Source organism: Leucopleurus acutus (genome assembly GCF_964270905.1).
Source record: "Leucopleurus acutus genome assembly, chromosome: 8".
NCBI classification, from domain to species: domain Eukaryota; kingdom Metazoa; phylum Chordata; class Mammalia; order Artiodactyla; family Delphinidae; genus Leucopleurus; species Leucopleurus acutus.
The window spans coordinates 31,823,554-31,893,433 of record NC_139151.1 but is presented as its reverse complement, the minus strand read 5'-3'; the positions used below and the strand labels follow the sequence as shown (position 1 = coordinate 31,893,433).

The 69,880-nt window shown below is 39.3% G+C and overlaps 1 long non-coding RNA gene and 1 pseudogene across 2 annotated transcripts; one reads left to right on the top strand and one right to left on the bottom strand.

The window, feature by feature from the left end:
* Nucleotides 1–10,201: 10,201 nt before the first annotated feature.
* Nucleotides 10,202–11,663, top strand: LOC309964717 (synaptobrevin homolog YKT6-like; annotated as a pseudogene). The gene has a single exon. The product of its transcript is annotated as a synaptobrevin homolog YKT6-like (transcript).
* Nucleotides 11,664–14,384: 2,721 nt separating this feature from the next.
* On the bottom strand, nt 14,385–55,496 carry LOC309965168. The gene is made up of 3 exons (XR_014326372.1): nt 54,760–55,496; nt 50,506–50,566; nt 14,385–21,187 (listed from the first exon to the last, which is right to left on the bottom strand). It is a non-coding gene; the product is annotated as an uncharacterized lncRNA (long non-coding RNA).
* Nucleotides 55,497–69,880: the final 14,384 nt, after the last annotated feature.

Here is a 69,880-nt window from a genome sequence, read left to right as displayed (position 1 = left end):
AAAAATACACTAAAGGGGCTCAAGAGTAGACTAGATAAAGCAGGAGAAAGGATCAGTGAACTCAAGGACAGGACAGTGGAACTCCCCCAATCAAAGCAGCAAAAAGGAAACAGAGTGGAAAAAAAAGTGACGATACTTTGCGGGACTTACAAGACAATATCAAGCAGACCAACATTTGCATTATAGGGGTCCCAGGAAAATAAGAGAGAAAGGGGCAGAAAATTTATTGAAAGAAAATAATGGCTGAAAAGTTCCCCAACCTGGGGAGGGACTGATATCCAGATCCAGGAAATCCAGAGAGTTCCAAATAAGATGAACCCAGAGAGACCCACACAAAGACACATTATAATTAATGTGTCAAAAGATAAAGACAAGGAGAAAATCTTAAAAGCAGCAAGAAAACCCTCAACCTATTCCATATAAGGGAATCCTCATAAAAACAACAGATTTTTCAGCAGAAACTTTGCAGGCCAGAAGCGAGTGGCACAATATATTCAAAGTGCTTAGAGGAACAACTGTCAACCAAGAATACTCAATCTGGCAAAGTTATCATTCAGAATTGAAGGAGAGATAAAGAGTTTTTCCAGAAAAGCAAAAGCTAAAGGAGTTCACCACTAAACTGGCCTTATAAGAAATGTTAAAGGGACTTCTTTAAGCTGAAACAAGAAGGTGCTAATCAGTAACAGAGAACATATTAAAGAATAAGTATCACTGGTAAAGGTAAAATTCAGAATAATCTAATGTAAAGGTGGTAGATTAATCACTTATAGAGCTAGTATGGAGATTAAAACACAAAACTAATAAAAATAACTATAATTATAATAATTAGTTGAAGAATACACAGGATAAAAAGATGTAAATGTGACATCAAAAACAAAATGTGGGGGTGGGGAGAGCAAAACTGTAGAGCTTTAGAACCTATTTAAGTTGTTACCAGCTTAACACAGACTGTTATAAATAAGTTCTTATATGTAAGCTTCAAGGTAACCACAAAGAAAAACACCTCTAGTAGATACACAAAACATAAAGGAATCTAAGCATACCACTAAAGTATGTCATCAAACCACAAAAGACGACAACAAGAGGAGAAGAAAGGAATACAGGACCTGCAAAACAGCCAGAAAACAATTAACAAAATGGAAGTAAGTCCATACCTATCAACAATTACTTTAAATGTCAATGGGCTAAATTTTCCCATTGAAAGATACAGAGTGGATTAAAAAAACCCACCCATCTATATGTTGCCTACAGGAGACTCACTTCAGATACAAGGACACAGAGACTGAAAGAGAGGGGATAGAGAAATATATTCCCTGCAAACGGAAACAAAAAGAAAGCTGGGGTAGCTATACTTACATCAGACAAAATAAACTTTAAAACAAAGATATTAATAAGAAACAAAGAAGGGCATCACATAAAGGTGTTAAACAAATAAGAAAATATTTGTAAATATTTATGCACCCAACATAGGAGCACCTAAATATATAAAGCAAATATTAACAGACCTACAGGGAGAAAAAGACAGCAATACAATAACAATGAGGGACTTTAATACCCCACTTACATCAATGGATAGATCATCCAGACAGAAAATCAATAAGGAAACACTGGCCTTAAATGACATGTTAGAACATAGAGACTTAACAGATATATACAGAACATTTCATCCAAGAAGCAACAGAATACACAATCTTCTCAAGTGCACATGGAGTATTCTCCAGGATAGATAATATATGAGGCCAGAAGACAAGTCTTAACAAAGTTTAGAAGACTAAAATAATATCAAGCATCTTTTCCAACCACAATGGTAGGAAACTAGAATTCAATTACAAGAAGAAAACTGGAAAATGCACAAATATGTGGAAATTAAACAACATGCTACTGAACAAATGGGTCAAAGAAGAAATCAAAGAGGAAACAAAAAATACCTTAAGACTAATGAAAATGTAAATACAGCATACCAAAACTTATGGGATGCAGCAAAAGTAATTCTAACAGGGAAGTGCATAGCTATAAATGCTGACGTCAGGAAACAAGAAAAACCTCACATAAACAACGTAACTTTACACTAAAGAAACTAGAAAAAAAACCAAATTGAGACTCAAACTTAGTAGAAGAATTAAAATAACAAAGGTCAGAGTAGAAAAATGAAATAGAGACTAAAATGACAATAGAAAACATCAATGAAATCAAGAGCTGCCATTTTGAGAAGATAAACAACAAATGGACAAACTTTCAGCTAAAGTCAGAATTGAAAGAGGTGACATCAAAATAGATACCACAGAAATACAAAGAATTTTCAGACACTACTATGAACAATTATATGCCAAAAAATTGGACAACCTAGGAGAAATAGATAAATTCTTTGAAACATAAAACCTTCCAAGACTGAATCATGAAGAAATAGAAAATCTGAACAGACCAATAGGGAGGTTGAATCAGTAATCAAAACCTCCTAAAGATAGCCTCATCCACCAGAAGGCAGACAGCAGAAGCAAGAACTACATTCCTGCAGCCTGTGGGGAAAAAAAAACACATTCACAGAAAGACAGACAAGATGAAAAGGCAGAGGGTTATGTACCAGATGAAGAAACAAGATAAAACCCCAGAAAAACAACTAAATGGAAGTGGAGATAGGCAACCTTCCAGAAAAAGAATTGAAAATAATGATAGTGAAACAGATAAAACCTCAGAAAAACAACGAAATGAAGTGGAGAGAGGCAACCTTCCAGAAAAAGAATTCAGAATAATGATAGTGAAGATGATCCAGGACCTCGGAAAAAGAATGGAGGCAAAGACAGAGAAGATGCAAGAAATGTTTAACAAAGACCTAGAAGAATAAAGAACAAACAAACTGAGATGAACAATAAAATAACTGAAATGAAAACTATACTAGAAGGAATCAAGAGCAGAATAACAGAGGCAGAAGAATGGATAAGTTACCTGGAAGAAAGAATGGTGGAATTCACTGCTGTGGAACAGAATAAAGAAAAAAGAATGAAAAGAAATGAAGACAGACTAAGAGACCTCTGGGACAACAGTAAATGCAAGAACATTCGCATTATAGGGGTCCCAGAAGGAGAAGAGAGAAAGGACCCGAGAAAATATTTGAAGAGATTATAGTTGAAAACGTTCCTAACATGGGAAAGGAAATAGGCACCCAAGTCCAGGAAGCGCAGAGAGTCCCATACAGGATAAACCCAAGGAGAAACATGCCGAGACACACAGTAATCAAATTGGCAAAAATTAAAGACAAATAAAAATTATTGAAAGCAGCAAGGGAAAAATGACAAATAACATACAAGGGAACCTCCCTTAAGGTTAACAGCTGATTTCTCAGCAGAAACTCTACAAGCCAGAAAGGAGTGGCATGATATACTTAAAGTGATGAAAGTAAAGAAGAACCTACAACCAAGATTACTCTACCCAGCAAGGATCTCATTCAGATTTGAAGGAGAAATCAAAAGCTTTACAGACAAGCAAAAGATAAGGGAATTCAGCACCACCAAACCAGCTCTACAACAAATGCTAAAGGAACTTCTCTAAGTGGGAAACACAAGAGAAGAAAAGGACCTACAAAAACAAACCCAAAACAATTAAGAAAATGGTCATAGGAAAATACATATCAATAATTACCTTAAATGTGACTGGATTAAATGCTGCAGCCAATATATATACTGTCTACAAGAGACCCACTTCAGACCTAGGGACACATACAGACTGAAAGTGAGGGGATGGAAAGAGATATTCCATGTAAATGGAAACCAAAAGAAAGCTGGAGTAGCAATACTCATATCAGATATATAGAATTTAAAATAAAGAATGTTACAAGAGATAAGGAAGGACACTACATAATGATCAAGGGATCAATCCAAGAAGAAGATATAACAATTATAAATATATATGCACCCAACATGGACCACCTCAATACATAGGCAATTGCTAACAGCTATAAAACAGGAAATAGACAGTAACAAAATAATAGTGGGGGACTTCAACCAATGGACAGATCATCCAATGGACAGATCATCCAAAATAAAAATAAATAAGGAAACACAAGCTTTAAATGACACAACAGACCAGATAGATTTAATTGATATTTATAGGACATTCCATCCAAAAACAGCAGGTTACACTTTCTTCTCAAGTGCACAAGGGACATTCTCCAGAATAGCTCACATCTTGGGTCACAAATCAAGCCTCAGTAAATTTAAGAAAACTGAAATCATATCAAGCATCTTTTCTGACCACAACGCTGTGAGATTAGAAATGAATTACAGGGAAAAAAATGTAAAAAACACGAACATGTGGAGGCTAAACAATACGTTACTAAATAACCAAGAGATCACTGAAGAAATCAAAGAGGAAATCAAAAAATACATAGAGACAAATGACAATGAAAACACGACGATCCAAAATCTATGGGATGCAGGAAAAGCAGTTCTAAGAGAAAAGTTTATAGCTATACAAGCCTACCTCAAGAAACAAGAAAAATCTCAAATCAACAATCTAACCTTACACCTAAAGGAACTAGAGAAAGAAGAACAAACAAAACCCAAAGTTAGCAGAAGGAAAGAAATAATGAAGATCAGAGGAGTAATAAATGAAATAGAAACAAAGAAAACAATAGCAAAGATCAATAAAACTAAAAGCTGGTTCTTTGAGAAGATAAACAAATTGATAAACCATTAGTTAGACTCATGAAGAAAAAGAGGGAGAGGACTGAAATCAATAAAATTAGAAATGAAAAAGGAGAAGTTACAACAGACACCGCAGAAATACAAAGCATCCTAAGAGACTACTACAAGCAACTCCAGGCCAATAAAATGGACAACCTGGAAGAAATTGACAAATTCTTAGAAAGGTATAACCTTCCAAGACTGAACCACGAAGAAATAGAAAATATACACAGACTAATCACAAGTAATGAAAATGAAACTGTGATTAAAAATCTTCCAACAAACAAAAGTCCAGGACCAGATGGCTTCACAGGTGAATGCTATCAAATATTTAGAGAAGAGCTAATACCCATCCTTCTCAAACTGTTCCAAAAAATTGCAGAGGAAGGAACACTCCCAAACTCATTGTATGAGGCCACCATCATCCTGATACCAAAACCATACAAAGGTACTACAAAAAAAGAAAATTACAGAACAATATCACTGATGAATATAGATGCAAAAATCCTCTACAAAATACTAGCAAACAGAATCCAACAACACATTAAAAGGATCATACACCACGGTCAAGAGGGATTTATCCCAGGGATGCAAGGATTCCTCAATATAGGCAAATCAATCAATGTGATACACCACATTAACAAATTGAAGAATGAAAATCATATGATCATCTCAGTAGATGCAGAAAAAGCTTTTGACAAAATTCAACACCCATTTATGATAAAAACTCTCCAGAAAGTGGGCATACAGGGAACCTACCTCAACATAATAAAGGCCATATACAACAAAGCCACAGCAAACATCATTCTCAAACATGAAAAACTGAAAGCATTTCCTCTAAGGTCAGGAACAAGACAAGGATATCCACTCTCACCACTATTATTCAACATAGTTTTGGAAGTCCTAGCCATGGCAATCAGGGAAGAAAAAGAAATAAAAGGAATACAAATTGGTCACTGTTTGCAGATGGCACGATACTATACATAGAGAATCCTGAAAATGCCACCAGTAAACTACTAGAGCTAATCAATTGGTAAAGTTGCAGGATACAAAATTAATGCCAAGAAATCTCTTGCATTCCTACACACTAATGATGAAAAATCTGAAAGAGAAATTAAGGAAACACTCCCATTTACCACTGCAACAAAAAGAATAAAATACCTAGGAATAAACCTACCTAGGGAGACAAAAGACCTGTATGCAGAACACTATAAGACACTGATGAAAGAAATTAAAGATGATACCAACAGATGGAGAGATATACCATGTTCTTGGATTGGAAGAATCAATATTTTGAAAATGACTATACTACCCAAAGCAATCTACAGATTCAATGCAATCCCTATCAAATTACCAATGGCATTTTTTACATAACTAGAACAAAAAATCTTAAAATTTGTATGGAGACACAAAAGACCCCAAATAGCCAAAGCAGTCTTGAGGGAAAAAAACGGAGCTGGAGGAATCAGACTCCCTGACTTCACACTGTACCACAAAGCTACAGTAATCAAGACAATAAGGTACTGGCACAAAAACAGAAAAATAGATCAGTGGAACAAGATAGAAAGCCCAGAGATAAATCCACACACCTATGGTCAACTAATCTATGACAAAGGAGGCAAGGATATACAATGGAGAAAAGACAGTCTCTTCAATAAGTGGTGCTGGGAAAACTGGGCAACTACCTGTAAAAGAATGAAATTAGAACACTACCTAACACCATACACAAAAATAAACTCAAAATGGATTCGAGACCTAAATGTACGACCGGACACTATAAAACTCTTAGAGGAAAACATAGGAAGAACACTCTTTGACATAAGTGACAGCAAGATCTTTTTTGATCCACCTCCTAGAGTAATGGAAATAAAAACAAAAATAAACAAAGGGGACCTAATGAAACTTAAAAGCTTTTGCACAGCAAAGGAAACCATAAACAAGACGTAAAGACAACCCTCAGAATGCGAGAAAATATTTGCAAATGAATCAACGGACAAAGGATTAATCTCCAAAATATATAAACAGCTCATGCAGCTCAATATTAAAGAAACAACCCAATCCAAAAATGGGCAGAAGATCTAAATAGACATTTCTCCAAAGAAGACATATAGATGGCCAAGAAGCACATGAAAAGCTGGTCAATATCACTAATTATTAGAGAAATGCAAATCAAAACTACAGTGAGGTTTCACCTCACACCAGTTAGAATGGGCATCATCAGAAAATGTACAAACAACAAATGCTGGAGAGGGTGTGGAGAAAAGGGAACCCTCTTGCACTGTTGGTGGGAATATAAATTGATACACCCACTATGGAGAACAGTATGGAGATTCCTTAAAAAACTAAAAATAGAATTACCATATGATCCAGCAATCGCACTACTGGGCATATACCAAGAGAAAAGCATAATTCAAAAAGACACATGCAACCCCAATGTTCATTGCAGCACTATTTACAACAGCCAGGTCATGGAAGCAATCTAAATCCCCAACAACAGATGAATGGATAAAGAAGATGTGGCACATATATACAATGCAATATTACTCAGCCATAAAAAGGAACGAAATTGAGTCCTTTGTTGAGACATGGATGGATCTAGAGACTGTCACACAGAGTGAAGTAAGTCAGAAAGAGAAAAACAAATATCGTATATTAAGGCATGTATATGGAACCTAGAAAAATGGTACAGATGAACTGGTTTGCAGGGCAGAAGTTGAGACACAGATGTAGAGAACAAATGTATGGACACCAAGGGGGGAAAGCCGTGGGGGGCTGGGGATGGTGGTGTGCTGAATTGGGCAATTGGGATTGACATGTATACACTGATGTGTATAAAACTGATGACTAATAAGAACCTGCTGTATAAAAAAATAAATAAAACAAAATAGAAAAAAGAAAAACAAACCTAAAAACAAAACAAAAGAAAAACCTCCTAGCAAACAAAAGTCCAGGATAAGACAGCTTCACTGGTGAATTCTGCCAAATATTCAAGAATTAATACCAATCCTTCTCAAAACTCTTCCAAAAAAACAGAAGAGATAAGACTTCAAAAGCAATTTTAAGAGGTCAGCATTACCTTGATACCAAAATCAGACAAGGATGCCACAACGAAAGAAAATTACAGGCCAATACCCCTGATGAATATGGATGCAAAAATCCTCAACAAAATATTAGCAAACTGGATTCATCAATACATGAAAAGAATCATACACCATAATCCAGTGGGATTTATTCCAGTGATGCAAGGATGGTTCAACATCTGCAAATCAATGTTATATACCACATTAACAAAATGAAGGATAAAAACCATATGATTATCTCATTAGATGCAGGAAAAGCATTTAGGAAAATTCAACATTTATGATAAAAATTCTCTGCAAAGTGGGTACAGAAGGAATGTACCTCAACATAATAGAGGCCATATATGATAAGCCCACAGCTAACATCATACTCAACAGTGAAAAGCTGAAAGCTTTTCCTGTAAAATCAGGAACAAGACAAGTATGCCCATTCTCACCACTTTTATTCAACACAGTATTGGAAGTCCTAGCCCGAACAATTAGGCAAGAAAAAGAAATAGGGGCTTCCACTGGTGGCGCAGTGGTTGAGAATCTGCCTGCTAATGCAGGGGACACGGGTTCGAGCCCTGGTCTGGGAGGATCCCACATTCCGCGGGGCAACTAGGCCCGTGAGCCACAACTACTGAGCCTGCGTGTCTGGAGCCTGTGCTCTGCAACGAGAGGCCACGACAGTGAGAAGCTCACGCACCACGATGAAGAGTGGCCCCCACTTGCCACAACTAGAGAAAGCTCTCGCACAGAAACGAAGACCCAACAGAGCAAAAATAAATAAATTAATAAACTCCTACCCCCAACATCTTCTAAAAAAAAAAAAGAAATAAAAGGCATCCAAATTCGAGAGAAAGAAGTAAAATTGTCAGTATTTGCAAATAACATGGTATTATAAATAGAAAACCCTAAAGACTCCACAAAGAAAGTGTTAGAACTAATAAGCAAATACAATAAAGTTTCAGGATACAAAATCAATATACAAAAATCTACTGCGTTTCTATACACTAATAACAAACTATCACAAAGAGAAATTAAGAAACCAATCCCATTTACAACTGCATGAAAGAGAATAAAATACCTAGGAAAAAATTTAACCGAGTAGGTAATGGACCTGTATACTGAAAACTATAAGACATTGATGTAAGGAATTAAAGAAGACACAAATAAATGGAAAAATATTCTGTGATCATGAATTAGAAGAACATTGTTAAAATATCCACACCATCCAAAGCAATCTACAGAGTCCATGCAATCTCTATAAAAATTCCAATGGTATTTTTCATAGAAATTGAACAAATGATCCTAAAATTTGTATGGAATCACAAAAGTCCCTGAGTAGCCAAAGCAATCTTGAGAAATAAAAACGAAGCTGGAGGCATCACACTTTCTAAATTTAAGCTATAATAACAGAGCTATAGTAATCAAAACAGTATGGTATTGGCATAAAAACAGACATATATATCAACAGAACAGAACAAAGAGCCCAGAAACCACACATGTATGGTCAATTAATTTATGACAAAGAAGCCAAGAATATACAATGGGGGAAAGAACAATCTCTTCAATAAATGGAGATGGGAAAACCGGACAGCCATATGCAACAGGATGAAACTGAACCGCTATCTTACACCACACACAAAGCATTAATTCCAAATGGGGTAAAGACTTAATAGTACCTAATGTAAGACCTGAAACCATAAAACATCTAAAAAAAAATAGGCGGTAAAGTCCTTAAGTCTTGGCTATGACTTTTGGGATTGACACCAAAAGCAGAGACAACAAAAGCAAAAATAAACAAGTGGGACTACATCAAACTAAGATGCTTCTGCACAGCAAACGAAACCATCAACAAAATGAAAAGGCAACCTATTGAATGGGAGAAAATATCTGTAAATCATGTATCTGTTAAGGGGTTAGTATCCAAATTATATAAAGAAGTCATATAACTCAATAGCAAGAAAACCAGTAATTTCATTTAAAAAATAGGCACAGAATCTGAATAGACATTTTCCCAAAGAAGACATACAACAGACATATGAAAAGTGTTCAACATCACTAATCATCAGAGACACAATGAGATATCACCTCCTAACTGTTAGAATGGCTATTATCAAAAAGACAAAAAATAACAAGTCTTAGGAAAGATATGAAAAAAAGGGAATCCTTGTGCTCTCTGGGTGAGAATGTAAATTGGTGCAGCCACTATGGAAAACAGTTTGGAGGTTCCTCAAGATAGACCTACTGTATGATACAGCAATCCACCCCTGGGTATTTATTCCAGCCCCCCCCCCCATGAAAACACTAAGTTGAAAAGATAGATATATATATATATACACACACACACACACACACACACTGCCATGTTCCGTCCAGCATTATGTACAACAGCCAAGATATGTAACCTAAGTGGCCTTTGATGAGTGAATGGATAAAGATGTGACACAGACACACACGCACACACACACACACAGTGGAATATTGCTCAGCCATTAAAAAAAAGAAATCTTGCCATTTGTGACAACAGGAATGGACCTTGAGTGCATTATGCTAAGTGAAATAAGTCAGAGGAAGAAAAATACTGTACGATGTCACTTTTATGTGGAATCAAAAGAAAAAACTGAGCTTACAGATAGGCGGCTGCCAAATGTGGAGAAGCTAGGGCGGGGAGGGGCAGGGGTGGTGGGTGAAAAGGATGAAGAGGACAAAAGGTACAAACTTTCAGTTATACAATAAATAAGTCAGGGGATGTAATGTACAGACTGGCGACTATAATTAATACTGTACTGCATATTTAAGTTACTAAGAGAGTGGCCGACCCGTCAGCAGCTGATGGCGGTCTCGAGGGGCAGCGCCATGCTGCTCCCTGCAAACTGGTCCCGCGGCCAGGCGGGTAGCTAGCCCGAGGGCGCGGCGCCATGAATCTGTACAGCCTCAGCGTCCCGTACAGAGGCGATGCCAAGGCGGTGCCGCTCAAAGCTGCGTACGACGTGTCCTCCTTCAGCTTCTTCCAGAGGTCCAGCGTTCAGGAATTCATGACCTTCACAAGTCAACTGACTGTAGAGCGCTCTTCAAAAGGCAGCAGAGCTTCTGTCAAAGAACATCTGTGCCATGTCTAAGTGAGAAGCGACAGTCTGGTGGGAGTGGTCATTGCTGACAGTGAATACCCATCCCGGGTGGCATTTACCTTGCTGGAGAAGGTACTAGACGAGTTCTCCAAGCAGGTCGAAAGGCCAGACTGGCCAGTTGGATCCCCCAATACCATCCAGTATGCAGGCCTGGACGGTCACCTCAGTAGATACCAGAACCTCCGAGAAGTTGACCCAATGACTAAAGTGCAGGCTGAACTAGATGAGACCAAAATCATCCTGCACAACACCGTGGAGTCTTTGTTAGAGCAAGGCGAGAAGCTAGATGACCTGGTGTCCAAATCCAAAGTGCTGGGAATACAGTCTAAAGCCTTCTATAAAATGGCCTGGAAACAAAACTCGTGCCGTGCAATCATGTGACAGCAGCTGGCAGAGGCCCCTGAGCTGGAACGTCACCGTCATTCACATCGCAACTGCAGCCCCCAGGAAGCAGAGCCGCTGTGGAACGACCCGAGTGGGACAGACTCAACTTTGGCTTTGGAGCTCCTGGGAGGAACCGAAGGGTGGAAGGGACCTGGTGGTGGGGAACATTCAAATTCACATGTCTAGTAATTTGAAGCCCCCTAAAAGTGTATTTTTGGGGCCAAATGAAACCATAAAGTTCAGTGACTCCTGTTTAAAAAAAAAAAGTTACTAACAGAATAAATCTTAAAAGTTCTCATCACAAGAAAGAAAAAAAATTTGTAACTGTGTAGTGTTGGATGTTAACTAGGCTTATCATTTTGCCAGTATACACGATTATCAAATCATTATGCTGTATGCCTGAAACTAATATAAAGTTTCACATCAATTATACCTCAATAAATAAAAGGAATGACCTTTGCCTCTTTTAAAATTAAGTTTTATACACTATGCTTATGTAATAAAACAGATTCCATAGTCCTTCTCCTACCAATTTTGTCACTTAAAAACATGCTCAAGGGCTTCCCTGTGGCGCAGTGGTTGAGAGTCCACCTACTGATGCAGGGGACACGGGTTCGTGCCCCGGTCCGGGAAGATCCCACATGCCGCAGAGCGGCTGGGCCCGTGAGCCATGGCCGCTGAGCCTGCGTGTCCGGAGCCTGTGCTCCGCAGCGGGAGAGGCCACAGCAGTGGGAGGCCCGCGTACCGCAAAACAAAAAACATGCTCAAGATTATAAGATAATTCAGTAAAGAGACTTTTTTTGGTGGGGGAGGTTTCTTGTAAATTCAAGTCAGGAAAAGCTACGAATGAGGGCAGAAATCAGTTGTGATAAATTAAAGGAATAACTAGTACCTACCAGCCATGAGTAAAAAGAAAAAAAACCCAGAGATAAGACACTGATAACACAAGCCAAATTATGACCATAAATAAAGTTTTCCTGGCACACAGCTACACTCATTCACTCAAATATTGTCTGTGTCTGCTGTGATGCCAGGACAGAATTGATTATAGTTGCTATGGAGACCATATGGGCCCCAAAGCCACAAGTATTTACCATGTGGCCCTTCACAGAAAAAGTTCACTGATTTCTGTCACAGGTTGTGGGTTTGTTTAATAAATGTTAATGGTTTGTAAAAGCTCCTTCCTGTAAGAATCAAACACATAAAAATTACATACCAGCAGCAGACTGTTCCCTAACAGAAGAATGTGTGGTTTCTCACACCATTACTGAAGTAACTGTATCCTAAGCAAACACTCACCCTGGCCATCAACTTTTTTCTCGGGAAAGTACCCATAGCACTTATAGCTTAGAGCAGTATAACTCCCCGGTATTCCTTTCAAGATAAACTAGTCGCAAAATATACTTCTAGGCCACACATGTAGTCACTTAAAACACCATTTATAAGCTTCCAGTTGTGGAGGTCATAAGTACGAATGGACGGCTCAGCTGGGTCTCTGCTCAGGGTCTCATGAAGGCTGAAATCAAGGTGTGGCTACGCTTGGCTCTTATCTGGAGGCTCTGGGAAAAAACCTGCTTCCAAGATCATTTAGGCTGCTAATAGTATCCAGGTCCTTGCATGAGGGTCCCATTTTCTTACTGTCTGTCAGCTGGGGCCACTCCATGCTCTTAAAGGCCACCTGTATTCATGTGGCCCCTCTGTCTTCAAAGCCAACAGCAGCATGTCCTTCTCACGCTTCAAATCTCTCCGCTTCCACTTCTGCCACCAGCCAGAGAAAACTCTTTGCTTTTAAAGGGCTCATATGATTATGCTAGGCCCACTCAATAGTTTATCTTAAGATCAACTGATTACTAACCTTAAGTACATCTGCAAAAACCCCTCTGCCAGGTAAGATAACATAATCACAGGAATGATGTCTCATATTCATGGGTGAGGGAATAAGACAAAGGGTGAGGGTCACTGGGGGGGTCATCTTAGAATTCCACCTCCCACACAGTGTTTTGGGTAAAGGTGATCCTGATTTGCAAATCTGGGAAAACTAAATTCCTAGCTGTTGAATGGGAGAAAGTGTCAGCAACCCCTCATTAAATTCAAAGGTTCAAAAGTCGGGCAAACAAAATTGGCTCCCAACCATAGGCAGGCTAAAGTTCCCCTATGTGAATTTATTGAATATATTGTTTTTGGAGGGGGAGGGAAGGTTACAAAAATGTAACCTCATGTCCTCATGTCCTGAATAATTAGTTATTAGCTACCAACAACTAATTGTCAAACCAGGGTTAATCAGGTCCCTTGTGTACCTGAACACAGAATTAACCCAATGCTGTGAGGCAAGTGAGCTACCTTCTCAAGGCTCCAGGGAAGAAATTTAAAATGGTCCTCTAGCAACAAATCACCAAGAGAATTAAAGCCTGTTCATTCATCATCTCTCAGCTACCTCAACTCCCCAGGACAATGTGTGTCCAGTCTGTTAGACAATGGTTTCTTTTGAAGTGTTCTTTTAACCACTTTTCTTATTCAGAAAATTCCATATCAGCTTTACCTCCCATTGAAGACGTGAACATCAGAGTGAGCTCAATGGTACTCTAGTAGAAGAAAAATGAAAAACCTGATTTAGGCATAGATTTATTACTCTAAAAAGAGAATTCCATATATCTATTTATGAACAGGAATTATTGGTGCAGATTAGAAGCATATGGCATAAAGACTGGCGGATAGTTTTGCCAGCATTTCTACCTCGGAGGTAGTAGTATCAATTCTATCTATCAGCTCTTTAACATTTCCTACCATGCTTGGAATGGCTTTTCTGAATTAAGTGGAAAATGAACTGTGTTCCTCCTTTGTTTAAGCCAGGAAGTAGTAATGCTGGAAATACACTTTAAGTGACTGTGAGACTTTTTCATTCCAGTTACATGCCGAGATCACACTTCTTTCTGTAGAAACTTAGAAAATATATTGGAAGATAATGGAAAATTTATATAGAAATATGCACATATCTACATATCATATATGCACTATATATAAATATGCACTTTGTCTTAGAAACTGTGATGGATATTTTCTGTTTGTCCCTCTAGATCCCTCCCTACCCTTGTCCCACCAGCCCTCTGCCCTAAAAAATGACATAGGTTCCCTTAACCCCTAGGCTTCTGGTTTGGTTAAGCCAAAGGGAAGGCATCATCTGCTGATACTTTATATTCCTCCTTATCCTTATTAGCTTGTATAACTAATTTGACTGAAAGGACAGTGTCTTTTACTGTTTGGGGACAGATTCAATCTGGGATGAGCCCACAGAGCCAAGCCCAGTCCTGTGTGCTCTATGCTCTACAGCTGTCTGTCTGCTATATTTATTTGATGTGTTTATTTAATGAATCTTTAAACAGTCCTCATTCTGAGCCAGACACTGCTCTAATATATTGTAAATATTAGCAATCTTCATAATTACCCCGAGAGGCAGATGTTATGGTCATCCCCATTTTACAGATGAAACTGAGGTACAGAGAGGTTCAGTGACTTGAGAACAAACTAGTAAGGGGAGGAGCCAGGACGTGAACTGAGCCTCTGCTTTCAAGCACTGTGTTCCGTTGCCAGTCACAAAAAGTAGTGCCACCAAAACAAAAAGCTTTGGTTGGGATGGGTGAGTGTGTCATTGCCCCAGTGTTGACCTTCAACATGTTGTTAGATAAGAATAAGCTAGAAAATAGATCTTAGGGAGAAAAAATGATAACATACTCAGAGTTACTCTAAGTATTTAACAAACCTCAGCTGGGTATATACCGAATACTCTTGCTGTTCCATGTTCTACAATCCTACATATAGCAAATACTACCAGTCTGTCTCCATTGTAAAATACACAAAAAACAATAACAATAACTTCTCATATCCTGAAATATCATTTCATTGTCCCAGTAGCGCTAAAATGTATGAGAAAACAGGTCTGAAATAACATTATTAGTGCTATATCTGCAACATCAAAAGACTCTGCAGGTGGTGTTGTCACTCAGTCACAGAAGATTTATGGTCTGAACATGGAGAATAAGCATGTGTAATGTGCAGCTGCCACATAAGAATTTGGTCGTTAACGAGCTCAAAGCAACACAACAAAGAGATATTCAGTCAGCAAAAAAACTGTCTGCTCAAATGTCAGCAAAAAGAAATCCCTAGAGATGACAACTGTACAGTTTATAATCCACTATTAAATAATTTTAACTCATTGTATAAAGGCATTTGAATATTTAATACTGAACATTTTTTCTTACCTGACAAAAGAAAAACGCAAACTTTACATAATTACCAAAAATACATACTTGCTTAAATGCTAGACATGGTACCAGAATCATGATGGCAGTAATCTGTGGGAGTAGGAAGAAAATAATGAACATCTGCTGCGCCAGTAACTGGACTAGGTGCTTTTCATATTTTTAATTTTTAAAAAATTTCATGTGATCTGTATAATAGCACCGAGAGGTGGGTTTGCTCCCTGCAATTTACAGATGAGAAAACTGTGACTCAAGTTAACTAAATGCTCCAAATCGCTGTCAGACATGGTGGTGAACAGACCATAACACAGGTCGTTGGACTCCTCCGAGCCTGGTAATCTTTTCATTGATTTGCTCCTTGTCTCCTGATGAAAATCCACCTGAATCCCAGAGCCTACTGTATTTACTTTAGATATTAACTTTACCTAAAAATTAATTAATTTTTGACTATCTTCACTGCACTAAAATCACCATCAATAAACAAATGTATATACTGAATACCAAAAGTTGAAGCTAAAATAAGAGCTCAGAATTTAAAAATCAAGAGTCTCTCATAATTTTCATTGTGATAACTGTAGATGTACCAAAAAAGTACAAAGAATAATACCAACATCTGTGTCCTCATTATTCTGATAAAGAAATAAAACTGCCAATTAAGAAACCCCCTAAAAGTGTGTACCTCCTCAACTGCAGTCCATTCCAAGTAACCACTACCCTGAATTTATCATAGATTTCTTTATATTTTTACTGTACACTATTTCTAAGCAACAAACTACTGTTTTTCACATTTAAATTTTATATAACTAGCATCATGCTATATATTTTTCTGTTCTTGTTTTTTTTACTCAATATTACATTAATAAATTTCACTCATGTTGACATCTATACCCCTAATTCACACATTTCTCATAGTATTAAACTTGTTTTTAATACCAAGAATATTTTGAGATGTTTTCTGTTTGTATGAGTCTGATTACATGAAATGACTAACTCCAATATCTTTCTGAACCATCTAGCCAGAACACAGCTGAAAGGCAAAACATGCCTTCATGCATTCCAGCTCTTTAGTTTTAAGGGATCCATCCCCTTTGGCCCACCTTCAGAACCCAACAACTACTTTTACGTATCTGGCTAAATTCTAGCTCAAGTTGGTAAAGGTGTATGTGCGTATTCGCTGAAGCACTGTTTAGATGAGTAACGGTATCTACTAATGGGGGCATGGTTAAGGAAATTATGGTACCTCCATACTATGGAACGTAACACAAACATGAAAATGAATGAGAGAGCTATACACACTCTGGTGGTTTAAAACATATCCACAAATTCTTTGATATGCCTCCCTTCAAAAGGTGAAGTCTAATTTCACTTCCCTTGTATGTGGACCTAACTTAGAAACTTGCTTCCAGCAAAGAATATGGCAAAATGATGTAACTTCAGAGGCTAGGTCAGAAAAAGGATTGCTTCTACTTGGCTCTCTCTAGGATCTAGTGAATCTCTAAGATGGCTCATTCTTGGGGAAGCCTGCTACCATGTTGTGAAGATCCTCAAGCAACCCTATAGAGAGAGGAACTGAGGCCTCCTGCCAACAGCCTGTCTGTGAGTTTTTTCACCTTAGAAGTAAAGCCTTCAGCCCCACTCAAGCCTCCAGTACTGCAACCTCAAATCTACCTCCAGCTAAGTGCCCAGTTAAGCCGCTACTGAACTCCTGACTCACAGGAACTCAGGTAATAAATATAGTCAAACCACTAAGTTCTGGGGTTCTATTATGTAGCAATAACCAATAATGTACTGACACTAAAAGCTCAACAGTTTGGTCAAAAAAGCAAGTTGCAGACCATTATGTGCCTATCTCATATATTCATACCAGTAAATAGTGATTATTTCTAGGGAGTTGTTGGGAAGGAAAGGGAGGATGGGATCAGATCTTTTTTATTTTATATTCTTTTGCATTGTTTGAAAGATTAAGTGCATGCATTATTAATTTCTAAAAATGCTTAAAAACTTATAAGATTTAAAAAATTAATATGAAATTTTAAGCCAATTGAGATTTTAAAAAAATTTCCTCTCACCCCTTGTTAAAGAGAAGAACAAAATTTCTTTAATTTTAGACATAGTGCCGGCAAGTTCTATTATGTGGTTTCCTAGTTGACTGCTGATTAAAAGCAAATTGAGAGAGGAGTGGGCTGTTGGAGGGAAGCATAATGACAATACAAAGACATGACAGTTGAGTCTGTTAGAAAAAAGGAGAAGCTAAAATAAGCCATCTGAAGCCACTCAAGTGTAGGAACAAAGACCCCTATGTATCCTCTGAGGATGTAACTGTTTCACAAGACTATGATTATAGAAACAACATTTATAAGGCAGTGAATAGTTTATGAAGTATTCCATGTACTAAATTTTATCTTATCCCACAATAAACCTTGAGGCATATAAAAGTATTTTTACTGCTATTTTATAGATCTGGAAACAAAGCCAGGAAGTGAATGGAGCCAAGGCACAGAGTCCCTGAATTCCATTCTGAGTTTGAACTTGATTACACAGATAACGCTATTTATCTGATACTGAAAAGGGAGAGGGTCCAGCCTGTAGATGTGGGACCCCAAGTCACTACAGCCAGAACGACCATCCAACTCTGCACGCACTGCATGCTCACCAGCAACCTTTTCAGAAACAGTCTTGGGGAAAGACAAACCTTCTTACCAGGGGTTTCTGGGAAACGCTGGAGGCAGAAAATCTGTTTGCTGAAACTGTAGAAGTGGTAATGAAGAAAATTCTAATTGGTATCAATTAGTATTCTCAAGATGGTAGAATGTGTTTAATTATCTGTCAACCAATCGCTTGCGATTTTGAAGAGGCAGCCAGGTATGTTAGAAAGAAACCCAGGCTTTTGCCATCAACCACTCCTGTGCTTAAATGGTTGTGCAGTTACTTTCTAAGTATACAACTTTTCCTCACCTCTAAAATAGGGAAAATAATACTTATCTCATCTGGTTATTGTGTGGAATTCAGTAACAAGCGTGAAATACCTGCAAAATGCTTGGCAGCAGTATTATGTTCAACCAGTATCTACCATTTTTAGCACCTCCACCCTCATTTTACAACAGGGAAGGTACAACTAAAGACAGCCTGGACCACCTTTCCAGCACAGACCCACTCCTTTCCCCACTCCTTTCCTCACATCGTGTCCTCCAATGACAAATCTGTTTCTTCCTCACTCCATCTCTGAACGTCACATCCACTCAGACCTAGTTCAAGTGCTATTTCCTTCAAGATTTTCCTAACTGAAAGTAAATCTCTCCCTCTTCTGAGTGCAAGTTTCTACTATACTTAGCATATTTTTTTATTATAGCTATTTTTGTTCTTATTTAAGTATCATGAGGGCAGTGTCTATATCCATTTGGCCTCCATAGCTCTCACAAAACCTGGCACACTGCCCGACACATTAGGTTCAGAATGAACATTTGCTGAGTGGATATAACAAAAGAATACCAGAGGCTTATGTAGCAGAATTATCACTGAACTTTGATAGGAAGGTCAGCTAAATTTTTATAGCTTTGAGTCTAAGTTACTATAGCAACCTATTAGAATTCTAACTTCTCCACTCTTGAGCACTGTATTTGGATCGTTCTTAACAATAATAATAGTTAACATATAAATAGTGTTTATTATGTGCCAGGCACTGTTCTAAGTGCCTTACATGTATTAACTCATTTAATCCTCACAACAACCCTATAAAGAAGTACTAGAAGAAAACTGAGGCACAGAGATTTTTAAGGTCATATCATAATTCCTTTCCCTCTAACTGTGTAAGAAAAACAAAGGCCAATGAAAACTCAGATTGGTAAAAATAAGAGCCAACAATTTAAAAAAGCTATAATGGCCAAAGAGAATTTATTATGTATTGTAACACTCCTCAGTTTACCTCAGCCAATCTTCATAAAACCCCTGTGGGTTGGAATTAGTTCTATGCCTTATTTTCCATTCTTCCCCTATGCATACTTTAATGGACATTATTGATAATATTTATGTTCTCCTCAAGGTAAAAGAAGTTTCTACTATCTAACATCCAAAATCAATTTCCACCGATCTACCGAAACACTTATAGTTACTTCTAACTAAATAGTGTCAATGTCAAGCAAAATTGTCTCCCTATCTCTAGGTACTGGACTTCCCAAGGGACTTAACTTTGCCTGAGGTCAGCTGCTTTGCAGCTAACTAGTAGATGGACAAAGCACGTATAAGAGATTTTAAAACAGAACAAAAATGTATTTAACCAAAACCCTGTCCTGAGTAGAAAATAATGCAGGATCAATTTCTTTATAATAATTTATCCCTACTTAAAGAGGTTGCTATGTAAGTTTTAGCTATCTCAAGGAAGTTATAAATTTGTCTTTGACTTCATAATAATGTAAAACCCCAGAAAAGTTTACACCCAAAGGTATACAAGGATTTTGGTATGCCTTTTGTTGCTGTTGTTTAACACGGAAAGCAAATTTACTTACTAGGATATGAAGATAAAGATTGAATGAGCATGTGGCTTAATGTTTACAAAGGCTGCTTCATTTCCCACTTATTGATCAAAATCCATGGCTGGCTAATACATTCACAATTAGAAAACTTCTATTTGGTTTAGTGATATCCCAACTACCATAGAATAGCAAATAACTGATGTATATGCCCATTCACAAAACTTTTTATTAACTGAACAGCAAGCTGTGGATAAAAAGTTTTGTGTCTGGGCACATGCAGCAGTTATTTGCTATTCTATGGTAGTTGGGATATCACTAAACCAAATAGAAGTTTTCTAATTGTGAATGTATTACTGTCTACTGTGGGACAATTTAAGTTGCAGAATCAAGTTGCAGGGTTTTGGCTTCTTGCAAGTTCTCTTTGCACAACCTTTAGTCTGTGGTTGGAACACACTACATGTATCTTATCCACCCTCTATATCTAGCTAGTGGGCTGAAAAACACTAGTATTCACAGTTGGCTTAATGTCCCAAACAGTATATGCTTTTTCCCTGTAAAGGTTGGATTATGTACCTCAGGGAAGGAGGCTCAGTCCTTCTTGGCAGCTGTTTTCCTTAAAGCTGCTCAACCCCTCCCTCTTCCTCTAGGCACGGATGTGTGTCCCCACCCTTTTCCTCATGAACTTGAGGGCCCACTTGTCCTTGGAAACCTTGAGAGTTCCACGTGTACACCACTCACACAGAGCGAAACCATATACCTCTGGGATTGGTCCAGCACAAACTGAGTGTGCTTGGCCACCTTGTGGTCCTTGCTGAGGTCCGTGGCCACGGCACAGAGTAATGACCACTGCTTTTCAATGGCTGCTGCAGCAGAAGGTTGAATTAAATTAACACATTTAAATTAATTCTTGTTCCCTGGGCTTTTTGATTGTGTTTAGTTTCACGAAAGCCACCCCAGGTCCCTGCTGAAGTAGTACACGCCCAAGAACTATGAGGAACAAGGGGAAGGGTAGAAGTGGTAGAGAAGGAATAGGGTGGGTATAAGTTCTAAGGAAACAGACTTTAAATGTAAACAGTCTGTCAGTCCATTCAGGGAGACAAAGAATATTTTCTCTATGTTGAGATGTAGAAAAGAAGAATATACATACACCTTTTGAGAATTATCATGATAACTTTCTGGCAAGACATACTTCTAGTGTAAGAGCTTCCTGGAAAAAAAACGAAAAGCAAACAAGAAAAGTGATTCTAGAATATTTTTACTCCATATCATAAATTCCTGACCATCTGGACAATTTACAAAGATAAATGAAAATGATACTCTGAAATTCATGAGAAATGGTCCCTCTCCATCAAAGTGGCATAATATTTTCCCCACAGCTCACATATGAATACAAAGCTGACAAGAGATGTTTCTGAAGAGAAATACCAATAACTATTGGCCATGTACTCTGGTCGGGCAAAATCATTACTACTGATTGTGGCTATGTGGTGTAGTGAACATCCACTGTTTTTTCCCTGTCCAGCTCCTGATGCTCATTTTTTTTTTTTTTTTTGCGGTACGCGGGCCTCTCACTGTTGTGGCCTCTCCCGTTGCGGAGCACAAGCTCCGGACACGCAGGCTCAGTGGCCATGGCTCACGGGCCCAGCCGCTCCGTGGCATGTGGGATCTTCCCGGACTGAGGCACAAACCCGTGTCCCCTGCATCTGCAGGCGGACTCCCAAACACTGCGCCACCAGGGAAGCCCGTGATCCTCAGTTTCTGTCACAGTTTCCACTCTTCCTTAGAGATGCATCCCTCACATTCCATGTAGTTTGGAGGGACTGTCAATGGGTGGGCAAGTGATTCAAACTAGGCCAATCAGACTCTCCCAGGAATCTGAAACTCGAGCAGTGTACACTAGGATGGAAAACAGTTGACAGTCATTTTAACGGCAACTCCCTAAAGATATCTTCTGTTCACTCCTGCCCTTGAAATCCCTGGGACTAGGTCTAGTTGTTCAATTCTTTCTCTTTGATTTTGTGAGTGACCCCATTGGTGTCCAACAATTTCTTATTTGCCTAAGTTAGCTAGAGTTGGTTTCTGTTGCTTGCAACCAAATATGAAAACTAAATCTGTGATAATGTCTACTTTATTCTTCCTGTTCTTCATAAACAAGTTTATCATTTCTCTTCAGTTTTTTCTTTTTCCTTTCCAACAATGTACTTTTCAACTTGTGCCAGCAGGAAGATTACACAAGCTATTTATTGAAAGGCAAGCTCTGGTGTGTAAACTGCAAGCTTCTAAAATTAGACTTTTCTCTTTGAAATGGACTTTGATACCCCTCTATGAACCTTTGACTCTAAGCTAACAAACACGAAAACATGAATGCCTGTGTCTGTGTGCTGTAATGCTACTATATTTATGCCAAGCCAACTGGATTACGTCTTGATTGTAAACTGTTATAATCATAGCACTCAACTAAGAAGATGTTTTACATCTTATACATAGCACCTTTAATTGGTAAGCTAGTATGTATTTCAGATGCAGCTAGACTCACCGAATTTACAGGGACTTAGCATCATATAAAGCACTTAGTCTAAAGATTTAATTCTGGGTCAGTATGATCTAGAGCTTAGTTATAAACAGAATCATTCTCAATCAAACCTAACATGAAGAGAGATTAACCTCTTTACAGAGATGGCAACACATACGTTGTACATGTGATGCCAAGTCTCATCAATACAACTATGCAATGCAACTAAGAATGTATTATCCTTGGTGTGTCAGAATTACTACGGATTGCTTAATCTCAAGGCTACTTTGTGAAACAGAAGCTTTTTGAATAAAAAGAAAGAAGTCATGGCAAAACTTGGATTACATAACAACTCTTACAAGAAAATTTAATACCTAGGCCAATTAAACTCAATTGAAAAAATTAGGAACTGAATACTTTCTCCTCTCTGGTAAGTTTAGGCATTCACTGAGGAACTATATAGTACTTTTTGGTTTATAATTTTCACATATAATTAAGCATTAGCATAGCTACCAGCATAAATAGGTTAAATAAGCAAAAGAAAAAAAATCATACAACTAAGGGAAAGACAAGTGATGTTTCCTGCTGACATCTTCTAAAACCTATGGTTTCTCCATGATAAACCCCTGAGAAGTTGGACAGTTGACTTTCCTTCGGAGGGAGATTCCACAGAGACTTTCATTTTTCACCTCTGCCCTTGGACTTTCTGTTGCCTCAATCTGGAGTGTCCTGTTCTTCTCCTGGTGAGCTCCTATGGGTCTGGCAAAGCTGGTGACTTCTTGTTTCCTCACTGGGTCTTGAGAACACACATCACATGGTGCTGGTCACTCTCGTTCATGACCATAGAGCATGATCTTGACAAGAGCAAGGATTCCCTTCTTTCACTGTTGTATACTGAGTCTAGCAGTGTTCCTGGGACTTGGGAGCCACACATTAATTGTTTACTAGATGTAAAAAGACAGCTTCTTGGGCTTCCCTGGTGGTGCAGTGGTTGAGAGTCCGCTTGCCGATGCGGGGGACACGGGTTCGTGCCCCGGTCCGGGAAGATCCCACATGCCGCGGAGCAGCTGGGCCCGTGAGCCATGGCCGCTGAGCCTGCGCGTCCGGAGCCTGTGCTCTGCAACGGGAGAGGCCACAACAGTGAGAGGCCCGTGTACCGCAAAAAAAAAAAAAAAAAGACAGCTTCTCATCTATGAAAGGAAGCAGATCATAAGATCCACATTTTGAAAATTTTAAAATTCACCCCTCCCTTTACTTAGAAGTATTTGTATTCTTCCTCTTCCTGAAATGCTGAAAGTAGTACATGTTGATGAAAAACAATTCAAACAGCAGTGACTGCATATTTGCATATACTAAGAAACTCTTCAGAGTGACATCACCAAGATGGCAACATAGAACATTCCTGACTTCACTCCCCTTCACGAGAAGAACTAACGATGACTGTTCACTGACAAGACACCACTGAGAATCCAAGAATACGAGGGTGAGGCTAAAGCACCCCCGCCTCCGCCGCACCACAGAGACCAAGACAGCCTGCATTAGAAGGGTACTGCCCCTCCCCTGGACAGCACAGCACCATGCCAGGAGGTCCCCCTGCGCCTACAGTTCCTTTAGGGGTAAAGAGAGCCCAGTGTGGACATCCAGCTCCCACATTTTGTGGGTAGCTTCTCGGGAGCCCCCACTCCAGTCTTGTCCCCTGGGGCCTGCAGGAGAATCTGTGGGGCTTGACCACTGAGCACCTGACTGTGATGAAGAAGGGGGCTAGGGGCTTGCAATAAGCGGCACTAGGATCTTGGCAGACCAAGTCCCTGTCTGCGCACCCAACTAGTAATCCCAACCAGCAGCTTTGCTCATCTGCAGAACCAAGTCGGGGCAGTCTGACCAGCGAACTCAGTGGCATGAGGTCTGCATGCCTCAAATGAAGAGATTTGCTGGCCCTGGAGCCTGGTCTCCGTCCACTCCCAGGCAGGGGAGCTGAATCATACCAGGTCTACAGCTGAGTGCAGCTCCTGGCCCCTCCAGACCAGAAAGCCTGACAGGGAAAACCTGCAGGTGTTTGCCCTCCTACCATACCCAGGCAAGAGAGCTGAGTCATAGTCCTGGCCACTGAAGAGTGAAGCTCCCAGCCCTACCCAGGAGCTTCTGACAAGAATGCCTGGAAATAGCTGAGCAGTCAGAGCTGGCAGTCAGAGCTGGTAGTCTGCAGAGCAAAGCAAGTGGCGCCGTTTGGCCAGGAAGCTTGGGGAACAGGTGGCTTGAGTCAAGACCACAAACAGCATTACCAGCCTTGGAGCTGGTTCTCCCCCTGTGCCTGGGTAGGAAAACTAATTTGTAGCCCTGACTGTTGCTGAATACAGCCTTCAGCCCATCTCAGCAGAGCACATGGGTGGCTGCGTGGCCCAACCAACAGCCTTGCTTACTGTTACTTGTCACGTGCTTACAGTGACACCTGAATAAAGAGCCAGTGGCTCTATCTGGCCAGAGAATTCAGTGTACAGTCTTGCCTGATTCAGGTTCCTAAACAACAAGCTGTGTAGGCCCTGGGACCCATTTTGCTACCACACCAGGGGAGAGAAGCTAACTCACAGCCCCATCTACTTCTGAATGTAGTACCCAGTCTGGACTGCCTACTAGGATTGACCAGAGAATCCAGGCAGTCGTGGAGCAGGGGACAAAGTCAGCAATCCTATCTACCTGCTCTTGGTTAGTGGTACCACCCCCTTACCCCTGACCTTAAAGCCCAGGCAGTGGCCTCACTCAAAATATACCCTGATAGCAAGCCCCACTTGCCCAAGGATGTTACCAGCAGACATATGCACAGACCCAAACTGAGCTGACTGGTAAAGAGCTGTCTCTGCCAAACCAGACCTGTAAAGACTGGAAGCAGAGGCCACTTACTCAAATGTGCAGATACCAATATAAGGAATGAAGGATCACGAAAAATTTGTTGAGCATGACACAACCAAAGGAAACTAATAAAGCTCCAAAAACTGAACCTAAAGAAATGGAGATCTATGAATTGTCAAAGAATTCAGAATAATTAAAGAATTTTAGTGAACTGTAGAAACACACAGGCAACTAAATGAAATTAGGAAAACAATGTATGATCAAAACAGAAAGTTCAACAAAGAAATATAAACAATTAAAAAAACCCCCACAAATCCTAGAGCTAAAAAATACAATGACTGCACTGAAGAATTCAACAGACAACTCAAAAGCAGACTTGACCATGCAGAAGAATCAGTGACCTATAAGACAGAACATTTGAAATTATCCAGTCTGAAGAGCAAACAGAAGAAAGAAAAAAGAGTGAAGAAAGACTATGGGACTTATAGGACATAATCAAAACAAACAATATCTGCATTATGGGAATTCCAGAAGAAAACAGAAAGTATATTTAAAGCAATAATGCAATGTTCACAGCACAACTATTTACAAGACATGGAAACAACCTAAAAGTCTGTCGATAGATGAACAGATAAAGATGTATGCATGTATACACAATGGAATATTACTCGGCCATAAAAAAGAATGAAATTATGCCATTTGCAGCAACATGGATGGACCCAGAGGTTATCATACTAAGTGAAGTAAGTCACACAGAGAAAGACAAATATATGATATCACTTATATGTGGAGGCTAAAAAAATGATACAAATGAACTTATTTACAAAACAGAAATAGATTCACAGACGTAGAAAAAAAATCTTATGGTTACCAAAGGGGAGAGCAGAGTGAGGGGGGAGAGGTAAGTTAGGAGTTTGGGATTAGCACATACATACTGCTATATATTAAACACATAAACAACAAGGACCTACTGTATAGCACAGGGAACTATACTCAGTATCTTTTAATAACCTATAAGGGAAAAGAACCTGAAAAAGGAAAAAAAATATGTATAACTGAATCACTTTGCTGTACACCTGAAACTAACACAACATTGTAAATTAACTATACTTTAATAAAAGAAAAAAAATAAAGCAATAATGGCTGAAAACATCTGAAACTTGAGGAGAGAAATGGATTTCCAGATCCACAACGACTAAAGGACCCCAAATAGGTAGAATCCAAATAGAACTACACTGAGATACACTATAATTAAATTGTCTAAAGTCAAAGACAAAGACTTTTTTTGAAAATAACAAGAGAAAAGAGTACTTACACACAGTGAAACCCCATAAGACTAGTGGTGGATTTCTAAATAGAAACATTTCATGCCAGGAGAGAATGGAATTATATATTCAAAATATTGAAAGAAAAAAGCTGTCAATCAAGAATTCTATACCTGGCAAAGGTGTCCTTCAGAAATAAAGAAGAGATAAAGATTTCCTGAAAAAACAAAAGCTGTGGGAGTTCATCACCACTGGATCTGCCTTATAAGAAATGTTAAAGAAATAAAATGGGACAATATAACTACTAAATGACAGTTTCTAAGATTTATCCTGCAAGAAACCCCTAATAACTGGCTCATACAGGAAGTTAAAACTGCCTAATTTTCACATTGTAACCCCTACCTCCCATCTTTCTCAAAGGCAAGGAAGTGTAATAAAGTGGGATTCTCTTCACCCTTCACTTTATGTAACCCCCAACTTTGTCCTTACTCTTTTCCTCTGTCTTTCATCATGAGGCTTTCCCTCTTTGGATACTGCCCACTCTTCCCCTCCAGCCTGCCATGATCTCTCAGCTGTTCTCATTCTTAACTTCTCCCCTGTAATAACCGCCCAGATACGTGGTGGCCAGGTGTCTGGGTTTGACTGGGCCAATAAAACATTTGACCTCAAACTCAAATACCCAGCCACCAGCCATCCCTTCCTCTTACCTGCCATACCCAATCCATCAGCAGAATCTATCTTCATCTCCACCACTAGCCACCTGGCCCATCATCCATTTAAACTAATTTGTTTAAAATCCTGCAATGGCTTCCCACTGCATTATTATCAAATCCATACTCCCTAAGGAACTTCAGCAACCCCTTCCCCTCCCTCAACATCAGTAAAGCCTCCCAACACCTCTTCCCTGCATCACCTTTATGACCCTCTTATGTCGTGCAGAGCACAGATGTCTTGCCAGAAGGTCACCAGGGCTGAACAACCTGGGTATCTCCTACTCAGCAGGAAGACTGACCACAGCACAGCCCTGGTGAGCCTGGCAAGGTCCTCTCTGTCCTCTTGGATCTGAATGGCCCTGTCCCGCCCTTTCCCCACACCCCTCATTGCATCAGGGCCTTGTTGGAGGGGCTTTATGTGAACAAAAAGAAAGAAAAGAGTTGTCCAGAGACGCAGTAATAGAATTTGTAAAGTGAAAAGCCTGGGTCTGGTTAAACGTCAGGCAGAGAGCAGGTGGTGATTTATTTTGACCAAGGAGCTCCCAAATAACCTCGCAGGTAAGCCTGGGGCAGCAAGCGCAAAAACTGGTTTCCTCCTCCCAAAGCATTCATTTATCCTATGTTTCCAAAAAATGGGTCAGGTGTGAGCTGAGCACCAGCGATGTGGTGCTGAGTGAAATCAGCATTGCCCCTGAAGATGACTTTCTGGTCGGGAAGGCAGTCTTAGCTAAAGCATCACACAAACATATATGGTCCTCTGAAGGCCTGTAACCACAGGTCTATTCCCTGAGGAATTGAAGCTGGCGCAGAGATCTGAAGGCTGAATGGGTGTTAACCAGGCAAAGGCAAAGATGGGAGGGAAGAGTTCTTCAGGGAAACAGAACAGCATATGCAAAGGCTCTGTGGCAAAGAGAGCACAGATGGGAGGAATTAAAAAAAAGGCTCATTCTCACAGGTACAGAGAATAAACGGGTGGTTGCCAAAGGGAAGGGGGTGGAGGAACAAGCAAAATAGGGTGATTAACAGGTACAGACTTCTAGTTATTTATAAGTCTAAGTCATGAAAAGATAATGTACAGTATAGGGAATATGATCAATAATATTGTAGACACTTTGTATAGTGACAGATGGTAACTAGACTTATTGTGGCGAACATTTCTTAATGTTTAAGAATACCACATTACTGTGCTATAAACCTGAAACTAATACACTATTTTAAGTTAACTATATTTCAATGAAAAAAAAAGGACCATTGTGGCTGGAGAGCAAAGAGGAACACATTTATTTACTTTTTAGTCTGTGTCAGGTGCTATTTTAAAGCTAGGCGCTTTACTTGTTATTTATCCCATGAGACAGCTATATTATTTTATCAGTTCTAGTTTTTACAAATGGAAATGAGGCACAGAGGGGTTACGCAACTTGCCCAAGTTCACTTAACAGCAAAGCAATTATTTTTCTCTTTGTATCTTCCTCAAAATACAACAGGGCACACACACACTGGGTGAAAAACACTAAAACTAGTGAATCAAATTCATTGCAGAGTGAAAAAAGTTGTCAAACCAGTTCTTACTGAACAGTCAGGTAATAGACTAAAATTGTCACTTTTCAACTAGTTGTTTTCATGTCATAAGTTATAACCATAATAAAATGTTTTGTAGAAGAGGATTAGTTTCCATTTTAAGAAACTGTGCCTATATATTAAGTTTGAGTTTAAAAAAACCTAAAACCACTTAGTGGGAATAATTTGAATAATTAAAAAATACTTGCTCTAGTTTCCAAAATTTCGACAGGAACTATATACTATTTTATAATCAGAAAAAAATTAATAAAAAGACACAAACCACTCCCTCTTGTCAGAGCACCAGAATCACAACTAACTACTGAACATTCATCAACAGGAAGACAATGGAACTCACCAAAAAAGATACCCCACATCCAAAGACAAAGGAGAAGCCACAGTGAGATGGTAGGAGGGGCACACTTGCAATAAAATCGAATCCCATAACTGTTGGGTGGGTGACTCACAAACGGGAGAACACTTATAAAACAGAAGTCCACCCACTGGAGTGAAGGTCCCAAGCCACACGTCAGGCTTCCCAACCTGGGGGTCCAGCAATGGGAGGAGGAATTCCTAGAGAATCAGACGTAGAAGGCTGGTGAGATGTGATTGCAGGACTTTGACAGGATAGGGGAAATAGAGACTCCACTCTTGGAGGGCACACACAAAGTAGTGTGTGCATTGGAACCCAGGGGAAGGAGCAGTGACCCCACAGGAGACTGAACCAGACCTACCTGCTAGTGTTGGAGGGTGTCCTGCAGAGGCCGGGGGTGGCTGTGGCTCACCATGAGGACAAGGACACTGGCAGCAGAAGTTCTGGGAAGTACTCCTTGGTGTGAGCCCTCCTAGAGCCCACCATTAGCCGCACATAAAGCCTGGGTAGGCGCCAGTGTTGGGTCACTTCAGGCCAAACAACCAACAGGGATGGAACCCAGTCCCACGCATCACCAGGCAAGCTGATTAAAGTTTTACTGAGCTCTGCCCACCAGAGCAACAGCAGGCTCTACCCACCACCAGTCCTTTCCAACAGGAAACTGGCAGAAGGCTCTTAGCCTCATCCACCAGATGGCAGACAGCAGAAGCAAGAACAACTACAGTCCTGCAACCTGTGAAACAAAAACCACATTCACAGAAAGAGAGACAAGATGAAAAGGCAGAGGGCTATGTACCAGATGAAGGAACAAGATAAAACACCAGAAAAACAACGAAATTAAGTGGAGATGGGCAACCTTCCAGAAAAAGAATTCAGAATATGATAGTGAAGATGATCCAGGACCTCAGCAAAGAATGGAGGAAAAGATTGAACAGATGCAAAAAATGTTTGACAAACACCTAGAAGAATTAAAGAACAAACAAACATGAAAAATACAATAACTGAAATGAAAAATACACTAGAAGGAATCAGTAGCAGAATAACTGAGGCAGAAGAATGGATAAGTGACCTGGAAAACAGAATGGTGGAATTCACTGCTGCAGAACAGAATAAACAAAAAAGAATGAAAAAAATTAAGACAGCCTAAGAGACCTCTGGGACAACATTAAACATACCACCATTCACGTTATTGGGGTCTGAGAAGGAGAAGAGAGAGAGAAAGGACTCGGGAAAATATTTGAAGAGATTATAGTCGAAAACTTCCCTAACATGGGAAAGGAAATGGCCACCCAAGTCCAGGAAGCACAGAGAGTCCCATACAGGATAAACCCAAGGAGAAACACGCCGAGACACATAGTAATCAAATTGACAAAAATTAAAGACACAGAAAAATAACTGAAAGCAACAAGGGAAAAATGACAATATACAAGGGAATACCCGTAAGGTTAACGGCCGATTTGTCAGCAGAAACTCTACAAGCCAGAAAGGAGTGGCATGATATACTTAAAGTGATGAAAGGGAAGAACGTACAACCAAGATTACTCTACCCAGTAAGGATCTCATTCAGATTTGATGGAGAAATCAAAAGCTTTACAGACAAGCAAAAGCTAAGAGAATTCAGCACCACCAAACCAGCTCTACAACAAATACTAAAGGAACTTCTCTAAGTGGGAAACACAAGAGAAGAAAAGGACCTACAAAAACAAACACAAAATAATTAAGAAAATGGTCATAGGAACATACATATAATAACCTTAAACGTGAAAGGATTAAATGCTCCAACCAAAAGACATAGGCTCACTGAATGGATACAAAAACAGGACCTGTATATATGCTGTCTAAAAGAGACCCACTTCAGACCTAGGGACACATACAGACTAAAAGTGAGGGGATGGAAAAAGGTATTCCATGCAAATGGAAATTAAAAGAAAGCTGGAGTAGCAATACTTATATCGGATAAAATAGACTTTAAAATAAAGAAGGTTACAAGAGACAAGAACACTACATAATGATCAAGGGATCAATCCAAGAAGAAGATATAACAATTATAAATATATATGCACCCAACACAGGAGCACCTCAATATACAGGGAAACTGCTAACAGCTACAAAAGAGGAAAACGACAGTAACACAATAATAGTGGGGGCCTTTAAGAACTCACTTACACCAATGGACAGATCATCCAAACAGAAAGCTAATAAGGAAACAGAAGCTTTAAATGACACAATAGACCAGACAGATTTAATTGATATTTATAGGACATCCCATCCGAAAAAGAAGATTACACTTTCTTCCCAAGTGCACATGGAACATTCTTCAGGATAGATCACATCTTGGGTCACAAATCAAGCCTCAGTAAATTTAAGAAAATTGAAATCATATCAAGCATCTTTTCCAACCACAACACTATGAGACTAGATATCAATTACAGGAAAAAATCTGTAACGAATACAAACACATGGAGGCTACACGATACGTTACTAACTAACCAAGAGATCACTGAAGAAATCAAAGAGGAAATCAAAAAATACCTAGAGGCAAATGACAATGAAAACACGATGATCCAAAACCTATGGGATGCAGCAAAAGCAGTTCTAAGAGGGAAGTTTACAGCAATACAAGCCTATCTCAAGAAACAAGAAAAATTTCAAATAAACAATCTAACCTCACACCTAAAGGAACTAGAGAAATAAGAACAAACAAAACCCAAAGTTAGTAGAAGGAAAGAAATCTAAAGATCAGAGCAGAAATAAATGAAATAGAAACAAAGAAAACAATAGCAAAGATCAATAAAACTAAAAGCTGGTTCTTTGAGAAGATAAACAAAATTGATAAACCATTAGCCAGACTCATCAAGAAGAAGAGGGAGAGTACTCAAAGCAATAAAATTAGAAATGAAAAAGGAGAAGTTACAGGAGACATTGCAGAAATACAAAGCATCCTAAGAGACTACTACAAGCAACTCTATGCCAATATAATGGACAACCTGGAAGAAACAGAAAATTCTTAGAAAGGTTATATATAACCTTCCAAGATTGAACCAGGAAGAAACACAAAATATGAACAGACCAATCACAAGTAATCAAATTGAAACTGTGATTAAAAATCTTCCAACAAACAAAAGTCCAGGACCAGATGACTTCACAGATGAATTCTATCAAACATTTAGAGAAGACCTAACACCCATTCTTCTCAAAGTCTTCCAAAAAATTGCAGAGGAAGGAAAACTCCCAAACTCATTCTATGAGGACACTATTACCCTGATACCAAAACCAGACAAAGATCCTACAAAGAAAAGAAAATTACAGACCAATATCACTGATGAATATAGATGCAAAAATCCTCAACAAAATACTAGCAATTAGAAACCAACAACACATTAAAAGGATCATACACCACGATCAAGTGGGATTTATCCCAGGGATGCAAGAATTCTTCAATATATGCAAATCAATCATTGTGATACATCATATTAACAAACTGAAAAATAAAAACCATATAGTCACCTCAATAGATACAGAAAAAGCTTTCGACAAAATTCAACACCAACTTATGATAAAACCTCTCCAGAAAGTTGGCATAGAGGGATCCTACCTCAACATAACAAAGGCCATATACGACTAACCTACAGCAAACATCATTCTCAATGGTGAAAAACTGAAAGCATTTCCTCTAAGATCAGGAACAAGACAAGGATGTCCACTCTCACCACTATTATTCAACATAGTTTTGGAAGTCCTAGCCATGGCAATCAGGGAAGAAAAAGAAATAAAAGGAATACAAATTGTTAAAGAAGAAGTGAAACTGTCACTGTTTGCAGATGACATGATACTATACATAGAGGATCCTAAAGATGCCACCAGAAAATTACTAGAGCTAATCAATGAATATGGTAAAGTTGCAGGATACAAAATTAATGCCAAAAAATCTCTTGCATTCCTATACACTAATGATGAAAAATCTGAAAGAGCAATTAAGGAAACACTCCCATTTACCACTGCAATGAAAAGCATAAAATACCTAGGAATAAACCTACCTAGGGAGACAAAAGACCTGTATGCAGAACACTATAAGACACTGATGAAAGAAATTAAAGATGGGGCTTCCCTGGTGGTGCAGTGGTTGGGTGTCCGCCTGATGAGGCAGGGGACGTGGGTTTGTGCCCCGGTCTGGGAAGATCCCACATGCCGCAAAGCGGCTGGGCCTGTGAGCCATGGCCGCTGAACCTGCACGTCCGGAGCCTGTGCTCCACAACGGGAGAGGCCACAACAGTGAGAGCCCCGCATACCGCAAAATAAAGAGAAATTAAAGATGATACCAACAGATGGAGAGATATACCATGTTCTTGGATTGGAAGAATCAATATTTTGAAAATGACTATACTACCCAAAGCAATCTACAGATTCAATGCAATCCCTATCAAATTACCAATGGCATTTTTTACAGAACTAGAACAAAAAAATCTTAAAACTTGTTTGGAGACACAAAAGACCCTAAATAGCCCAAGCAGTCTTGAGGGATAAAAACGGAGCTGGAGGAATGAGGCTCCCGGACTTCACACTATACTACAAAGCTACAGTAATCAAGACAATATGGTCCTGGCACAAAAACAGAAATACAGCTCAATGGAACAGGACAGAAAGCCCAGAGATAAACTCACGCACCTACGGTCAACTAATCTATGACAAAGGAGGCAAGGATATACAATGGAGAAAAGACAGTCTCTTCAATAAGTGCTGCTGGAAAACTGGACAGCTACATGTAAAAGAATGAAATTAGAACACTCCCTAACACCATATACAAAAATAAACTCAAAATGGATTAGAGACCTAAATGTAAGGCCAGACACTATAAAACTCTTAGAGGAAAACATAGGAAGAACACTCTTTGACATAAATCACAGCAAGATCTTTTTTGATCCATCTTCTAGAGAAAATAAAAACAAAAATAAACAAATGGGACGTAATGAAACTTAAAATCTTTTGCACAGCAAAGGAAACCATAAACAGGACAAAAAGACAACCCTCAGAATGGGAGAAAATATTTGCAAATGAATCAACGGACAAAGGATTAATCTCCCAAATATATAAACAGCTCATGTAGCTCAATATTAAAAAAACAATCAATGAAAAAATGGGCAGAAGACCTAAATAGACATGTCTCCAAAGAAGACATACAGATGGCCAAGAAGCACCTGAAAAGCTGCTGAACATCACTAATTATTAGAGAAATGCAAATCACAACTACAATGAGATATCACCTCACACCAGTTAGAATGGGTATCATCAGAAAATCTACAAACAACAAACGCTGGAGAGGGTGTGGAGAAAAGGGAACCCTCTTGCACCGTTGATGGGAATGTAAATTGATACAGCCACTATGGAGAACAGTATGGAGGTTCCTTAAAAAACTAAAAATAGAATTACCATATGACCCAGCGATCCCTCTACTGGGAATATATCTAGAGAAAACCATAATTCAAAAAGACACATGCACCACTATGTTCATTGCAGCACTATTTACAATAGCCAGGAGATGGAAGCAACCTAAATGTCCATCAACAGATGAAAGGATAAAGAAGATGTGGTACATATACACAATGGAGTATTACTCAGCCATAAAAAGGAACAAAATTGGGTCATTTGTGGAGATGTGGATGCATCTAGTGATACTGAGTGAGCTAAGTCAGAAAGAGAAAAACAAATATCGTATATTAATGCATATATGTGGAACCTAGAAAAATGCTATAGATGAACTGGTGTGCAGGGCAGAAATAGAGACACAGATGTAGAGAACAAACGTATGGACACCAAGGGGGGAAAGTCCCTGGCGGGGGGTGGTGGTGTGATGAATTGGGAGATTGGGACTGACATATATACACTAATACGTATAAAATGGATAACTGATAAGGAAAAAAAAAAGACAAAAAACAAATAACCTAATTTAAACATGGGCAAAATACTTAAATATTTTGGAGTGGGAGGTTGGGGTTAGCAGATGTAAGCTTTTTATATACAGAACAGATAAACAACAAGGTCCTACTCTATAGCACAGAGAACTGTATGCATTATTCTACGATAAACCATAATGGAAAAGAATATTAAAAAATAATATATATATGTATAACTAAATCACTTTGCTGTACAGTAAACTAATAAAGAGTAGTTAACACATTGTAAATCAACTATACTTCAATTAAAAAATATGTAAATAGCTATTTCTCAAAGCAAGATATGCAAATAACCAATAAATACATGAAAGATGCTCAACATCATTAGTCAACAAAGAAGTGCAAATCAATGAGAGACTATTTCATACCCACTAGGATGGCTAGAATCAAAAGTTTAAAAGTGCTGGAAAGGGTGTGGAGAAATCAGAATCAGGATACACTGCTAGTGGGAATGTAAAATGGTACAGCCATTTTGGAAAACAACCTGGCAGTTCATTGCGCATGGTGTTACCACATGACCCAGCAATTCTGCTCCTAAGAACATATATCCACACAAAAATGTGTACACAACTGTTTACAGCAGCATTATTCATAGTAGTTCAAAGGTGGAAACAACCTAAATGTCCATCAATGGATGAATGTATAAACATCATATGGTATATCCATACAGTGGAATATTATTCAGCCATAAAAGGGCTACAACTTGGATGTATCTCGAACACATTATGTTAAGTGAAAGAAGCCAATCACAAAAGACCACATACTACAATGATTCCATTCATATGAAAGTCCAGAATAAGGAAATCTATAGAGGAAGTAGATTAGTGATTGTTTGGGGCTGGGGGTTGGGGTGAGAGGGGGGATAAGGGGATGATGGCTAGAGGGCACAGAATTTCTTTTCTGAGATAATGAAAATATTCTCAAATTAACTGTGGTGATGGCTGCACTTATCTGAATATACTAAAAACCACTGAATTATACACCTGCAATGGCTGAATTATATCTCAGTAAAGCTGGTTTTAAAAAAAGAACCAAAAAACCCCCCAAAACCAATGTGAAAATATTCTAAACTTAAAGGACTCTAACTCCAAACGATAAGATTTTTTATTAATCACGTATCAGACTGGCAAATATTAAAATGTTTGCTATTACCCAGTGCTGTCGAGGCGTGGAAAGCAGGCACCTTTTACTGCCAGTGGGAGTAAACTAGTGTAATTTTCTTGGAAGAAAATTTAGCAATATATCACCAATTAAAATACATGCATGATTTGACTCAGCAATCCCACCACTAGAAAAGAACACCACAGGTGCCCTAGCAGAGGTATACCAGCATGGAATAGGAAGGATGCTCACTGCAGCACTGCTTAAGGTTAGAAGAGACTGCAAACAACCTAAATATCCATCAGTGGGGGCCTGGGTGAACGACTTATGCTGCATCTGTACCGTGGAGTCCACATAGCCATTAGGAAGGATGAGGATAAGTGAGACCAGCTGAGTAGAGAACAGTGTGCTGCTTAGCAGTATCCATTTATGTTCATAAAAAACACATATGCTAGATTTGCATTATGCTTAAATTGTTTTTTGGAATGATGTAAAACTGGTAACCATTTCTCACTTTAGATAATGAATGGTTGGTCCCTCAAGTGAGCTACGAAATACAAAAGCAGATCTTTGGGTGGATGATGAATCTGGCTTTTGACTGTTGAAGTACATTTGGGAAAAGGACTGAGTGGGACTCCGTAGAGAAAAGAAGATTGGTATTATGTATTTCATATTTTCAAGTACTGTTTGAACTTTTAAATTATGCACACGCATTACTCCTATTGTATAATAAGTTGTAAACAAAATTAAAATATGAAGGAAAAAAAGAAGATACTACAAGCAAAAAGGTGAATGCCTGATACCAAGTACTGCTTAACTCTATAATCAGTACATTGAAGTCTCTTCCTTGGAACATTATGCATCTGGGGAAGTTATTCTTGAGAAATCTCTATGTATTACTGCACATAATTGGGTAGGTAAGTCACTAATCTCAGTCTGAAAGAAGTCACGAGAGTCCAGAGCAAGCCTACCAGATTTCCATGAAAAAGAAAGATAAAAAAGAAGTGTTGTGTATTCAATCCCAGTTGAGTCCATTTTCCTATTCAAACTAGAATTCACATTCAACAAGGACCCATGGGGCACTCCATGTGTGGCAGCCCCTCCATGGGCATACTGAAAGACACCAGGAACCGAGGGTCTGATGGTTGGCTTTTCTGCCCTAGGCCTACTTTTGCGGGGAGAGAGGACCTATATTTATCTTCTATACCATCTTTTGTTTTTCTGGCTTTTCAAAAGGAACAAAAGCATAAAAAATTGCTCAAACTTTTCTCAGTGCATGTGCATCAGCACTGTTTATCTCTCCTAACCTCCATTCATCATGACCTTCCCCCCTCCCGCTGCCCCCACGAACTGAAGCTAACATTCACAATTTCCTGGGTTTTCCCAGAACTCATACAGCAGGCTGGTTACTCAGCCCCATTATCTCTAACCCTTAAAATGATTTAAACGTTAGATATTCCCTTAGATGTTCACATCACAATAAAGTGCAAGCAGCAGTTCTTGATCTGAATTGGAAGCATTTCATTTGGCTCCTAAATTGTAACTTCAGGATAGAGGCACGCTTCAGGAAAGAAAACACCAGGACAATTCCAATTTATTATTACACCTGCTGTCTTGAGTGCAGAGTATGAAGGTGCATAGTGGTTTAGAATCACTGTAGCATTTTAACGCTTGAAGAAATAACACCCACCTCCCACCAAAAAAAAAAAAAAGACCCAGAAAAATTAATGAAGTTGGCAGAATCCACATCCCTCGGCCTCCTCTTCTGGAGCCTGCTTTGCTTTTGACGTTTCAAAATACAACTCTTACATCTTAAATACTGTATTTCCACTTCAGAATTTCCTATATGTGATAACTTAACTGCAGTGTACACCCACGGCTGCATGTCACATGACCTGCAGGCGGCCACATGACCTGCAGGCAGCCACACGACCTGCAGGCAGCCACATGACCTGCCTGTGCTCCTTGGACACAAGAGGCTCACTCCTGTTTCACACCTGCACCATTTATTCCTTCTGCCTGCAGTGCTCTCTCCCTGGTATATGCAGGGCTGGCTCCTCCCTGTTAGTCAGGGCTCAGCTCAGATGACCCCATCTCAGAGAGGTCCTCCCTGACCACCCAGTCTGAAGCAGCCCTTCCTCAGTCATTCTCTACCGCATTACCCTGTTTATGTATTTACATACTTATACCACCTTGTTTATTTCTAAAAATCACGATCTGAAATCCTCTTCTTTAGTTGTTTATCTCCTTATAGTCTGTATCTCCCCACCTGATTATAAACTTTTTGAGAGCAGGGACTAATCTGCCTTATTTATCACTGTATGCCTTGTGCCTAAAACAGTGAATAGTAAAGTGGGCAGTCAAAACAAACATCTGTTCACTATATAACTGAACATAATACTGCATGATTTCCCACTCTACATTCCTTGAGACAAAACCTGATGCTGTTAAAAATTACCAGCAATTTTCAAATGCAATCTCAAAAACATGAGTTGAACACAATAAACAGTCTTTGAGGAGTAGAAGCAGTTCCTTAAGTACAAATTAATCCTTCAGAGTGGTCAGGAAATTCTTTCCTACATCAACTCTCTAGTTAGAAACAAGTATCAATATCTATACCTACACATCTGTCTGTCTGTCTGTCTATCTAACACCATTTGCATCTGAAGCAACCTGTCGGGCCAACTGGCTCCTGTCTTAGAGCAGCTTACAACCTAACAGGAAGTTTCCATCTAATGTTTCTTTCACACATAAAACATTTTACCCAAAGTGGGTAAAAGAAGGTAGTAAGGAATATGGGATTATATATCTGAAGTAAACTTCTTTCCACTTCAGTAAGACTTTTAGTGTCTCCATTGGGGGTAAAAATTGGAATAATTACTTGAGTAAGCTGTTCCCAAATTTCCACTGCCCTCTTCTGCAGAAATCTAACCTCCAAATCAGGTCCATCTGTTCAAAATTGCTATGGTCCTGCCAGGTCTGTGGATAAAGCCAACCCTACTAGAGTAGCCCAAGTGACTGTACCAAGGATGGGTTACCAAGCCAAAGGCAATTGTGTATGGATAGAACGTTAAGGAAGATCAACTGCTTTGAATCTGGTTTTGTAAAATTATGCCCAAGAAAAGCGCTTCAGACTGGACAGTGATACCCTTAACCTCTGAGATTCCCCTTTCGGGGAAAGCATTGATGCTAACTGATTGAGGAGAAGGCTGTATCCTGAATGATACTGAGCTGTTGTTCTGAGATCTACTGTCCATTCTAGACCATGTTACATCTCCTTGTATCCTTGCCCAAACCCCTTTTATGAAAAATAATCTGGACATGTGCCTTCCTTGCACCATGAAGAATAAACCCATCCATCCACAGATCCTAAATTATAAGCCCCTGACTGTACATGAAATGGGGGAAATTATTTTCTCTATAAGCTTATAAATCATCAAACAAGTCCCTGCACAAAAGAATGTCAAAAGTATGTCTGTCTTCAAATAATGATTAGAGCATATTAAAAAAACAGAACTGCTACATATAATTCGGTGGTACAGTTAGAAAGTAACCTTAATTCCTGTTTCTTTGACCTCCAGTATTTGCCTTACTCTATAAACAAAAAAAAAAAAATCCAGCTACGATAATGGATAAGATTGGGGCATGGACCAGTCTTTTCTGAAAAACATATATAATGGTTCTTTGATAAGGTAAATCAGCAACTACAAAATATGTACTTGGTTCCACAGTTCAGTTCAACCAACATGTGTGCATACCTACTATATGTACCAGGCATAGTGTTACGTGCCAGGATGAATAAATCATAGATACCACTCATAGAACTTAGACAGAGACCAAAAAAACAAACAAAATAGAGAAAAATTGGATTTGTTGAATCCAATGTGGTAAGTCCTACAAAAGTGATAGGCACCAATGCTGTAGTATTGCTGTCTGTCTCCACTTTTCCCAACAGCACATTCCTGGAATACACATCATACAGGATTTCCCAAACATGTTGTTCTCCTTTTGGGATTGGTGCCAAATAAACTGTGCTAAATTGCATCCAATAAATTGGCAAACAGTACGTCCAAAAGACAACCTTTCAACGATTAGAAGTGTGTTACTACAAAAGAGAAAATAGAGGATATAAAAGGAATAAAACAGTTATGGAAAATGTTACACAATGAACAAAACATTTTTATAATATTTGTATTATCTGGTCTCTTCAGAAAAATATTTTGAGGCAATGCTTTTTTTCCCCTCAGAATAAATTTCCCTGTGCTAGAAGGGGTATTTGAAATCATCTCACTGACTCTGAAGCTGTTCTCAAAGTACTGAATTGATCTTTAATGATCATTCAGCAAGAAAAATAACTTAGTATGATCAGATTGTCATAATTAATCTCAATATAATTGTTAAAAGCAAGTAAATAGATGTACACAGAATACAGAGTTTTTGGGTAAACTTTTAAAATAGTTTCCCCAAATCTTTTGGTAATCTGGAACCTTAAAGTTTTGCTAAGTTCAGTTAAATAATGAGTTAAGTTAAATTCATTGAATATCTGAATCATTTCCAAATAAGATACAACACTGAAACACTAAATACTGAACCCAGGTTTATCCACTTTGGGCTTTCTTTTATAGAGTCACTAAAGATATTAAGTTCTCTTACTAAACACGTTTTGTGCCATGCTAAAAAACTGTACTGTGAGAAAGCATATGTTTCTAGAAATTATGAAATTTATTCATAAACTGACCAATCTAAAGAATGCTGGTCTAACAGTTCACAGTTCTTTTTCTTACTTTCACTAGAAATTAAGGTTACTTAGTGTTAAGAATTTTAATGCTTCAACATAATTAAAGCTACTAGAAATAATAAGGGAAACATCTCCATATGCAAGAAAACTAGGATGTGCGTTTTTGGTAAAAGAAGGTATGAGAGATGTGTTTTTGTTGAGAGAAAAGAAAGTAATTTGTCCTCAAGTGAGGCTTGTTATTTCAGAAAGGGAAAGAGGAAAAAACACAGAACACAATCTGAAGGGATATTAAGAAAGCTGTAGGAGGTCTGTGGAAAGAGAATCTTGGGAAAGAAGTATTATGTGTGATCAAGCTGGATAAGATTAAACAAGTTTGTTCTAAGGGTTTAAAAAAATAACCTTTAATATCAATGGTGTACTTATGTAAAACTGGAACTTAATTTTCTTTCATCTACTAAAAGAACAAAGTTTGCTTGGACTATTGATCTGCTCCTGATAAGATTCTGTGAAAGGTTTATTCTTATCTTTTAAGTAACCTGCCTAGAAAGCAAAGATTTTGTGTTTTATCAAAATTATTTCCTGTGCTTCATGTTATCTTAATCAGGTCTTTGATTACTTGGGAAAACAGAGTCTTCTCAATTTTAAAAGAACTAAGTTTTGCTCAGAACTATGTAAACTTTTTAGATAATAAAGTATTGCTTTATAATAATCTGTGATTTCATTTAGTCAAGTGTCCAAAACCTTTTGATAATTTTGACAAACTTCCCAAAAATCAAATTCTAAATAATGTCTTTTTGATCTGAAAGTAACCCTGGGCATTTCCAGAGCTCCTACAACATCTCAAAAGATTTGTTCTCTCTCTTTACAAAGAGATATTAAACTAATTAGGCTTATTTGGTATGTTAAATTACATGGGAAGCATTGTCAAATAAACGATAATAAAACTTTTTAAGTTATATTGCATGGGTGAATGTTATTAACATAAATGTTCTAGAAATTGTATAAAATTCTGATACGTCCTGGTATGATGTTATCAGTCATAATTCTAGTTAGCATCCTAAAATGTGTGTCACAAAAATAACCATACTTTAGTAGAGCTATCTTTTCATAGTGCACTCCTGGGAGATGAAGGCCTCAAACAACACACACTGCAGCCTGGAGATTTCATCTATTGGAAAAGACATCTCTAGAAAGACTCCTTTCAACCCCACTAGAAAGGCCTCTATCAGGTACTGTTAACCAACCCTTGTGTTGCCAAACTTCAAAAATATAGACTCTTGGATTAACACATCACATCTCAAGAAAGCATCAAACACTAACTGGACCGGTACAGCAACTGGTGACCTGAAAATAAAGATTTACAGGAATTGAAGCAGATGACACCTGAAGGAGACAGCTCTTCCAAGATGACTGAACCAGGCCTGTACAGGTATACACCTTTTTCTCCCCTTCTTTCTTGAAAAGACAATTCTCTTATCTGCATTTCCCAATGTATTGCAAAAGGGGAAACCTCTCTGACTGCTGGATCTGTCCCTAGATACTCCAACCTGTTCATGATGTTGGAGATCCATCGTTTTTACCTGTAACTAATTTCTCATTAGTCCCAAATGCCACTGTCAATTATACCTACACGCCTACAGGTATTACCTATTTGGTTAGGCTGTTACATGCAAGTGTTCCCATGCCTTGTTTCAATCTTTCTCCAACCATAACAATACTAGTTCAATAAAAAACCTCCACCAACTGTATGACCTTAACTCTCCCACACCCTTTTCCTTATTAAAATACCATCTGTTTTCCTACACCCAAGGGAAATACAAGCAGGCAAACTTCTCTTTGCAAGGCTTTTAGAATAGACCCCTTTAGGCTAGGATAGTACCTTACAGAATGTCATCCCAATTCCTCTGACCCTTGGCTTGAAAAGGTCAATCAGGAAATTTTAGCTAATGAAGAACCAGACCTTAGATGGAGTTCTCTGCTCCACCTGGTTTTATCTTTTTCTGCAGTGGATGACATTTCTCATGGGTGTATGAATGTTTAGATAGATGGTGAACTGGAGGCCAATGCTTATTAGGACATTTAACTGTCAACATTTGTAACAGATCAGAAGCCTCCCATTTGTTCTCCCCATTAAACCTCCATGGCTGCCTTAAACAGGAACTTCCAGGAAGCACACATGACTCTGGGTTTGCCTCCACAGGGAGAGCCCTTCTCCCATGGGTTGGGGTAAGAACCAGGGAATGCATACTCAAAAATCTTTCCCTAACATTAGAAGAGCTAGCCAACTCCACAGCCAAGGCAGTAGCTGCCTAACAATAATTACATGACTCGTTGGCTAAGGTAGTTTTGGACAATCATATAGCCTTTGTTTATCTACTTGCTGAGCAAGGAGGCACTTGTGTAATAGCAAATACCCCCTGTCACATATAGATTAATGTCTCTGGGAAGACAGAAATTCAACTGTACAAGATCAGGGAGCAAGTGTACTGGTTACAAGGAATTTCACCTGACTCTCTCCATGGTCCTTTGATTTGTTCAGCTGGCTACCTTTGGGTCTAGGGTTATGGTTTAGAATCATCAAATAACTTGGATTTGTCCTGTTACTTTTGTTTTGCATAATTATTTTTCTACTTTGTACTGGTTGCCTGTCAAATCTCTGCAGAGGTTTTGCATCAAATAGAGGAAATGCTAACTCAATACTCTGAGATGATCTCCAAATGCTATGACCTTGATAAGATATAAACTTTAGATGAGAAGTGTCTGAGAGTTCTCCCTCCTACCTTTCCCTGTTACTCAAATGTAGCTTCAACAGTTTCCAATTTGTGCATTTTCCCTCCAACGTGGGATATGACAACCAGGAAAGGACCTTCCTCAAACCAAGGAACAGAATCACCAAAACCTGACTCTTGATCAGTGATGCTTCTGAGGAAAGATACTAATCAACAGGGGGAAATGTGAAAATAAATAAAGGAACTCTTACTTAAAAATGGAGTTGAGAATCCCTGAAGGGAGAGCTCTCATACACTACCTCTCACTGCCAGTTGCAGACCAGCAGGAAGAAGCTTACTTTACATGCCGTAGAAGAAGGAAGAAAGATTTTCTCCTTGCCCAGCAACAGCCCAGCCCATGAGAAACTACCACATTCAGCCAATGAGAAGCTGCTATTACCCTGCACTCCTGCTCTGCTCCAGCGAACTTCTGTCTGAAGCAGGACCCCCAACTTCCTCCCTTCCTCTATAAAAGCATGCTTCTCTCCTTTGTTCTCCAGACTTGCCTATGATTCACCATATTTTGCTTGTCCTGAATTACAATTAGTCTGCTGTTCCCAAATGAACTCATTTTGCTGGTAAAATAACTGGCTATTTAGTTTTTAAGGTTGACACACCATACACAAAAATAAATTCAAAATGGTAAAGACTTGAACAAAAGACCTGAAACCATAAAACTACTAGAACAAAACATAGGTGGTAAGCTCCTTGACAGTGATGTTGGCATGGTAATGACTTTTTTTTTTTTTTTTGCGGTACGCGGGCCTCTTACTGTTGTGGCCTCTCCCATTGTGGAGCACAGGCTCCAGACGTGCAGGCTCAGCAGCCATGGCTCATGGGCCTAGCTGCTCCGCGGCATGTGGGATCCTCCCAGACCGGGGCACGAACCCGTGTCCCCTGCATCGGCAGGCGGACTCTCAACCACTGCGCCACCAGGGAAGCCCAGTAATGACTTTTTTTGAATCTGACACAAAAAGCAACAAAAGCAAAAATAAAGAAATGGGACTGCATCAAACTAAAAAGCTTCTGCATAGCAAAGGAAACCATCAGCAAAATGAAAAGGCAACCTATTGAACGGGAGGAAATATTTGCAAATGATATATCCAATAAGGGGTTAATGTCCAAAATATATAAAGAGCTCATACAACTCAACATCAAAAAACAATCAAATTAAAAATTGGCAGAAGATCTAAATAAACATTTTCTCAAGGAAGACATAAAGATGGCCTACAGGTACATGGAAAGATACTCTACTTCATTAATCATCAGGGAAATGCAAGTCAAAACCATAATGAGATATTGCATCATACCTGTTAGAACGGCTATTATCAAAAAGATGAGAAATAACTACTGTTGTGAAGGATATGGACAAAAGGGAACCCTTATGCACTGTTGGTGGCAACATAAATTGATGCAACCACTATGGAAAACAGTATGGAGATTCCTCAAAAAATTAAAAATAGAACTATCATATGATTCAGTTACCACTTCTCGGTATTTATCTGACGTAAACAGAAACAATAACTCAAATAAATATGCAAAACCCCATGTTCATTTCACATTACTTACAATAGCCAAGATATGAAACAATCTAAGTGTCTATCGATAGGTGAATGGATAAAGAAATTGTGGTATATACACACAATGGATTATTATTCAGCCATATAAAAGAAGGAAAATCTTGCCATTTGTGACAAATATGGATGGACTGTGAGAGTATTATGCTAAGTGAAATAAGTCAGACAGAGAAAGACAAATACTGTATAATATCGCTTATATGTGGAATTCAAAAAATAAACAAAACAAGCCCATAGATACAGAGAACAAATCAGTGGCTGCCAGAGACTGAGGATGGGGGCATGAGAGTAAAGGGTGAACTGTGCTTTAATTTTGGTCTGTTTAAATAAATTGAATTTTTAAAAATGAGAAAAAAAGTCCAATAGGAAAAGACACCGAACAACTGAGTAAAGTATTTAAAAACAGAAAACCATTCCCACAACTGCCCAATAATAATCACAAGTACATTTAGGGTAATCTATCTAGTCATTTTTCTCCAATTGAAAATTTTTCTGTAGAATTACTGTAACTAGAATAAAAGTATATTCTGACTATGTACAGCAGAAATAATAAAAAGCAAGCCCAGAGGCAACTGAGAATATGAACTACATGGAGCATTAGGAAACCCACAACAATAAAAATCCATGACAAATACAAGAAGAGGATTTTTACACTCGTCAACATACATGTACCTAAAATAGGAGCACCCAAATACATGAAACAAATACTAACAGACATAAAGGGAGAAACAGATGGAAATACAATAATAGTAGGAGATTTTAACACCCTACTCACATCAATGGACAGATCTTCTAGACAAAATCAATAAGGCAACAAAGATCCAAAGGATACAATAGAACGGTTAGACTTAATTGATATTTTCAGGACATTACATCCAAAAAACCCAGAATACAAGGAGTTCACATGGAACATTCTCTAGGATTGACCACATACTAGAGCACAAAACAAACGTCAACAAATTAACAGTATAGAAATTATTTCAAGCATCTTCTCTGACCACAACAACATGAAACTAGAAATCAACCACAAGAAAAGATATATGAAAAAAAAAAGGATTACATGGAAACTAAACAAAATGCTACTAAGAAACCAATGGGTCAATGTGGAAATCAAAAAGGAAATTAAAAAATACTTTAAGACAAGTGACAATGAAAACACAACCATACAGAATCTATGGGATGCAGCAAAAGCAGTTCTTAAGAGGGAAGTTCATAGCGATACAGGCCTTCCTCAAGAAACAAGAAAAATATCTCAAAAAATAACCTAACCTATTACCTAAAAGAATCAAAAAAAAGAAGAACAAACAAAACCTAAAGTCAGCAGAAGGAAGGAAATAATAAAGCTCAGAGAGGAAATAAATAAAATTGAGATTAAAAAAATAGAAAAAATCAATAAAACCAGGGCCTAGAAGAAAAGGCAGAACCCAAATAAAGTAAGAAATGAAAAAGGATAAATATCAACTGATACCACAGACATGCAAAAAACCATAAGAGAATACTATGAACAATTATATAACAACAAATTTGACAAACAAGAAGAAACAGACAATTTTCTAGAAGCATACAGCCCACCACAAATGAATCAAAAAGAAATAGATAATTTGAACAGAGCAACCACTAGAAGTGAAATAGAACCTGTAATAAAAAAAAGAACTCCCTACAAACAAAAGTCCAGGACCAGATGGCTTCACAGGCAAATTCTACCAAACATACATAGAAGAAATTTTACTGATCCTTCTCAAACTCTTCCAAAAGACTGTTGAGGCAACACTCCCAAAGACATTCTACGAAGCCAGCATCACACTGATACTAAAACCAGACAAAGATACCACTAAAAAAGAAAAGTATAGGCCAATATCTTTGACGAACATAGATGCAAAAGTTCTCAACAAAATACTAGCAAACTGAATCCAACAACACATAAAAAAGATCATATACTGTGACCAAGTGGGATACATCCTAGGTTCACAAGGAAGGTTCAACACATGGAAATCTATCAATGTGATACACCACATCAACAAAAGAAAATACAAAAACCACATGATAATCTCAATAGACACAGAAAAAGCATTTGACAAAATTCAACATTCATTCATGATAAAAACTCTACCAAAATGGGTATAGAGGGAACATATCTCAATATAATAAAAGCCACTTTTGACAAACCCACAGCCAATATAATACTTAATGGTGAAAAGCTGAAAGCCCTGCAAAATTCTTGAACAAGACAAGGATGCCCACTCTCACCACTTCTATTCAAAATAGTACTAAAAGTTCTAGCCACAGCAATCAGACAAGAAAAAGAAATAAAGGTATCCAAATTGGAAGGGAAGAGGTAAAATTGTCACTATATACAGATGACATGATACTATATATAGAAAACCCTGATGACGCCACACAAAAACTATTGGAACTGATAAATAAATTCAGCAAGGTAGCAGGATACAAGATTAACATACAGAAATCACTTGCATTTCTTTACACTAACAATGAAATAGCAGAAAGGGAATGTAAAAAAAATTACTTTTTAAAATCACACCAAAAAAACCCCCCAAAACTTAGGAATAAACCTGACCAAGGAGCTGAAAGACCTATATGCTGAGAACTATAAAACATTAATAAAGGAAATTAAAGATGATTCAAAGAAATGGAAAGATATCCCATGCTCTACTACTCAAAGCAATCTACAGATTTAATGCGATCCCTATCAAATTACCCAAGACATTTTTCACAGAACTAGAATAAATAATCTTAAAATTTATACAGAACATAAAAGACCCAGAATTGCCAAAGCAATCTTGAGAAAAAAGAACAAAGCAGGAGGCACAACCCTCCCAGACAATACTACAAGGGTACAGTAATCAAAACAGCATGGTATTGGCACAAAAACAGACATAGGGATCAACGGAACAAAATAGAGAGCCCAGAAATAAATCCACACCCTTACAGTCAATTAATCTTCAACAAAGGAGGCAAGAATATAAAATGGGAGAAAGTCTTTTCAGCAAGTGTTGCTGGGAAAGTTGGACAGCTGCATGTAAATCAATGAAGTTAAAACACACCCTCACGCCATGCACAAAAGTAAACTCAAAATGGCTTAAAGACTTAGATATAACACATGACACCATAAAACTCCTAGAAGAGATCATAGGCAAAACATTTCTGACATAAATCATACCAATGTTTTCTTAGGTTAGTCTCCCAAGGCAATAGAAATAAAAACAAAAATAAAAAAATGGGACCAAATCAAATTTATAAGCTTTTTCACTGCAAAGGAAACCATAAAAAAATGAAAAAAACAATATATAGAACGGGAGAAAATATTTGCAAAAGATGCGACCGACAATGGCTTAATTTCCAAAATATACAAACAGCTCATAAAACCCAACAACAAAAAAGCAGACAACCCAGTTGAAGACCTAAAGAGGCATTTCTCCAAAGAAGACATACAGATGGACAATAGCACATGAAAAGATGCTCAACATCTCTAATTATTAGAAAAATGCAAATCAAAACTACAATGAGGTACCACCTCACACCAGTCAGAATGGCCATCATTAAACAGTCTACAAATAACAAATTCTGGAGAGGGTGTGGAGAAAAGGGAACCCTCCTACACTGTTGGTAGGAATGTAAGTTGATGCAGCCACTATGGAAAACTGTATGGAGGTTCCTCAGAAAACTAAAAATAGAATTACCATGTGATCCAGCAATCCCACTCCTGGGCATATATCTGGACAAAAGTATAATTCAAAAAGACACATGCATCCCTATGTTCATAGCAGATGCAAACTATTACATACAGAATGGATAAGCAACAAGGCCCTACTATATAGTACAGGGAACTATATTCAATATTCTGGAATAAACCATAATGGAAAAGAATATAAAAAAGTATGTATATATATGTATAACTGAATCACTCTGCTGTACAGCAGAAATTCACAGAACATTGTAAATCAACTATATTTCACTAAAAAAATTAATTAATAAAAATCTCCATGACATTGCACAACAATGTGAATGTACTTAATGCCACTGGGCTGTACACTTAAAAATGGCTAACATTGTGAATTTTATGTGTATTTTTTTACAATGAAATAAAACAAAAAACAAACAAAAACTCCAAGAAGTAAGGGCTTGGTCCATTTTGTAATGTGTCCTTACATTAGAGGCACTCAATAAATATTTGTTGAATAAAAGTAGAGAAAATGGGTCCAGTGATAGGATTCGTGTACCTTTTTCTAGTTTCTACCTCTGTCAACTCTTAATAACAAGGACAGTAAGAAGATAAACTAAATACTGCTTACAAGAAACATGCCTTGATGGTTCACTATTTATAACATCAGCCTGGTTCCTATCTTTCCATGCTAGTGAACTCAGAAAATCAAGAAAGAAATCCATTTGTCCCAAACTAAAAGCACAAGAAAAGTGCCTGAGCATCTTTTTGGGACTTCCCTGGTGGTCCAGTGGTTAAGAATCCGCCTTCTAATGCAGGGAACGCGGGTTCGATCCCTGGCTGGGGAACTAAGATCCCACATGCTGTGGGGCAACCCATGTGCTGCAACTAGACAGGAGCCTGTGAGGTGCAAAGAAGACACAGTGCAGCCAAAAAACAAAAACAAACAAACAAAAAGGGCCTCGTCTATTGTTTCAATAGGGAAGCAAGAGGGTGGGTTGAAATCTAACTGATGGGTGAAATATAAGTAGGGTTTCCCTGGAGTCCACCAAGGCAAATTAAGGCTACTGTGGCTGACCAGCTTAGCGTGACTTGTTCTACCGGCAAGATCAGCAGACTTACATATTCATAGTTCATATCTATAGGCAGAGTGCAAAATGTCATAGCTAAAAATGTGCTTCAGAACTCAGTAATAAATTCCAGTATGCTTTTAGTTTCAGAATTTATTCACATCTTTGCTAAACTGAGAAAGACTATTAATCCAGTGAACTATCATTTACTGATGTCCACTAAGGGCAGCCCTTGATGGTAGGCTTTACGGATTTACGAATGAACACATCATGGTTAAGACAGGTCAGTGTACCAGCTTACATATACTTGACTAGCTGATATTACTTTATGTATCCTAGACAGATAATCTGTTTCCTGACCTTTTTAAACTCATCTATTGGGTTATCATTGGAGTCTTCCACAGACATAGGATTCTTCCTACCTGGAGATCCTATAAAAACAAAGAAATATCCTGTGATGAAAGGACATTTGATATTTAACTAAGAACACTGGCAATATGTTTCTTTCTGTCTCTGGGGTGGTGGTGGTGTGGGGGAAGGGTAGATTATTCCACAGGAAGTTCTACTTTTGCCACTGTTGCTATGAAATATACCTTGAAACTGTCAGTAAATCTGGGACTGTATTATTGGATTTTTCAAGACAGAAAACATATGGCTAATGTAACACTTATATAGTACTTACTATGTGCCAGCCAATGATACAATAGTTTGCCAAAGTTCATTCACCCACATGAGGACACAGTGGTTGGTGAGGAATTTTTGCTACTGACAACTCTGCTCTTCTGAGTAGAGTGGACCATCCTGGGAGGGGCCCTTACTATTAATGGGTGCTCCTAGGTCTTGTACCACCAACATGCCTAACTGCATACAATGGAGAGAAGATGAAGTGGGTTAGGATTTTCATTTAAAATTGCAAGCCTTCTCAGTATAATTCTTTGAATTTTTAGCTAGTACCTTAAATTTTGGAAAAAGTTTGGAAGAATTCTATGCCCCAGTTAAGCAACTTTTCAGAGTGGGTTATTCATCTTTGGTCTTTGTATAATGGAAGATTAACACATATACTACATGGGAGGCAAGTAAGTTTATTACTGTGTACTTTTCACAAAGATAGTTTTCCCCTACCCAAAAAACCTTCAAAGTACAAAGAAAGTAAGCAATAACAACTTTGAAGGCGCTATCTTTACTGTGCGTTTCTTCCTCTTGCTGGAACCATAATCCATTTATCACAAAAGGATATAGTGTGAAGATTAAACTTGAAAAAGATCAAGGTCAGTAGACTGTACAGATGTATTTAGCAGCAGGTAGCAAATAACTGCCAACATTATTAAGGGCTTACTACATGCCAGGCCTCATGGGGAGCATGTAACTTGCATTAGCTCATCTAACCCTCACAACAATTCTGTGACAGGAACACTGTTGTGCAGTGACAGAACTGAGACCCAGAGGAGGCCACCCAGCTAGTAAGTGGCAGAGTCTGGATTTGGACCAGGCTGTTTGATTCCAAAGCCTGTACTTGTGAATGCCAAAACGGAACCGTTGATTTTCTGCTATAAACCTGCTTCTGCCCCAGTGTTCCCAGTTGTTGCATTACCAGTTGTTCAATCCTAAAACCAAGAGGTCATCTTTTGATTCTTCCTTCTTCCTCACTCCACCATGCAATCCATTAGCAAATGATTTCAGTTCTACCCCCCAAAAAGATCTAGACTCTATCTACTTATCTCCATTACCATGTGCTTTCATCTTTTGCCTAGACTGCTATGAGAGCCCCCTGTTTTTGTCTACCTGCTGTTGTCACTCTTATGAGGGATGATTTCCTGGCAACCCTTTTTTTTTTTTTTTTTTGCGTGAGGAAGAAGGCAGAAGCAGTATTCTTTCTAAGCTCTTTCTAGCTTTAGGACCTTTTCTCCTCTTTTCAAAAAATACTTATGAAGTATGGGCTTCTATGGGCAGGCACTGTTTCTGTGTCCTAAGAGATAAAGAATGTCACGGACAATCTAAGAACAAGGAGGCTGATGCTTTACCTGACAAAATGACCAAGTATTAAAATAGAATATTGCACTAAATAGAAGAAAAGAAAGTTAAGTTCATAAAGTGGCATAGGCTCATTAAAGATTAATTTCATATCCTAATTGGCTACCCATTATGGTGGCTTTTGAAGCCTGGGAATCACTTTAGAAAGTCCCTGTTATTTGCATTCCCCCTGCAGGCTAAGAACATTTTAACTAGGGCTTGCCTATGGTTTGATAGATGTAATCTAGAGAGTCGGAAATGGCCATCTCTTAGCAACCTATTTGAACTCTTTAATGCAGCATTTCTGAAGCCACCTTAATCCTTGGACTTTTCCATTTAAAGGTCAATAAAGTCCTTCCTTTCCCCTAAGGCTGTTTAAGGTGGGTTTCTGTCACTTGCCACCAAAAGTCCTGATTAATCGCCTCCCCCACCCTTACGTCTTTCATTGAACTACCACAATCTATCCTGTCTGCTGGCTTGCTAACTTGCTCATAGTATCCCTCCTCCTTCAACTGAAGATATTTATGAAACTATGCAGCAGACTGTGAAGGATATTTTAAAAGAAGAATTTCAATAATGTTTTTATCTTCTCCCACAATATTCTGGGCAATGTCAGTATTGTGGATAAAAGTATTATCTACTTGAAGAGCCAACATCACCTACTGTAGCTTAGTGGCAAAATGGTTAATTGAGAGTTTAGATTCTGGCCTCTGAAATCAAACATGTATTAGTTGTTTCACTTTGAATAAATTAGGTAACTTCTAAGCCTCAGTTTCCTCATTTATAAAATGGGGATAATACTGTGAGGATCCAATGGGAGTAAGTATGGACCTCAATTAGCATAGTGTGAGAAGCACAGGAAAAGTGTCTAGCAAAAATTAGCTACATAAGCTCTAGTATGACAAAAATCACTGTACTTCATAATGACACTTTATACAGATTACACACTGCATATAAAGACTAGGACAACCTTTACTTGCTCTTTTGAGACATCCACTACAGAACCTTCATTTACTCTAGTTTCAAGGTGACCTTATAGTCTGCAGAAATGGATTCCAGCTCACATTGGTTATACTAGTTTATGAAATCAAGGCTTTCATATAGTAGAGCATTCCAAGTTTTCCAAATAGCATTAACGTCTAGTGAGACATCAAGTAACAAATAGAACAAACAGTGAGTATTAAAACAGGGCAAAAAAAATCTGTTATGAGGGCAAAAGAAAAGCAAGCATACTCAGTTTCTCTACTCAGTATTCTTTAGAGAAACAATAAGCAGGTATACTTTCACAAAGTAACAAATAAAAAAATGGAAAGCAACTCACATAAATATTGGCATAAAATTAGCAGCAAAATATACTGTTTAATTCCAGATAGTCCACTTTTACAATATAATACCTCATAATATTGAAACTATGACGGACATGATTTTACTGATCATTCTTTCCTGAAATGATCTCAAAATTAGCTCTACAAAGCCAGTCTGTCACATGTGCAATTCAGCAAACAAAAAAATTCAGCAAAACAAACAAAAACTGTTATTGTCTAAGTCACCCAGATTATTCTGGCAAAAGCAGGTGTTGTGCCTGAACCCTCTGGTTTTGCAAACTGCTGGATAAATCTAATGTAATATACAGTGGATAGAATTTAAAACCAGGAAAAACTTGGGTCATTTAAACTAACTTATTCTAGTTTACTGACCATTAATCAATGACCTGACCTCTATAAGAGCTGACAAAGAGAAAACAGAATTTACACAGCAAATCAGTTTTCAGGACTTTATCCAAAAAGTCCCCAAAGGGCCAAGGGCCTAAAGGGACACCTCCACTTCCCCCAGAAGAGAAATGTCAAAATCATTTTGTTATGATTTTACTGACGACGTCGTGGACTCCTAACAATAGTGCAGCTGTGATCGTAAGGCTGCACAGCTGATACGCGCCTCGGCCCGCCTCGGCCGGTGTTTACGGTACACGAGGGGCTGGTAGCGCCCATCCACAGAAGCACAAGCATCACCTGCGCCCGGGAGCGCTGTCCGCACCCCAAAAGCTCCCAACCAGCTACACTAGCCCCAAAGCGGCTGGGGTCCTTAAGACTATAAATAATTGGTTTGATATTACAGAATTAGGCGATGAAACGCCGGAAAACGCCTAAAGGTTCCGCAACTAACTGGTAGACATATTTGCTCAGGAATCGGTAGACATATTTTTCAATCCATCTAATCGTTTACAAAAGGAAGGCTTAGATAATCTCTAACCTCCCAGGAAAACATTAACTTCGGGGAAAGACTGTAACAACTGAGTTGAACCCCTGCTGAAGGCCCATCCTTCGGTAACTCAACAGGTTATACGCACTCCTCCAGGCCTGCGTCCGCTGCTTGCAGAAAAACTGAGGGGAAGGACTGGACCATTTCTTAAGCAGGCGGCCTTGGGACAGGTGGGGGACTGGCCCAAGTCTCAGTTTTCCCTCTGATGGGGCCATCAGGTCACCTCCAGGACAGCCCCGTGCGTTCGGCCTAAGACTTGCAGAACTTTCTGCACAACCAGATCCAACTTGGAAACTCCCGATGGGCAGCGCGACTCCTCCCGGAGCCGGTGCTGGCGACCCCCGCAGCCACTTACCCTCCGGGTCTGTGCTGTCGGCGATGATCTTCAGCAGCGCTACCCCCACCACGACCCCCAGGGCCAGCACAGCCAAGATACCTCGCGAGCCGAGTCCCATTGTTCCGAGGCAGGACGCAGAGGCCGCGTGGGTTCCCGAGGAGGTGGCGGCTGCGCTGGTTAGAGCTGTGCCTTGGCGCACCCGAGCCCGCCCCGCGTCCCCTTCCGCCGCGCACGCTTCACCTCCCACCGCCTGGCCCCCAAAGACCAAATAGGGCGCGGGAGCCTGGCCTGGAGAGGGCGTCCCGTGCCTGCCCCGGCGGCGGGACGGGGCGGGGCTGAGGCGGCGGGGCGGGGCCGACACGCGGGGGCGGGGTTTGCGATTTGAAGCACCCGGACCCTCCTAGCAGCTTCCCCGTGTGACGCGCGCATGCGAGCCTCGGAATGCTCGAGCAGTTTTCTTTTTTTTCCGGTAAGGGCAGTTTTGTTTTTTTGGATAGAAGCGAGTACCTCTGCCTCTCCAGATACCGAGTACGCCGGGCTTTGCTGGGCCCGGAAGGAAGTCTTTGAAGAGTAGTTTTTAGGTGAGGCACGGAGGCTGCGTGCGGCTCAGAGTGAGAGGGAGAAGTCGCAGGCGAGGACAGCATAAAGGGAGGTACAGGAAAGAGGGTTTTTTTTCCTCCGAGTGACCCAGCCTAAGATGGGGCGGGGGTGAGGGGCTCGACAAATTCATTAAGTGCATACGTAAAACATCCATGATCTCTATACCCCAAATAACACCTCATCCTCTTCCACAGGTTCCCTGCTTCTCTGGCTAGCTAACGTGCCTAAAGAGATTATCCGAGCGGACGCGGGGGGATGGTGGCGGGGGGATTTGGAAGAATTGGTAGCTGTTCATAGGCAAGTATAGCCAGCAAGGCCGAGGCTGCACACGTCTAACCTAGTCCCTTTTCTCCTTGGTGTCTGCTGTCCCAGTTCAGATGGATTAACCTGTTTTGAATAGTTTTTGGCTAAGTTCCTCTTCAGCCCTTGGAGCCAATTCTACTCACCTGTCTTGACTTGCAGTGCTCCTACAGACTGCATTTTGTTTTTGCTAAGAAACTCCGAAGTGACCTGTAGCAACCCGTGGCTGATGCAAGAGAACGACAAAGATTGAGTCCTCATTTGGGTGGGAAACCTTCAGTTGAAAAGGATCCAGGGCACTTAAAATCCTGGTGAATCCACCCCCCTTCCCAACACTCTAAATGTTGCAGATCTAAATGTTGTTGATTCTCTTGGTACCTGACCCAGATTCATGACATAAGGACCACGATATCATAGTTGTATTCCCAAAAATATGTTATGAGAGATAGTACTTTCTGATCTCAGGTAAGGCTATCAGTATAGACATGATTAATCATAGGGACTAAGTGGGGCAGTCTGTCCTAAATTTGCAGACTCCCATCTGTTGTTTCAACCAAACTTGCAAATACTCATTGGCATCCACCATGGGCAAAAAGCAAGCACTGCACATTTAGCTTTTGGTTACTCCATTTGATTGGGGAATCTGGTTTAGGAATAAATTGTTCTGGTGACTGCCTATACCTTTGTCCAAGCATTTCACAATCCAGGCTCAACCTGTCTTTCCAACCTTGGTTCAGCTACCAATGAACAAGGGTGCTCTCTGGTTCTTTGGCATTTGACAGGAGTAGCAGCAGAGGTGGCTGACTTTGTTGGCAGCACTGGCAGCAACAGCAGTTTCTCAGTGGTTGCAAGATTGAGTTTCCGATGCAGAAGTGCATGGGTGGGGAACTGCAATAGAGACAGTTTCCTCACTGGACTAGTTCTGCAGTGATTTTGTGCATTATTCCTGGAGGCCTAGCGTCTGCCATGATTCTCTTTACCCTCCAGTAATTCTGAGAGCCACCCAATATCTTCAACATGCTCCTTTTCTGCTATGTCAGCAAGAGTTAGCTCTTCTTTCTCAAAACTAAGAATCCTGACTTTATACGGTTCATTATGTCTTTTCCCCCTAGTAGGCTACAATTTCCATTGGTAAATTGGTAATAGCTGGTAAGGCATCTTTAATCAGATGCTTTACCAGCTATTTACTGAGTGCTTACTGTGTGATGGGCAGTGTCCTAATAGAGCTTACAATATAGTGGCAAGACAGACACATTGACAGTTACAGTCTAATAACGGAAAAAGAGTGTGATTAGAGGCTATGATGTAGTCATGGAAAAGCACACATTGGATCCAGGGTCTGTATCTTTATATTTGTACTTGAGGGTATAACACACTTCCTGTCACATAGAAGGCATAGAAGGCATTCAGTTTCTATTCGTGGAATGAATTTTAGGTGGAGATAAACAAAGCAGCAAAACTCTGGTAATCTTCTCCCTCAATTATGTCCTTTTTAAAAATCCATCCTGTATTTCCTGTATGTCTGTATCTTCGGCTTAAGGTCACCTAAGGGTGCACCAGAGATTGGAACCATCATTTATTCATTAATCCAATCAGTCAGTATCCAAAAATTTATTGCACACATGACATGTACCAGGCGCTATTCTAGGTGCTAGGAAATAGCAGTGAATAACACTGATCTACCTGATAGACCAAGTGAGTGGTTTCAAAGTGAGTTAGTTTCTGGATAGGAATGGCAGAAACTGCTTCTGTTATGACTGTACAAGAGATATTGAGATTTCATGTTATTCCACTGAAACTTACTTATATCCCACAGTAAGTTTTTAGTTGTAAAAAGAAAGAGGTGATAGAGGAAGGCTCATCCGGTTTGATGTCCACAGATGATTATTACTTTCTAGCTATGTATAAATCAGTCTGTTGATAAATCCATACTTGCATGAGGAACAAATCAGAATCTCCCTAGCTTTGAGACCGTGAGGTAGCTGCAAATAAGGCAAGGCAGTGGAAAGATTTAACACAAGAGTATAACTTGGCCTGTGGCCATTTCCCTGTCTCTGCCAATTTTCTGTCAACTTCCATTTTAGCAGATTGACAACGTGTTATAAACTGTGATTAAGTCTTCACAATGAAAGCTGATTTTTTGGGTCCTTTCCCTCTTCTGCACCCCTGCTTCCTTTCCCTGTGTATTAGAGTCCCTGTTTTTCTCACACTTTCTTCTTCCCTCTCCTTTTAGTTTTTCCTTCTTTTTTTTTGTCCCTGAGGGTACAAACTTCAGCCAGAGTGTGAATCTGTTCAATTAATCCAAACCCCCCCCCCAAAAAAACCTTACTGGGTATCTTGTGTTCAGTGCTACATAGGATTCTAAGATTAAGACAAGAGCAAAAATAAAAATAAAACAAGCAAAAAAAAAAAAAAGTAATGGTAAAGATAAACAAACAAACAAAGACCAATGAGCTCCACAATTGGATTTTACTTTTGAAACAAGGAGGTCAGAGAAGAGAGTTCTGGGTGGACTAAAGTTTTAAGGAATGACTTCTCAAAAAGGAATTGGAGAGTTGTGTCTGAATCTGAAAGGTCTGGTTGAGAGAGAGGTGGTGACGGTGAGTTTTCAGTACGGATCTGGCAGGATTATGTTGTGCTATGAGGACAGTAGGAAGGTGAGATCTGAGTTCAGAGATTTCAGTGGCAGGCACTAGGAAGTCCCATGGGCCTTTCCGTTGTTAGTCCCAGGTTATTTATCAGCTCCTACTTGGACTCTTTTTGTTTCTTCTCTATAGGAGGCTATAGGGATTCAGCATACTTTCCTTTCCTGTTTGAAGTCACTGCCACCTACCCCATTCTTTGGTGTTCTTATTTCTTCAAGGCTTCATGTGGAGTTAGTTGCAAGTCCCCATGCCATTCTATAGTAAGAGCTAATCACGATGGAGAAAACTGACAATAGATAAAATAGCTATTGTGAGGAAGTTAAAGAAAAATCTGAAATAAAGTTCTTAGACATTTTGATTTTTAAAGAACTTCACATTACCTTTTAATTAATTAATTAATTTATTTTTGGCTGTGTTTTAGGTCTTTGTTTCTGTGCGAGGGCTTTCTCCAGTTGCGGCGAGCGGGGGCCACTCTTCATCGCAGTGTGCGGGCCTCTCACTGTCGCGGCCTCTCGTTGCGGAGCACAGGCTCCAGACGCGCAGGCTCAGTAGCTGTGGCTCACAGGCCTAGTTGCTCCACGGCATGTGGGATCCTCCCAGACCAGGGCTCGAACCCATGTCCCCTTCATTGGTACACAGACTCTCAACCACTGCGCCACCAGGGAAGCCCCGAGTTCTTAGACTTTTGATCCCTGCTCAGTATTTCCTATCTCGCATATAGGAGATGGAAGATTAAGGCTTACCATCCATTCAACAAAAGTTTGAGCAATTGAAAACATACATACACACGAGAAACAACTAGAAATGTGTCATGCTGATAAAACACAGCAATGTGATGGAGAACAACTAGAAATGTGTCATGCTGATAAAACACAGCAATGTGATGGAGAACAACTAGGTGGTTACTTTAGAATAAATAGGTAAGTCCTCTCTAAGTAGGTAAAAGTTAAACTGAGTCCTTAAAAGGAGCCATGTGAAAACCAGGGGAAAGTACATTTTAACCAAGCTTGATGTGTCGGGGAAACAGAAAGAAGGCAAGTGTGGCTGAAGCAGAGAAGTATAAAATGAGGTTTGGGGCTTTTCAGGTTAGTTGGGTGTTAATTTAAGTATGATGAAAAGCCATTAAAGAGTAGGAAGTGGCATTTTATGATTTATATTTTTATAAAAGATTACACTAGCTGCTATAGAGAGGAACAAGAGTAGAAACAGGAAGTGCAGTTAGAGGCTGATGCATCGTGGGCTTGAACTAGGGTAGAAGTAGTGAAAATGGAAGAACTGAATGGATTTGGGATGTGGATTGAGTGTGGAGTCAATTGGATGTGGTGTTTGAGGGAAAGAGAAATTAAGGCAAAATCCTAAGTTTGTGGCTTGAGAACTGGATGAGTGGTAGCTCTACATCCCTTATCCTGGAATATTCAGTCACACTTTCTGAGCTCCGTCCCACTGTCCTTCTGTCCTTCTGAGTCTCTGCATACAGAGATAGCCAGGGAGAACAAAAAGTTTCAGTGATTATCTGTTGGTACTTACTCGACCCATGTCAAGTAGTATTAAGTGTTACTTAAGTCTGCCGTCACCTAGGAGTAGTGCACTTTGGATATTACTGGACTGGGGGAAGAGATGAAATAAGAAATATAGTTAAACAGATGTAACTGTCGTTTGGAGGACCATATCATAGTGTTGGGGAAAGAAAACAAAGACTCCAACAAAAGACCCCTCTGTACCAATATAGAAGAGAGAGAGAATGTAATTTTACTATTAGGTAAGAATTATCAGTGATAACATGCATATAAGATATCACAAAAGTGAATACAAAATTTGGAGAAATTTCCACACAGATTTATGCAGAAAGTAGAAGAGAGAAAAATGAAAACTTATCTCTGTGAGAGACAAGATGATGTACCTTGTAATTGTCTCATTATACCCATGAGAGACCTCTGAGCTAATTCCAGAGTAAATGTTTACAGTTTCAAGGGTCAGAAGGCCTGTGACTCTGCTTTGTAAGATCAAAAGATCAGACCACTTTTATCAGCCTATTATATGCCCTCAAGGTGACACCCCAAAGAGGAGAGGGTGGGTAGGCCGTGACCTCCATCCTCAAAGAAAATTTCATCATTTTACCTTTACAACTTGTCACATTTTTTTCCAAAGAACTTTCATGTAGCCCACCCCAAATAAATAATATATGAGAATTTCATTGCGTGATGAGAATAAAAGAAAGGACAGTACATTATAAGCATTTGTGATTTCTCCCACTTCCTCCGCCTTCTTCTCCCCCAGTCCTAACTCCTGCGTCTCCTTCCAAGAGAGGGGCTGAGTGTGCCTGCTCTATTCCTGAACTTTCCTGAAAGAGAATCAGAGACTGAGGAGAGAAGGGCTGAGCTGAAGAAGTAAGAATGAATGCCAAGATGATACAAATGGCTGTAATTTTTTGGCTGAAAGGAAGAAGAAATAGAAGATAAAGGGGATGAAAAGCAAAACCAAGAACCACAAGGGATGAAGCTGAGAGAGAATTTTTGGTGAAGATTTTGAGACTGGGCCTTTAAGTCATCTGTGGACTTGAAATGTACTGAAGTGAAAAGAATGGGGCCAAGGAGGTTTTAAGAAGTGCTACTGGGCTTCCCTGGTGGCGCAGTGGTTGAGAGTCCGCCTGCCGATGCAGGGAACATGGGTTCGTGCCCCGGTCTGGGAAGATCCCACATGCCGCGGAGCGGCTAGGCCCGTGAGCCATGGCCGCTGAGCCTGTGCGTCCGGAGCCTGTGCTCCGCAATGGGAGAGGCCACAACAGTGAGAGGCCCGCGTACCGCAAAAAAAAAAAAAAAAAAAAAAAGTGCTACTGTGGGTTACAAGTTGAATTACCTATAGTATTCAAGTAATGGAAGTAAAGATTCAAATGACTTTTAAATTATCTTTGATTATGGAACCAAATTCTGTGGAGTGTGAAGCCCTGCCGAGACTGGGTCCTGCAGTGCCTGAATTGGGTTGCCCCTTATGGAGACTCTGAGGGGTGTTAACCTTGAAGATGGTATGAAATCAGTAATAATCATTCAGAAGTTCTTTACTGAATACCAACTGTATTTGTAGCACTCTATGAGGCACAGAGGGAGAAACAAAATAGTGCATCGTGTGGCCATGTCCATATGGACAGGTAAGTAAGAACATACCACCAAAAGGGATGTCATAAGACTGTGAGGGCTGAGACTTGGTAGAAGGAGTGCTAACTCTATGTTGGGTGCTTTCCTAGACTTTAATATCTACTTTTCCTTATTCTGTTTTTTAAGCTTACTCCCCAAATTGTAATAATTTTCTTAAGCTTTAAGATTCTATCATTTCGACCATGTATACCAAACAAAAACACCATGTTTAGGACAACTAGCATGGAAAAAAGTAATAAAAAGTGAATATTTTTCAGGTTGACAGTTCTCTAGGTGACCCTTTCTTTTTCCTTTCCACTTTTCTGAATTTTCCAACTCCTCTAAAATAAGTCTTTATTGCATTTCAAGGAATTTTTTTAAAAAAAGCCCTTAGTTCAGAATGTTAAGACTAATAATGATACAAAAATGTTTCTATGATTATTCTACAATTAGGTACTAGGCTTAAGACAAGTATGACTTAATCTTCTCTTAGAGCTTAGACCTGAAGAAGAAAAACAAAATTCTCTCCATTTTGGAGAGCAAAATCCAGAACTTAATTCAAATTCTTTCTTCCAATATATCAATTTATCTATTTCCAATGACCCACTCTTTGTGTAGACAATACTGCAATTTGCCTAGTCATCTGAGTTAAATCCTAGTGGAGTTAACCTTTGAAAGAGGACTGTATTGGGAGTCAAGATACTTGGTTTCTGATGTCAGCTCTGCAGTTGACTTTCTGTGTATATGGTCAAGCTATCTAACAAGTTTTACCGTTGCTTTCTTCATCTTAAAAATGAGGGATTTACATGCATTGTTGGTAGGAATGTAAAATGGTGTGGCTGATGTAGAAAACAGGTTGTCAGTTCTTCAAAAAGTTAAATACAGAATTACCATATTACCCAGAAGTTCCACTCTTAGGTATATATCCAAAAGAATAAAAAATGGACTCAAACATATTTTTATACAAATGTTCACAGCAGCATTATTCACAATATCCAAAAGGTAGAAACAACCCACGCGTCCATTAACAGAGGACTGGGTAAACAAAATGTGCTATATGCATACAAATGGTTCTGAAGACAGTTCCATAGTGGCAGCAGAGGGGGGTTTCCCAACAAACAATGCTTTCACACCAGTTCGGTATCCTGCAATTTAACTCAGTTTTGATACTTCCTACCAGGAGATGGCATCAGATTCCACAGGTCAGGGGTTCAGTTCTACAAGGCTACCCTGTACTTCACATGCCAATCAGAAGTCCAGGTTGTTACCTGTGCTTCTGACCAACTGGCTGTAAATCAGAGGTTCCCATGACCCCCTCTTTGGGTTCAATTTGCTAGAGTGGCTCACAGAACTCAGGAAACCAATTTATGTACTAGATTATGGGTTTATTATAAAAGGATATAACCCAGGAACAACTAGACAGAAGAGCTGCATAGGGCAAGGTATGGGGAAAACGTGCTGAGCTTTCATGCCCTCTCCAGGTGCATCACTCTCTCTCAAATCACATGTTCACCAAGCTGGAAACTCTTCAAACATGTCCTTTTGGGTTTTTACAGAGGCTTCCTTAAATACTCACAGTTGATTAGATCAACAGACATTGGTGATGATTCAACATCTAGCCCCTCTCCCCTCTCTGGAGGTCAGGGGGATGGAGCTGAAAGTTCCAAACCTCCAATCACAGGGCTGGTTCCCCTGGCAACCAGCATCCATTCTTAGGTGACCTAGGGGCATTCCAAAAATCACCTCATTAACATAACAAAAGAAGCCTTTATTTCTCACACCACTTAGAAAATTCCAAGTGTTTTAGAAGCTTTTGTGCTAGTAATGGAAACAAAGACCAAATACATGTTTCCTAATATGAATCACAATATACAATGAAATATTACCCAGTTGTAAAAAGGAATGAAGTTCTGATACATGCTGTGCTGTGGATGAACCTTAAAAATATTTAGCTAAGTGAAATAAGGCAGACACAAAAGGACAAATATTATATGATTCCACTTATGTGAGGTACCCTGAATAGGTAAATTCACAGACAGAAAATAGATAAGAGGTTACCAGGGACTGGGGGAGGGTGGGGTGGGGAGTTATTGTTTAATGGGTACAGAGTTTCTGTTTGGGGTGATGAAAAAATTTTGGAAAGAGCTGGTGGTGATGGTAATGAAACTGTGCAACTCAGACTGGGACTTGAACCCATGTCCCAGGACTCGAACCCAGCCAAAACCCAGATTGAGACTTGAAGCCACGTCTTTTAATTGAGATCACACACCTGGTCTCAGGACTTAATGAAGCTCAGGTTCTTGATGTCTCATTGCAAAAAGAATTCAGTGAGAGACAAAGTGTTAGATAAGAAGTGGATTTATTTAGAGAGAAAAATACTCCATAGACAAAGTGGACATCTCAGAAGGCAACAGGCCCCAAAATATGGCATGGTTAGTTTTTATGGACTGGGTAATTTCATAGGCTAATGAATGGGAGGATTATTCCAATTATTTCAGGGAAGGGGCAGTAATTTCCAGGAATTGGGCCACCACTCACTTTTCTTATATTTTTTTGAAATTTTGGATTTTATTTTATTTTATTTTTTATATAGCAGATTCTTATTAGCTATCTATTTTATACATATTAGTGTATATATGTCAATCCCAATCTCCCACCGCTCACTTTTTGACCGTTTATGGTTGGCCTCAGAATTGTCATGGCACTGGTGGGTGTGTCATTTATCTTGTTAATGTATTACAATGAGCATATAGTGAGGCTCAAGGTCTACTGGAAGTCGAATCTTCTGCCATCTTGGACCGAGTTGATTCTAACCAGTCCTTGTCATATCCTATGGCTATGTCATTTTTTTTTAAAGCTTGTGCCCTGCCCCCTTCCCTCCTGCTTCATTTGCATAGCATTGTGAATGTAATTAAGGTCACCAAACTGTACACATAAAAATGGCTAAAATGGCAAATTTTATGTTATATGTATTTTGTTACCATAAAAAATTGATATTTTAATGAGATTTAAAAAAATATGTTTGAACTCTAATGTTCTATAATACCATGGCCAAAGTGCTAATGGAAGAAGAGGGAACTGATCTGGGTGATGAAGGATGTGTCTGTCAGAATTAGTCCACTAGAACTCTGTGGAGACAGTGAAACCCAAAAATGGCAAATGGGAGGCTGCAGGCCACATCCAGCTAGGAGATGTGTTTTGTTTGGCTTGTGCAATGTTTACCAACGTAGCATTTATTTATTTATTTTTTTAAATATTTATTTATTTTGTTGCACCAGGTCTTAGTTGTAGCACTTGGGCTCCTTAGTTGTAGCATGTGAACTCTTAGTTGCAGCATGCATATGGGATCTAGTTCCCTGACCAGGGATTGAAACCAGGCCCCCTGCATTGGGAGTGCAGGGTCTTATCCACTGTGCCACCAGGGAAGTCCTCCAACATGAAATTTAAGATTTTAAGAAATCGGTTGTTAAAATGTAAAACCTAGGTGTATTGCTATTAAAAATTCTGGTTTATGGGCTTCCCTGGTGGTGCAGTGGTTGAGAATCTGCCTGCTAATGCAGGGGACACAGGTTCGAGTCCTGGTCTGGGAGGATCCCACATGCCACAGAGCAACTAGGCCCGTGAGCCACAACTACTGAGCCTGCGCATCTGGAGCCTGTGCTCTGCAACAAGAGAGGCTGCGATAGTGAGAGGCCCGCGCACCACGATGAAGAGTGGTCCCTGCTTGCCACAACTAGAGAAAGCCCTCGCACAGAAACGAAGACGCAACACAGCAAAAATTAATTAATTAATAAACTCCTACCCCCAACATCTTTAAAAAAAAAATTCTGGTTTCTGATTTCCTTTGAAATATTAAAAGATCTGATAACACCAGATCCATCTTCTCACTTAGCGGGAGTTTTGAAGTAGCTGCTCCCTTTAAGCAGTACACACTCTCCAAATAGTCCCTCTGGTCCTTGCTGTCTTATTCCCAGCTGGCCTCATTAATCTGTTACTTTCCAGCCTCCTCTGGCATTTGTATTTGTGGCCCCTAGCATAAATCAATGATCAGGTGAATTATTTCTGAGAGCCCTCTGCTTGGTTTGTCAATTTCTTTAAAAAAAGTGTTGTCAACTAAAAAAAAAAAAATACACAACCTAAAAGTTGAAAATTATGTTTTATTCGGTGGACTTACTGAGGACTTAAGCCTGGGAAACACACTCTTAGATAGCTCTGAGGAGCTTGCTCTTCCAAAGAGGTACAGGAGTAGCCGGGATATATGAGTTTTTGCAATATACAGGTAGTTGGAACATCAAAAGATTACTGTTAATTAAAGAAAACCAGACATCTCAAGTTAATGAATTTAGCCCTTCTTTACATATGGGAAGGTGCAAGAGCCTGGGCTCATTCAAATCATTCCATTGATATGCACCTTAACTGTTTAGGGCCAGTATCCTGTTCTTTCCCATCTTGAGTTCCCTCAGGGTGTACACTTGGAGGTGTCTGCAGTTGATGGCTTGATGGCTGCAGCATCCTTTGTTTACTGATAACAGGTGACATTCTTCATACACAGTGTTAAAGGAATTTCTTTTTTCCTTTCTTACCTCTTCTAAAACATGGATTGACTGTTTTATGCTACCACATAAGGTTTCAGGTTTTGGTAACTGACACAAATACGTGTGAATAATTTTGTGAGCATAGAGTTCTAAAGAATACTTAAAGAGATAATTCATGCATGCAGTTCCTGAAAGTTTGATCACTGCTTTTGTGAATCTTCAAACATTTTATAACTACTTTAATTAGGTTTATTTTTTATTTCAGAAAAGTCAAAAGTATTACGTTGATGTTGCAAGAAAATTTAAACAATGCATAGAAATACACAACAGGAAAAGCCCTTCCTGATTTACCTCCCTAGGGGTAACCGCAGTTAGCAGTTGGGTGTTTTTCTTTCCAGACCTTTGTTTTTGTTTGTATGTTCGTTTTTTTTTTTGTTTTGTTTTTTTTTTTGCGGTACGCGGGCCTCTCCCTGTTGTGGCCTCTCCCATTGCAGAGCTCCGGACGCGCAGGCTCAGAGGCCATGGCTCACGGGCCCAGCCGCTCCGCGGCATGTGGGATCTTCCCGGACCGGGGCACGAACCGGTGTCCCCTGCATCGGCAGGCGGACTCTCAACCACTGCGCCACCAGGGAAGCCCATATGTTTGTTTTTATTTTTGTTTTTGCACATAGAGTTATGTAGAAATTTGTGTATTTATATGAACACAGAAACATGGAACACGTCTTTTTTCCCCACAAAAAAGAAGTTATACTACATTTACTGCTTTGCAACTTGCTTTTTTTTTGACAATATGTTGTGATCATTTTCCCATACCTACACATAGATATGGTTCATTCTTTGTGATGGCTATGTAGCATCAGAGTATGAATATAATTTACTTAAACATCTCACTTTTGACATATTTAGGTTATCTCTGATTTCTACTAATATAAATTTAATGGCACTGGGAACATTCTTCAGCCAATATCCTGGCAATATGGAAAAAGTTATTCTGAAGAGTAGATTCTTAGAAGTGGGCTTATTTAGTAAGGAATGTATGCTGTGTTTTAAAAATTTTGATCAGTATTGTAAAGTACCTTTTAAAATTTACATTCCCACCATTGCTGACACTGAATATTATCTGTCTCTGCCTTTTGCCAGTGTGGTAGGCAAATGATGGTGTCTCATTTTGTTCCATTTGCATTTCCCTCTTTATTAACTAAGATGGCACATCATTGTCTATTTCATTAGCCATTTGTATTTCCTTTTCTGTGAACTATCTGTTTTTGTCCTTAGTTGCTTAACTCTTGTTTGATCTATGTACATGAAAGTATGTAATTGGGAAATAGATCTGTATGTCTGCATACTAAGAGAGGTTTCAAAACCTGGCTCCTGGCTTGCAGTGTATGTGTGCTCTTGTTCCTTGCTAGTGTGTTAGCTTCCTCTTGTTGTGGCTTGTAGTTATACCTCAGTCAACCATCAGACAAACAACATTTGTTTTTTGCCCAGAACAACTAGCTAGGTACAGTGTGTAACTTAAAGAGAAATTAAAAAAAATAAATGAGTCTCTTACTGGCCTTTAGAAGATCATAATCTAATGGATGTGAAATGTACATGGAGGCAAGTACAACAATAAAAATGAAAATTCCTTGCCTTTGATCAGTGCTTTACAGTTTAGATTCTTCTGATAAAGAAGACAAGAACATAAGTAGTGAAAATATTAGATTAAAAAAGATAAGTACCATAACACTGTAATAGCAGTTTGGGGGATATAGAGATAAGTTGGGAGCATGGGGCTTGGGATTGTGGAACAGCAGAGTATTCCAAGAAGGACGACAGAGAAATGAAAGATGAGATGGAAAGGATTTTTATGGGTGGAAGAAAACCATGTGAAGAAACAGGACAAAAGGGTGAGAGTCTATCTTGGAAAGAAAGATCAGTTTCCTTTGGATTTGAGCATGGCATTTGGAATGCTTGGGAAGTGACTGTAGGAGTGAAGAATCCCTTACTAACTTTTCTTTGAGTATCATACTCTTGAGAGAAGAGTTTGAGAGAAACTTTGAGAAGAGTTTGAGAGAAACTTTAAGTTTGAGAGAAACTTAAATCGTCTGCTGTTTTCACACAGACCTTGTCTGTGACCACAGAAGGAAGATGCCATAACTGAACCATCCTGTCCCTGACCTTCAGTCTCACTCACATCCGTTAACTCATTGACTCCTTCATTTGTCTAACCTTTACAACATTCCAAAGACAGGTATGGCCCACCCGCTAAGCATTAGGACCATGCTAGGTGCTGGGGAGACAAAGATGAACATGGCAAATTCCCTTCCCTGTGGAAGTTTCAGGCTGGAATAAGTGAAGCCCTTAAACACTTAGCTAGCTAGAACACCATGAGCATCCCAGTCTCAGAGATAGCATGTCCAGACCTGAATCAATTTGAGGATCTCCTGATCTTCACTCTTGTTAATGAGGACTAACTTCGCTGAGAGGGGCTGCCAAGTGGCCTGCTGGTACCTGAGACTCAAGGGACTAGTGAGATGAGCTGAGTCTGGGAGGTGGTAATTCCCATTCTCATTCAGGACAGCCTTAGTTTTATTTCTATTGTATTTTGCTATATCTGTTCACAGAAGATGAGTATGCTTCAGTGGAAGGAGGAAGTTTTACTGAGGCTTGAAACATTTTTTTTCTTGCTAACCAGGTGGTTCACATGACCCTCTAGCATATTAGAAAGATGGTGTGGCACTAATGATGGCGGCATTATAATCCAATCTAGTTAAACCTATTTCTCCTTTGAAGATACTTTTGCTCAAATTGCTTGGTTTTGTATTATTTGTTTTATTGTTTGTTTTATTAATATAGAAATCCAGCAAGTTCAAAACGTTTTCACCTAAGTTTATTATTGTTACATTTATAATTTACATATCAAATAACTCAGGTGGTGTGAATTCAGATGGTGTGAATAAATAAAACTTTGGCTTCAGGATTAAGGAAGTAAATGAATAAGTGTTAGAGTGTTGTGTTAGAAGGCCTCACTTCTGCCACTCCTAATTGTGGAGCCCAAGTCACAAACTTACAGCCCCAATTTCCTCCTAGGTAAAATGGAGAGGATTCATTTGACAAAGGAGTCTTTAATGTCCTATCCAGCGGCCAAAACAACAGCAACATGGAACCAAACCCATGAATTCAAGGGATGAAAGCGTGAGCTGACCCCAGAGATGTGCTGCCCACCTTCTTGGTTAAACATACTCACTGTGAGGTCTGACAGCCTGACTTTGAATCTGGGCCTTCCTCCATCACAAGCCTAAGTAAGTCCCCTTACGCTGGCCTGCACCCCGCAGGCCTGCAAGCACTGTACTTGCCCAGCCTCAAGACCGAAGGAAGAGACCAGAGTCAGCAACAGAGACATCAGTGGTTTAATGGATGGGGGATCTTACATGTCTGAAATAAGGCCCTGGAGTGACACCCTACCGTGTGCAGCCGATGGCCGGCAGGACATGGCAGCAGTCTTCGCTTCAGGGGAGAGAAGAAGGTTACCGGTCAAAGGGGGAATTGACGTCAGGTGGGCTCACTGGTTACCAGGGAAACCAGCAGAGGAGCACTCTCCTCATTGCTCCTTTGATAAGCTATCATAGTGGAGATGTTTTGATCTAAAGTTTTGAACTATCACTAGCTGGGACCAGGTGCAAGTATGTAGGCATTTACTGATTAGGATCTATAATTAAGAGGGAAAGTCAGTTAGATGAGTAGGGTGTAGGTAAAGCAGGAACTGGTTGACCAGGGGGTGTACAGAAAGCAAGATACAGCCATGTTGGGTGGCCCAATCATATACTTTAGCTTCTCAGAACTTCCATTCCTTAAACAGTAATATGAGAATAATAATACTACCTGTGTTACAGTGACGTTAGAAAAAAAAGGTAATTCATAGAAAGTCCTTACTGTTATGCCTGGC